This window comes from Triticum urartu, chromosome 3A (assembly GCF_056163025.1).
Source record: "Triticum urartu cultivar PI428250 chromosome 3A, HENAU_Tu73, whole genome shotgun sequence".
Taxonomy (NCBI): domain Eukaryota; kingdom Viridiplantae; phylum Streptophyta; class Magnoliopsida; order Poales; family Poaceae; genus Triticum; species Triticum urartu.
Genome location: NC_141875.1, coordinates 679,106,231 through 679,178,319, shown reverse-complemented (window position 1 = coordinate 679,178,319; position 72,089 = coordinate 679,106,231). Strand labels below are relative to the sequence as shown.

The window sequence follows — 72,089 nt, the reverse complement described above, 5'->3', positions numbered from 1 at the left end:
ATTTTAAAAAATGTTCACCGATTCAACATGTTTTCATGAATTAAAAACATGTGCACGAATTTCAATAATATTTACGAATTTAAAAAAATGTTCACAAATTAAATGAATCATTAATTAAAAATAATCCGAATTGCTATGAATGTTGGTGAATTGGAAACAATTCATGTAATTTTAATTAATTTCCAAATCCCAAAAAATATTCACCAATTCAAAATATTTCCAATTTTAAAAAAAAAATCATGAATTTCAACAAATGTTCCCATGAATATGAAAAATGTTTGTTGAATAAAATAATCTTTGCAAATTTCAGAATTTGTTGCCAATTTTAAAAAATGTGCATGAATTTCAGAAATTATTGCCAAATTTAAATATAAATCACGAATTTCTAAAATTATTCCGAATTTAAGAAGATTTGGAAATTAGAAAAATAGAAAAACCAAAAGTTAGAAAAAGAGAAGGAAAAATGGGAAAATAGGAAGACTAAAACATAGATAGAATGAAAAAAACCAGCTCATGAAATCGATGGAAAATCATTGAAGAAAGAACATAACAGACAATATGTGCCAGCCCACTTCCGCGGGCAGTTGTGCGCATTCGGTGGCTATCCCCTTACCTATGCGGGGAATATGATTCCCGTTGACGGAATTTTGGACCCTGGGGTTGTGTATTTGCTAAATGTATATGGTTTTTGATATACATAGATAAAACTAACATACAAAAACATAGATACAACGAAAAAACACTCATGGAATCAACGGAAAACCATTGAAGAAAACACACAACAAACAATATGTGTCGGCCCATTACAACGGGCGAGAGTGTGCATTCAGTTGCTATCCCCCTACCTGTGCGGGGAATATGATTCCCGTTGACGAAATTTTGGACCCTAGCTAGGGTTGTTTAAATGTTAAATGTATATAGTTTCTGATAATGCATGCAGAATATGTGTTCTTTTCTAATAAGGTGTCGGAAGGTCAGTTACACTTTTGAGCACATAAGCATCTCATCACATACAAAAACGCAAAAATCAAACACTTAGGGCATGAATATTTCTAGTATAGTTACTTCACTAGTTCCTACAATATTGCTGAAACCCAAGACCTTGAAGAAGTAGAGGCAAGTAATCAAAGATTTAGGATGTTCATCATTTGAAGCCTGCAGGAAGATACTTTAGGTTATTTACCCTACTCTCCCCTTGAGACAATACCACGAAGGCGTTTCTCAACCACTAGTGGTAGATCCTTGAGGTGGTCTCCAAACCTTCATAAACATTTCGGGGGTAATCACCATGAATGATTCCTCTCTGAAGACCTCCTACCGCCTAGGAGTTTCCAACCTTCAGGAGTAACAAGATCAAAGGCAAAATGCTCAAGACTTGCTCAAATCATGATTTGCTCTGGTCACAAGAGGGATGGGGAGAGGATCTATCACTTGATTGGACAGTCTCTTTAGAACTCTCACACTCGCTTCCGGGGTCTACGATTTGATGTTAAAGAGTGAGAGCGAGCAGTTAGGGTTCTTAGGTATACATCAAATGAAGCGCTCAACCCTCTCCGGGAGTGGGAGAGGGGTATATATAGCAACACCAAGAATATGGCCGTTGGGGGGAAATGTGCAAATTTCGGCCAGCCAACATGCGGGCTGGGGCGGCCCTATTTTTCTTTATTTTCATTCTTTCTTTTATTTTTGGTTTTTTTGGTTCATGAAAAAATGTTCAGGATTTTCAAAAATTCCAGAATATTAAAAATATTTCAATTTCTAAAAATGTACACAAATTTTCAAGTGTTCCTGGTTCCAGAATTTAAACTATCCAAAGATTTCAGAAATTGTTCATGGATTTAAATATTTAAAAGAATGTTCATGTGTCCAAAAAATATTCACTAATTTTAAAATCTTCCAAATTGCAAAATTCGTGTGTTCAAAAATGTTTGCGAATTTGAAAATATGTACCAAATATCACAGAATAATGAATGTGGATGAATATTGAAAAATAATTCCGAATTTTAAAAAATGTTCATCAATAAATATAATGTGAAAATGTTCATGTGTACACAAAACATACATTATTTGTAGAAAATTACCCAGTTTCTAACAATGTTTTCTAATTAAAAACAATTCATGAATAACAAAATAAATTCATAGGTTTGTAAAGAAAATCATGAATTTCAAAAAAATGTTCACACGAATTTTAAAAAATGTTCTCGGATTGAAATAATATTTGTAAACTTCATCCTGGATTTGTTAAACACATCTCCAATTAAATAGTGTTCATGAATTAAAAAAAAGGTGCATCTATTTCATAAAATATTTCTGAATTTCAAAACAGTGTCAACAAATTAAAAGAAGTGTGAAAAATGTTCATGAGTTCAGAAATATTACTTTTAAAAATGTTCCAAATTTCTAAAAATGTTCTCAAATAAAAAACCAATTCCTAAATTTGAAAATGTTTGTCAGTTCAAATAATCTTAGCAAATTTAGAAAATTCTTCAAATGTTTTTAAAATATTTGTCCATTCAAAAAATGTGTATGCATTCGAATAATATGCACGAATTTGAAAAGAAATTCATGAATTTCAAAAATTATTCCAAATTTTAGAAGTTCACGAAATTAGAAGACTTAAAACCAAAATGAAATAAAAAGGAAAAGAAAAAAACCCAAAAAAAGGCAGAAAAAACACTTCTAAAACGAAAAACAGCTCATGAAATCGATGGAAACTAGAGAAAAACATAGAACAGGCAGAATGGGCGGGCCCACTACCGCGGGTGCAGGTGCGCATTTAGTGGCTATCCCCCTACCTATGCGGGGAATATTCCCGTTGACGTAATTTTGGACCCTGGGGCTGTGTAGATGTTAAATTTATAGTTTCTGATAACGCGTGCAGAATATGTATAGTTTTTGTGACAAGGTGTCAGAAAATCTGTTATACTTTTGAGCACATAAGCATCTTATCACATACAACAACACAACCCAAACACTTAGGGCGCGAATATTTGCACCTGGTAGTATATTTACTTCACTAGTTTATAAAATATTTGCACCTGGTAGTATATTTACTTCACTAGTTTATAAAATATCGTTGAAACCTAGGACCTTGAAGAAGGAGCGGCCGGCAATCAAAGATTTAGGATGTTCATCATTTGAAGCATGCAAGAAGATAAATTAGGTTTTTTTTAGGGGAGATAATTTGATGTTCATCATTTAGGATGTTCATCGATGATGAATACTCATTACCAACGATCGTAAGTAAGGGCAAAATAATTTTGTTTCTGTCACGTTATGAGTTTAATGTTAGTATGCATAGATGGATATACAAATTTCAACCTGGCATGTGAAACGATGAAAACAAGTCCGAGACGCACTGGTTGGGCTACTACATGCTGACGGCACCTGTATCCTCTGAACAGCATACAGTGTATGTATGCAAGAGGAAAGGGAACACCCGTCCGGACAAAAATATGTATACATCTGGATCTACATGACTCATCCCATCTGGAGACACCAACTATAATTCGTACTATCATCAGATTTCATATGCAAGCACATCTACATTCCGCAACAGAAAATGTGCTACAAATTGTGTTAGACCATTTGGCAATATACCCAGAAATCGAACAAACAGGTTACAAAGGGGCGAAATAGTTTGTCAGAATTTTTTCATAAGCAAAGCACATCTTCAGTTCACATGTTAAGCAGCCATGGTGAGGTACCAAACAAATCTTCAGTTCACGACAACGATTGTGCGACAAAAATTGACCATTCTGCAGTCATGCCCAGAAATCCGGTAAGGAACAAGTTACTCCCTCCATCCCATAATGTAAGACGCTTTTTGACGCTACACTAGTGTCAAAAAACGTCTTACATTACGGGACGGAGGGAGTACAAGACATTGCAAAATTATAAAGCTTATGGAGAAGAACAGTGTGGCACAACACATACTCAAAGACTTGGTTACTGGGTTAAATACAGAACATGGGAAAAAATGTTGAGCTGACATTATGTACTCTACAGAAACTAAGAACCACACTGCACACAAGATGGCAGCACCAAGCTAAACTGTGGGGCATTGAGTACACTTCTGATAGCTAACAGTAATTCCATTGCAGAAGATACAACCTAGAGCCAACCTGTTCATTGCCCGGTACAAGCCAAGGCAAAACCAAGATAACAGAACAGAAGACCAGAGAGAAAACAGGAACCCTTCCTTATGGAAACGATATGTATCAATCATCCGGTTTATCGCCACCTCATCTGAGCTATTGTAAGGCCAGTTCAGAATCTCGGATGTTGATGGTGTAGCTCCAGAGAAGCTGGATGATCGTGGAAGGAAGGTCAGCAACAAGGACAAACTGCTTGGCATGTTCACAAAATCGAGTGCTTGTTTACTGTCGCGTTGTTCTGATTTGGATTCTCAATCCGACTGCCAGTACAAATGGTCTACAACTTCCCTTTCTGAAATTTTCCATGCACAGGTTGGAAGCAGCTTCAGTGTCCCGCGTACTTCAAGCACTTCAAGCGTGCAAGGGAATATCAGCCACACCTCACCATACAACAGCACAGCAAAACGAAACTGTTAATTATGAAGAAAGACCTACTCAGGGTGCTTTCACTGCCACTGATTTGGGAATGCTTCCCTGTAGGTCATATCCTCAGTATTAGAAGCTTCTCTTATTGTTGCGTCCCTAGCATGACCATTTAGAAGCCTCCCTGCAATCCTATCTTTTGCGGTAACTTTCTTCTTCAGCATTGATGATAGTGTAGGTTCCTTCGTCTTACCTCGACGTCGACCACGTCGGCCCAATGTTCCAGAAGGCTGGTCATATGCTGCCGCTGAGTGGGGCGTTGAAGCAATAGCCGATTGCCGCAGAACATCTTCATTGTGCTGGCGGATTCTCGCACGCTGGGCTCTTTCGCGTGCTTTGTCGTCCATATCCCTTTTCCGAACATTCTTAATTGCTTGCATCGCCAGTTGGTCCATTGTAATTTTACTCAGATCATGCGCACCATCGATGTTGCTGGTGTCATTATTTATGTTTGTAACCAGTGAAGTAGAGGGCTCCTGACCCTCCTGTGTACTTTCACTACCACTGCCTCCATTTGTCTTAATCGGATCTCCTCCTGCCTCATGAATGTCTACTTTCTGCTCAAGCGGATCGCCTCCCGCATCAGAACTGCCACCAATTTTGCCAATTGGATTTCCTCTTGCATCACGTGGGATGATGGGCCCATGAAAAGGGCATATCTTGAGATCCCTTCTCTGGCAAAGACCTCCTTTCTTCAGAGGTGCATGACATGGTAGGATCTCAACTGGCTCTTCTTTATAAACAGAATGGTGAACGTTTAACTCTGCAATCTTTGCTGCAGGTATAACAGCATCATTATCCATCCTCCCCCAATGGCTCTCGAGCTCAAGCCCTCTCTGGTTCACATGTGCATCCATATTTGAACCCCACCGATCCAAGACAGAGCTCCATGATACCAAAGGGGCTTCGGAAAGGAGCTTTTTTCTCTCTGGATCCATCTCCTGAGATCTATTACCACCATTTGCCATGTCACCATTGCCAGAATTCACCATGCTCTTTCCCTTCCTATTGTCCTTGCTGGAACCTGCAACATCTAGATTGCTCACAACTCTAGGAGGACTAGGAACTTCAATCTTTCCCTCCACCCAATCCTCTTCGTCTTCCTCCTGAACATCCTTCTTCCTACGAACATTATCAAGATCAAGACCAAGCTCATTGCACTGGCTTCTTACAGCACGTATTTCATTCTTAACATCGATGAATTCCTTCAACGCAGAATCTCTGAACCGATTATCTGCAAGATTGACCCTGACAAGCACAGATATCCAATCCTGAATCGTGCTGAAATGCTTCGATACAAGGAGCCGGTACGCCTCCCTCAACGCATCGAAAACCGCCTCGTTTTCCTGAGTTTCAGGCACCCATTGCCCGGCCATCAACGATGCTGTCCTGATACTCCGCATCGCCATTGAAGCAATCTCCTCCTCCTCGTCATCATCGTCTGCATAACGCTCGAATTTCTCATACTCAGCCCGGATGATGTCCAGCCCGTTGCGGATCTCTTGGATGGTGGACCGGATTTCAGCCTTGATGGACTCAATCGTGGACCGCAACTGTTCGACCTTGGCAGTCAAGATCTCCTGCGTGCGTGCCTCCCGCGCGGCACGGGCCTCGACGGCCGCGCGGAGACCGGGGAACTGGATGCGCGCGGACGACTTGAGGTAGTCGACGGCGAGACGGAGCTGGCGGTAGTGCACGCCGAAGAGGTGGTGCCAGCGCTCGAGCGCCTGGATGGCGGCCTTCCGGAGCGTGGCGGCGGAGGCGGCGGGCGGCGGGAGCTGCTCGTTGGTGCGGAAGCCGACGGCCAGCGGGAGGAACCCGTCGAGCGTGTCGGCGAGGAGGGAGCGGAAGAGCTTGGAGCGCATGAAGAGCTCGTCGACGATGCTGAAGGCGAGGAGCCGCACCTGCGCACGCACAAACAAAGGGGAAAATTTTAACATCAGCCCGGCCGCCAGGGGAACCGGAGATCCGGGGGGAGGGGCTTACGCACGTGGGAGTGGGGCTTGGCCATGAGGGAGAGGAGGAGGCGGAAGGCGTCGCGGACGGCGCCGTCGGAGGCGCGCGCCGAGGACTTGATGGCCCGGAGGAGGGCGGGGTCGACGGAGGGGGCCGTGGTGGAGGTGGCGCGGTCGATGAGGGCCGCGACGGAGGAGTCCGCCGCCGGGGTGTAGGGGGAGGGGCTCGGGCCCTGCTCCGACGGCGGGGGTCGGCCGGCGGCGCGCGGCATCGCGGCGGTTTGGTGTGGTGGCGTGGCGTGGCGGGCGGAGAGCCGTGCGGTGATTGGATTCGCTCTGCGGTTGCGCGTGGATTTGCTTCGGCTTGTGACTGCGGGCCGGGCCGGGCCGGTTCGTCTGAGTCGGTTCGTTCCAAGGTTGTTGCAGCAAGCGCCTGAATTGAGAAGACTGTGCTGACAAGAGAGGCAACATTTTCACCTCTCATCAGCCGCGCAATGCCACCACCAGATATACTAGGTCGCCACTACAAATGTTTCTCTAACATTCAGATTTCCCAACACCGGCGACCTCTGGTCGACGTCGATGGTGTTCTCCAAGTCGAGAGCTCCGCACCCCTTCGCTCCCCACGCGCATACTTGGGTTGGCCAAGGTGCGGGCGGGGTTTCCTTTCTTTTTCCCAAATGATAAGTATCACACGTCAGGGGTGTGCCACTCTGGCCCTGACGCCTTTCAATGGCAATTCCAGTCATGTAAGGTTGGCAAATTCCAGTGATACACGGCGAATTTCTATCCAAAATAAACTGAGCCACGAAAGTTGCCATGTTTGGCAACTAAAGTTGTCATCCTCGCATTACTAAACCTGTCATAAACAATGCTCGAAGTTTTCCATGTGCTTGTCCCAGACGTGTGGCACTTATCAGTGTCTTTTTTCCGTTGCATTCTGCTTTTTTGCTTTTTGTTCAGTTCTTGTTTTTTGCTTCTTTAAAAAAGTTCAGGATTTCCAAAAAGTTTATAATTTCAAAAATATTCACTAATGGAACAATAAAATACAAATTTAAAAAATGCTCACGTGTGTACATGTTTATTAAACATTGTACATTTTTCGTACACGTCAAGAACATTTGTTTAATACAGGTTTAACATTATTCAAATACAAGATTAATAGTTTTTTAAATAAATGTTTCACGTCTTTTTTTATGCACATTGTAAATTTTTGGAATACATCTAAAACATTTTTAATAAATATTTAACAATTTTTGTATATATAATTTACATATTTTTTCTGAATATATGATCTTTTGTCTATTTTCTGGTACATATTATACATTTTTCTTATAAATCTGACACATTTTCTATAAATGTTTAACATTTTATATATACATGTTTATTATTTTGGAAATACATGATTAATATTTTTAAAACATATATTTCTGCATATTTACTTTTTTCATACACATTATAATTTTTTATAGTTCAGGAATATTTTTTATATATGTTTAGAATTTTCCAAATATATGATTAATATTTTTCAAAACTTACTTTTTTATGTCTACCTTCTTCAAAACTTACATTAACATTTAGCTTTGTCTCGCTTGGAGCGAGACATAGAGAAATCACCTGTTATTAATGGGTACCCCATGTAAAGGTCACTCCCACCTCCTCAGTGGCTGACAAGTGCTAATCTTATAGTTGTTTCCTTTTTTCGTAGAATCGTATTTCAAACATTTTATATCTTGAACCGTGCATCTAAATTTTGAACCGTTTTTACTATTGTATTATTCACGTAAAGATCTTTGAAACTAGATTCTATATTAGTACGTTTTTTCATTTCCGAGAGGCACAATGCCTCTCACGGAATCAAACATGTGCCTCCGTGAGAAGCAAATCTATGCCTCCTCTGAATGCAAACAAAAAATCATACAAACAAAATTCCTTTTCCCAAAACAATATTCCTCAAAAATCTCAAGAAAACCAGGCGATAGCCAAAAATAGAAAAAAAAACCATCAAACCCACAAAACACATACAGAGAAATAAAAATAAAATAAAATCCTTAGGGGGCGCCCAGCATAAGACAAGTCGCGGTAGCGGCGCTCTCCCTGAGGGGCTCCCCCAAGGTAGTTTCGTTTCTTTTTTGTGTTTTTTTGTTATGATCTTGTTTGTCGCTTCTTTAAAAAGTTCAGGATTTCATAAAAAAACTATAGAATTTTTAAAAATATTCACTAAACAAAAAAGTTCACGACTTCATAAAAATGTTCACAATTTGAAAAATGAACATTTTTTGTTTTCTAATGAACTAAATTTGATTTTTTATGAACATTTTTTGCTCGACGCTAGCTGCTCGCATTCATGCTGCTATAGAGCAGCCGCTCCGCAATGGCGCTGACCTAGAGCGGATGCAACCTTTTCACTGTCCGTGCATGTTCAATGTCGGAGATGTTTACTGTACGGGACAGATATCTACCACACTCGTTCAATGCCAATCTGTTTGTATGCCGTCATTAAGCAGGCTCGCCGACCGATGTAGTGAATCACCAGGACACTTGGCCTCACCGGAATCTGCTATTTAAAGGCGGCCACACCCGATTAAACTTCATACCACAACACATTCTTGCTCCACATCCTCCTCCCTTGCACCACCTCCTCCACAACCGCAATTGGGGGCAAGATAATTTTTTTCGAGCGAGCAAAGATAATAAATGAGGGGAAACGCTTTTGTTCACCTGATGGATCTTTTTGCATGCATCGATCGTTTCTGTGGTCATCTGATCTTTCTTTAATCGGATTGCACGAGAGCATCCTCTTTCCGCAGCCTAGTTTGCAACTAGCCAATGTTACAACTTTCTCTCCTGCAATAACTAATTTGTTGCAAGATCTGGATCTGCACAACCAGAAGACGTGCATGCTATTAGAAGCGTCGATGCCATCCCCTCCTCCTTTCTCTCCTCCACCGTCGGGCCCGACCCACTCTCGTGCTCCATCTCCTAGGATGTCAGTCGCCTCTCCAACGGCCCGTCGAAAACCTTGCATGAGCTGCCTCCTGCCGAAAACTGCCTTGGTTGCCTTCGCCCCTCGGTCATCCCCAACCTCGCTTGTCTCAAACGCCGCTGTTGGTCGAGGAGATCGCCATACATAGTGTGTTTGTCATGCCATGGTTCGCAATGGCGCTCATCGCTGTTGGCCCAGACTACGTGGTGTGGAGTCTGCACTCGATTTTTGTTTTCCACAACATGATGTTTTTGCAACAAGGCGTGTTGCAATAGGTTCAAAGAAAAAAAAACATTTTTAAAATATCCGCAACAAGACCTTTGATTAACAAGCTAGTCAAGTAGAGGCATACTAGTGACACTTAGTTTGTCTATGTATTCACACATGTATTAAGTTTCCGGTTAATACAATTCTAGCATGAATAATAAACATTTATCATGATATAAGGAAATAAATAATAACTTTATTATTGCCTCTAGGGCATATTTCCTTCAGGTGGAAGTGAGTATGATCTAAGAGAGGGACTGGAGAAGAGGAGAGAGCAAATCATGAGAGAAAATTTGATCAACTCCAGCCAAGAGAGAGATAGGCGTTTTGCCCGGGACATCCCATGGGAAAGGAAGGGCAAGGACGCTGTTCAGGCCCCACCTGGGGGTCGCCATACTCAGACTTATGAGAGGGCTGAGTTGCATGAGGGGAATAGAGAGCACGTGCAATTTGGGAGACGAAGAGGTTACTATGTTCGGAAGCCCAGACAAAACCATGATTTTGATCACCGTGAAGGTCAGCGAGACAGAACCTGTTATGATAGCAGGAAACGAGGACCACGTCAGGTTTGGGTGGCAAAGGGAGATGGACATAGAGCAAATGGACCAGATGCTTTCATTCGTGATACGCGGCGTAAGACGTCAACAATGTTTGACCTCATCTCAGATAACCTGGATAGATCGGCGGACCCCGAGGGACAGGGCCGCCAGGAGCAATGAACATCTTAGCCTGGAACTATCGAGGACTGGGGTTGGACTCGACAGTGGGCGAACTCTGTGACCTGATTAGGTCCCACAACCCAGCGGTGTTTTTTTGAGCTAAACAAAGAAGAGGGCAAGGGCTATGGAAAAACTAAAATGGAGCTTGGGCTTTAGATGTGGAGTGGCGGTTGACTGTCGAGGTCGGAGCGGGGGTTTAGCTATGTGGTGGAGAGATCATCTCCAAGTTATTGTCAGGCCATGGAGTCAATATTTTGTCGATGCGGAGGTGATATGGGAAGGGAAGACCTGTAGAATCACTGGATTCTACGGCAAACCCGACGTGGAACAAAGGAAGAAATCCTGGGATGCACTTAGATACCTAAGAAGACAAGACAATTTACCATGGCTATGTCTAGGAGATTACAATGAAGCTTTATTGCAATCTGAACAGAGGGGGGGGGGGAATCCTAGGAGCTTCATGCAAATGGAAGACTTCCGCGATTGTTTGGCCGGCTGCGGCCTTGCTGACTTAGGCTTCTCCGGATACCCCTATACGTGGGATAACAGAAGGCAAGGGCTCGATAATATACAAATTCGACTAGACCGATGCACATGCAATGCTGATTTTCTAGCTATGTTCCCGGAAACGTATGTCCAGCATATTATAACTGAGGAATCTGAGGAAACGTATGCTAGGGAGGAGGTGATGCAACGACAAAGATCGTGTGTGGACTGGCTAGCGGCTGGAGATATGAACACAAAGTATTTTCAGGCAAGGGCTTCCCATAAAAAGAGAAAGAACACTGTCCAAGCGCTAGTCCGGGAGGATGGTTCGAAGTGCATGGTAGATGAGGATATGCGAGAGATGGCAGCGAAGTTCTATGAGACTTTATTTACTTCTGAAGGATCGGTAGGTGCTCAAGCTTTGCTGAATAATATCCCATCAGTAGTTTCTGAGAGCATGAATCAAAAACTAGTGGCACCCATCACCGACGAGGATGTTGAGACTGCATTGTTCTAGATGGGCCCAGCAAAGGCTCTAGGTCCGGATGGGCTACCTGCGCTATTCTATCAACGACACTGGTCGTTGGTGAAGGAAGAGGTGTGCAGAGTTGTCTGTGATTTCCTTGCGGGAGTGGCAGCACCTGATGCGTTTAATGCGACTGTTATTGTAATGATACCGAAAGTTAACTCACCGGAGTTACTCTTGCAATTTCGCCCGATTAGTCTTTGCAATTTCTTATACAAGATCGCATCTAAGGTGTTAGCAAATAGGTTAAAAAACTATTCTTCCTATTCTGATATCTGAGGAACAAAGTGTGTTTGTACCGGGCAGGCTAATCAAGGATAATGTGTTTGTGGCCTATGAGTGTGTGCATGCTATCAGGAAGAGGAAGAGAAAGAAACCACTATGTGCAGTTAAGTTGGATATGATGAAGGCATATGACAGGGTTGCATGGATTTTCCTTCAACAAATGTTAGCACAGTTTGGTTTTGACAATGCATGGATCTCCATGATAATGAGGTGTGTGACATCAGCCAACTTTGTGGTGAAATTGAATGGTGGTTTATCCAGGAGGTTCTTTCCATCACGTGGCCTACAGCAAGGGGATCCTTTGTCTCCATATTTATTCCTGTTTTGTGTTGAAGGTTTCTCTGCGTTACTAAAGAAAGCCCAAGAGGATCATCTAATCAAAGGAGTGTCTTTCGGGTGCACTGGCCCCCAGGTAACGCACCTCCTTTTTGCAGATGATAGCATTGTCTTCCTTCAGGGCTCGGTTGACAATTTTAAAGCGCTGAAGGATATCTTGGGTATTTATGAGGAGGCCTCAGGCCAGAAAGTGAATCTCCAAAAATCATCAGTTTTCTTTGGCAAAGGGTGTCAGCAGGAGCTAAAGAAATCCCTCAAGGAGGCCATTGGTATCGGATCTGAGGCGTTGAGCGAGAGATATTTGGGCCTCCCGACGGTAGTTGGGAGGGCATAGGATGGATCATTTCAATATGTTGTTGAGAGCTCAAAGAAAAAGGTTACAGGTTGGAAGGGGTAAGGTCTCTCGAAGAAAGCACGAGAAGTTCTAGTCAAATCGGGACTTCAATCTACTCCAGTGTTTACTATGAGTTGTTTCTTCCTCTCAAAGAAGATGTGCCGGAACCTGACTTCTATCTCTTCAAAATTCTGGTGGGGGCAGTAATGGTGAATGTAAAGTACATTGGATTGCATGGGACAAAATGTGTGCAGCGAAGAAAGAGGGTGGCATGGGGTTTAGGGACGCCGAGGCCTTTAACCAGGCTTTACTTGCGAAGCAAGCCTGGCGGATTCTGAGAACTCCTTCCTCGCTTTGTGCGAGGGTGTTGAAGGCTAGATATTTTAGTGAGGGAGGGATTATGAATGCAACTTGTCCTGACGGCGGCTCCTATATGTTTAGGAGTATTCTTCATGGAAGGGACCTACTTAGGGCGGGTCTGGTATGGCGTGTGGGAGATGGCTCCAAGATCAATATTTACCATGACCAATGGATACCAAGGAGTGGCAGCTTAACACCACTGGGTGCGGAGTATGTCCCGGGAATCTCCAACGTTAGCCACCTGTTTGATCAGTCGGGCTTGCGTTGGAATGAACAGCTATTGGACTTGATGTTCTCACCTGAAGATGCAGTGGATATAAAGCAGATCAATATTGGCGGAAAGAGCGTGGAAGATTATTTAGCATGGAACTTCACCAAGGATGGACACTTCACGGTCCGCTCGGCGTACCATCTGAGGATCTCTCAGAACCGAGCAAGGTCGGGTGGGCAGTGATCTTCCTCTACAGTGAACTAGCATAAGAGCTGGATGGCTGTGTGGGACACCTCGGCTCCGGGGAAGGCAAAGATTCACATGTGGCATTTGCTCCGCAATGGTTTGGCTGTTGGTCATGAACTACATCGACGTAGAATCAAAGCGGGAGTTTTTTGCACGGCGAAGGGACGAGACAATCTACCATAGATTCTGGGGCTGTCCTCACTTGGTTCTTTATTGGAAAAAACTGCAATCGGAGAAGGGAATTGCGGTGGCGATCCCACCGTGTCAACTTGATTCCCAGAGTGCAGTTGCAAGATGGCTTCTTGAGTAGTTCGAGCATGCAGGGGAGGAAGAGTGAGCAGTAATGGTCCACTCGGTCTACGCACTTTGGCTAGCTCAAAACGAGGCCCGGGATGGCAAACGGATTGAGGAACCACATGAAATAATGATGCAGGTGATGAGGTTGGTTGAGGAATGGCAAAAAGTTCACGAGAAACCAGTTACCGAGAGCCATCCGTCGGTGACAGCGAGGTGGGAAGCGCCGGATGAAGGCTGGATAAAGGTAAACGCAAATGGAGAGTTTTCTAAAAACCGCAGCCAGGGTGAAGCGGGGGTGGTCTTGAGAGATCATAATGGAGGTTTTATGGGTGCTGCCTGTCTTTTCATCGAACATGCGATGAGCGCGGAGCAAGTGGAGGTATTGGCTTGCAGGCGAGCGATCCAACTAGCTAGCGAAGCAAATGTGCAAAGGCTACATGTCGAGCTGGACAACTTGGGCGTGGTGGCGACGATCAACAAAGATGACCAAGATCTATCGAACTTGGGGCCGAGCATCTAGGAGATCAAGCACCTACTGACCCATTTTATGCAGGTGAGGGTGTCTTGGGCAAGGAGAGAAGCAAATGGTGCTGCTAATAAGCTAGCTAAAGTTAGTTTAGGAGATGAGCTTTGTAATGTGTGGTGGACTGTACCACCGGAGTCTATCCTCCAGATTATCTCAGATGAGATTCCTGGATACGTTTAAATAATAAAGCAACGTTGATCCTCAAAAAAAAAAAGAACCCTGGCTGGTATCAGTTTATGAAATACTAGTACGAGGTTGCAGTTTTGTTTTGCATGCTGTCCTGTAAAATGCATCAACAAAGTATGTAATATAGAGAGCCTTTTTTGGAGATCACATAGAGAACCTTGTTGCTAGCATGATATTTTTGCTGGCCTGAGATAAATAAACCTAAGCCTTGAAGTAGTCCAGTTTCAGTAGGCACCTTTTGTGTTGTGTGCTGATGTTTCTAGTTCTTCGCATAAGTGATATTTGCCCCTTTTCCTTTTCTTTTTTTCGAATTACCAAAACCAGGTCACACATGCACATGTTTCTTCGCGTGAAATGCATGAGTACGGTATAAAAGTATAGGGAGCCTGATAATTGTGTTGAGTCACAGAAATAACACTGGTACTATGTATGTTAGAGTACGTACTGGGCCTAATGGTTTGGGCTGACGGTATAGCCCGTTAGTGTTAGGGTTAATTAGAGATAAGGGCCGCTTGCTTAGGGGTCAAGTAAACCTTGCTTGGGAGTCAAGTAAACCTCTCTATATAATCTTGCTTGGGAGTCAAGTAAACCTCTCTATATAAAGAGAGGAGATGTATCAATCTAATCAAGCAAGAATTAATAAGTAAATCCCTTCCATCTTGCCCGGTTGTTGGGCAAAAGGCCCCCGGCCGGCTCTCTCGCACCCTCCTTCTAGTAGCACCATAACAATTTGGTATCAGCTAGCTCCGGCGACCACCACGACCGTCGCCCGCTCCTGCCCGCGCGGGGATCCTCCGTCACGCCCGCTCCGACAGTCCTAACCCCGGAGACCATGTCCGGGGCGCTGCGGGACCTAACCCAGGCGGTCCAGGAGATCCGTTTGTTCTTGGCCGGGTCCTACGGGCCGCACCCGGCTGTGCCGCCCATCGCCACCACCGCGCCGCCGTGGCTGCAGTGGCAGCCGCTGCACCTGGCTGCCTCCGCCGCGCTCCTCGGGCAACTGCGGCTGCCATCCACCGCCCCGCCCTGGCTGTAGTGGCAGCCGCCACTCCTGGCGGCCTCCGCCGCGCCCGGCACTCCGCCGCAGCAACCGCAACCGCTGCCCCAGGGCGTCCCCGCCGCGCTCGTCGGGCCGCTGCAGCAACCGATGCAGCTGTCATCCACCGCACCATCACACACCCTGGCTACAGTGGCAGCCGCCGCTCCTAGCGGCCTCCACCGCGCCCGGCGCTCCGCTGCAGCAGCCACCACCGGTCAGCTCCGGCCCTGCATCGACCGCGCCGGCGGGAGTCCCGATCCACCAGATCAAGTTCCCGCCGTCGCCATTACCACTTCCCCAGGGCGTCCCCATCCAGCAGATTAAGTGCTCGCTGTCGCCGTCATCACTTCTGGCTTGGATCACTACCCGCCATGTGTCGGCGGCGGTGAGGCTGCAGGCTGCTGCGCGCGGCCTCCTAGCGTATATGGGTGTGCGGGAGATGCGTGGTCTGCAGCTGCCGCTCCTCCCAGCTGCGCTTCGCTGCGCAAAGGACCTCGATCTCGTCCGCTGTGTCGGGGATCTTGGGCATGCTGTTTTCCCCGCGGGCAGCGACCTCAAAGTCTGCGACATCAACGGTTGGGGGGGCGTACCCCTCCTCGTCATTCTCCATCGCAAGCCCTCCACTCTTCTCTGTGCGGTGCAGACCAACAGCCGTCCGACGGGGAGAAGGCAGGGTGTCACCGACAGGAGCGCACTGCGTAGCACCACTGCATTCCGCCAGCTGCCGCGAGGGCGCCTTTGCTGGTCGCTCTTGCGACCACTTCCAGGTGGCCATATACATGGACTCCTTTTGTCCAGATGGTGTCCATGGGATCCAGGTGGTTGTACACGTGCACGTACGATGTGCGGATGGTGTCCACTTTTTGTTAAGGGGTCCAAAATAAATCGTCCCAGTCCATTTCAGGTTGAGAGTAATAAAACAAGCCGAGATGTAAAAGGCTTGTTTTTAGGTGTTAGGTTTGTGTTGCGTCGAGTCATGATTATAAGTTGGTTAGGCTGCAGCTCGAGGACAAGCTGCATGTCCAGGTGGGGTGTAGTGTTAGAGTACGTAATGGGCCTAATGGCCTGGGCTAGCAGTATAGCCCGTTAGTCTTAGGGTTAATTAGAGATAAGGGTCGCTTGCTTAGGGGTCAAGTAAGCCTTGCTTGGGAGTCAAGTAAACCTCTCTATATAAAGAGAGGAGATGTATCAATCCAATCAAGCAAGAATTAAGAAGGAAATCCCTTCCATCTTGCCCGGCTGTTGGACAAAAGGCCCCCGGCCGACTCTCTTGCGCCCTCCTTCTAGCAGCACCATAACAACGTAAGACTGAACACAATGACCTCCAGGAGATGATTAGGACATGGCTTTCACTAGTGTAGACACACTATAGCATGGCCTTCAGTAGTTATGCGTGTACGTACCTCCTGTTCATTATAGCTCACCCACTGGTCTGGTCAGTGTTACTTTCAAGTTGTGATTACTTTAGTAAGTATATGATATACTAGTAAATTTGAAGTACAAGACCTGCCCAGCACAAATTTGTAAACATCTGAAACTACCAAACCCATCTAGAAATAGCAAAAACAAACTGTAAAGTACGCCACCTGCCCCGCAGAAACATGTTAGCATCTGAATCTAGCAAACGTGCCTAGAAACGGCAAAAACCAAATTGTGCCCAGAATTTCTATATGCACAGCACAGTTGACATTATTAACAGCAATTGTGCTACAACATCCGCATGAAGCATTTATACAAAAAGGTCAACAGCTGAACTGAAACAATAAGAGATAATAACTGCAAAGCATGCAGCAGACAAATGCAATAAGATAATCATAGGTTTCAGGTTGCAGTACACTACCACCCTTTTTCTAGAAGAATACGACTACAACCATGTCCAATTAGTAGTGAGCTTAGTTTCCATAAGATCTATCTAACCATCTCCATTGTTATCTGAAGATTTGGAACCATTGTGGCCGTTTGGCCATCAGCTCCCACAAATGCACATTGCTACAACCAGCAACTAACACAGAATCCTATATAGGCCAAGTTTGATTTAAAGAGAGAAGCACATCATCTGCGCTCATATCCTCGTTACAACCAGCAACACAGAAAATCAATGTTCACGGTGGTAGATGCATGAAGAGAACTGAATTATAACAGAATACTTTGTTCAGAAGTTGACTATGATGCAACATTCAAGCATTTAATTTGATCAGTAGTGCTCCAAGCTATTCTAGAAGGCAGGTGCAGCTTGCCAGACAGTAAACAGGAAAATCTGTCACTTCCCTTTGTCAGCTACAACAAAGGGTATGAACAGCAAACACACTACAAGTTGACTAGTAAGAAGACCACCGATCAAGAGGTCAAATCAATTCTCCAGTTGAAGAAATAGTGATATGAGGCATAAAGGTTGCTAAATATCAAGTACTGAGAAGACCACCAAATAAGGCACTGTTCGGATGTACTCGGCTCCACAGCTCCACTCCCGGAGCAGCTGGATTTATAGTTGAAATTCGCAGAGCGCCTGTTTACCAGCTCCGCAGCTCTCAGGATTTCACGGAGCTGTGGGGATTCCGAACAGCCCCTAAATCGAATAAAGCAGAGAACATGAGGCGGATCAGCTGGCAAACATTTCAAAAGCAGGGCAAAACGGCTTGGTAATTTTAGCATCAACACAAGCGGTAATCACTTCAGCCTGAAAGGGTATCAAAACAAGCATTGCTTTCATGCAACCGCATATCAAGTCACTTCTGATCAACACACAAAAAAAGGAAATTAGCAGGCTTGTCTTGATCCAATCCATGGACATTGCAGCTCATGAGGATACAAAAACTAGGCCGCTAAAAAGCACCACCTCACTCAACAGCGTTAGATGAATGGTGAAGCGTCCACAACACAACCTTCTGATGTCGTGAAGAAATCATGCGGAACAAGAGTTTCTTTGAGCTGATGTGTGCAGGCATTCAAGTCATGGAAGCTAGCAACCAATACTCCATCAGTGCCAACGTAAAACAACCAATGACCAAAACTGACCAACAGTAGCACGTCACCATCACCAGAAGTAACGGTCGCATACAATCGCCATCACCATCAAGAATTTCAAGCTTTCCCCTGATTTCTGTGATCAGCAATTCAACCCGATACTTTAAGTCCCAAAACTCATTTTCAGCCTTGAAAGGGGTTGCCTTAGGATATACCGTCATGCGAATGCCGCTGACAATGTTACTTGGGATGCCACATCACACAAAACCACCTTCTAGTCCTCTCAGTTTACTTCGCAATAAGCCAATGATATTTTTTTATGGTTTTGCTTTACCTAAACAAGCTACACCTATAATGACTGTTTGCAATAGCATTCCTTCTTAGTTAATCAATCAAGTCTCTAAAACATCCTATATTAGTTTATAGAGGGAGTAGTTTCTGCTAGGTTCTTGAATGGTTTTTTATTTCTTTTCCTTATTTTTTGCCTTTGATTTGACGAGAAATGTGTATCTTTATTTATGCACTAAACAACATGTCGCCACCCTTGAATTCGGGCCGGAGAATACTTGCACCACTTTTGGTAGTCCATGGGGTCTAGATTTTTCGATAGCGAGAAACAAAGGCAAGGTGAAAAAACTTCTAGAACGTAACTTGAAAGGATAAATAGTAGCAAAGGACACTCCCGTGATTTCCAGTAGCAGTGTTTTTATCTTTTTGACAGCAACCAGTTTACATAGTAGCAGCAATGGGAACTTCCGAGATGCAATATCTTTACCCTAGTGGGTTCTTCGGTGAATATATTTAGACCAGCAATGCTACTATCAGAGAGGGGGCCCTGGTGTCCGAAGAGAGGGCCGCAGCAGCAGATGAGATAGAAGCTGCAGAAGCAGCGATTCTAAGTTTCAGACGCACTCAGTCTAAAACAAAAGAGAGTTTCAGAGGTACAACTAGTATATGCTCGACTGCTTCATCTCTTTGAGTTTCAGAGTTAGCGATTAATATTTTACACCTCACACTAGTGGAGATTGGGTTCAGTTCTATCAAGCGAATGTACTGCTCTACCACCAGTCTATGCTACTTTCACCTAATTACTGTTGCGTTTGAGCTGTCGAGATTGGGTTCAGTTCTAAACCACTATTGTATCATAGTACTCTGAACAGGATATAGTGACCGTAAAGTACAACACCTCACCCAGGAGTATTACAAAAATAGATGCAACATTACACTCATACCATGTTCTAAAACGGCCGCAACATACACCAGTTCCACGGATCACCAGCAAGCAAATCCAAAACCTGTTTCACGCCTACAACTAGACATTGCAAAATTAACAAATCCAACAGGGAACAACGATGCACCAGCAGACTGGATCACTAAGTAGGTAATACAAGGAAAATCGATTGAAAACAGGAACACTTTTACTTATCAAAAGCTCACTATCCCCAAAGTATAAACACGATTTTTCGGCGCCTTTATAACATTTGTTGCAAGCTCAGTTGAGAATCTGGAACATTGGTGGTGTAGCTGTAGAGAAGCAGGACGATCGTGAAAGGACGGTCGGCAACAATGACAACTGTTGTGCACGGGATATTTTGGGTGATGATAGGTTCAGGGACAAAGATCGTGCTATCATCATTACTATTATGTGGTCAATCTGGCACTCTAGGAACCGTATCAAGCATGAAGAAGGAGGCTCGGACCCTGCCTCTTGTATGAAGTGGACAAAGGAAGCCCTGGCGATCCTGGACCTGCCCATAACTATGGCAAAGGTCTTGCCAGGACATGAATGGCTACCGCCTGAACCGGGAGTGATCAAGATCTACACCGACGGAGCACTAAATATTGACGTAAGTTGCAGTGGCGCTGGGGGTGCTGCCAGGTCCTCCACTGGACTCCTTGGTGCTTGGTGCAAACCCCATATGGGGATAACAGATCCACTGATAGCTGAAGCGGTGCCTATGTGAGAAGGCGTGCGATTTGCGTATCTGCACGGCTACACTCATGTGGAAGTTGACTGCCTGGAGATGGTAGATCTCTAGAACACTCGCCATAACTCTCGATCAGTTGTGGCTCCTATCTTATTAGATATTGGAGAGCTTGTTAGAAACTTTTTTTAAAATATTCTTCATGTAAACCGAGCGGCTAACGTTCCGGCGCATCTATGTGTTATGCATGCTTGCACGCTAAATGTGACGGACTGCTGGCTTGATGAGACTCCTAGCTTCTTAGTGACCAGTCTATTGGCTGATTGTCCGAGGATTGCTATTTTGTAATAAAGCTCTCTGAATTGCCCGCAAAGAAAAAACAATGAAAACTGTGGTCCCACTCCACGAAGTCAAAGATCATCTCTAGTTTCTCTAGTCGGTGTTCAGTGCAGTCCCAGTCTTTTCTAGAAGAATACCACTACTAACTCCTCACCAAAAATAAATCTAAAAAGAAATACAACTACAACTCCTGGAAGGAGACAAATATAATTATGTCCTATTCTTGCTATAGTTCTGACCTACCTAACAAGATGCAATAGATGCATGAAGAAAACAGAACTATAAGTAGAACACTTTTATTGAGAAGTTGACTATTATGATGCAACATGGAAGCATTTAATTTAACAAGTAGTGCTCCAAGATCTTTTAGAAGTCAAATGCAAGTTGCAGGTCAGGAAGGAGGAAAATTTTCCTCTTTTCACTGCCAGCTGCAACAATGGGTCAGAACAGGAAACTCGCTACAACTGACTATTAGGAAGGCCATTAGATTAAGTGGTAAACTCAATTCTTTGGTCCAAGAGATAGGGATATATATGATCCAGTCCACTCATATACCTGCCAGGAAAGATCCAATCCACTCATACGATACTCTGGACAGATTATAGCGACAGTACTGTACAACACCTGCCCTACAGAAATATGTTAACATCAGAATCTACACAACACAGCTGAAGTCATTAACCGAAATTGTGCTACAAATTGTGTTTCTGCAGTAGCGCAAAGCAAGAATTACAAAAATAGACGCATCATTACGCTTGCATCTTGTTCTAAGCCCCACTGCAGCATACATCAGTGATCACAACTAAGAAAAATCCAAAACCTGTTTCTCGCCTAGAACAAGACATTGCAAAATGAACAAAGCCAACATGGAAGAACAAGGCACAGTGTCAAAGATTCAACTGCAGATTCAGAATTCAGAAAGGGAAAAAGTGATCCAACACTTTCTAATGCACAAATAAGCAGAAGACTGCATTGCTAAGAGGCAGGCAATACAAGGGAAGAACAAGTTGATAGACAGACAAAAGGAAGAATCAAGCAGTGAAATTGATAGAGCATTAGGTTATTGATATTATTGCCCTAATTAAGACAACAAACAGTAGTTCCACTTCCGCCATAGGTGATCTCACCTAGAGTGAACCTGTTTCTTGCTTGCTCGGAACAAGTCAAGGTATAGGAAATTAACAAAACAAAGGACCAGAGTCAAAACAGGAACAGTTTTGCTAATGAAAAGCCTAATTATACAGAACACTAACCAGATGCACCAGATGCATGAAGAAAACATAATTATTTACGAAACGGGGCAGTAGCCCAATGGCTAGGGTCACAGTGTGCGCCTGGAACCAGAGTTCGACTCCTGTGTGGAGCGAATGTCTTGGATTCTCACTAAGGACGCGCATATGTCGGCTCTTTCCTGTCCGTTCAACAACATTTTCACCTACCTGACCGTTTCGAAGAAAACATAATTATAATAGAACACTTCATTGAAAAGTTGACTATTATGATGCAATACGGAAGCATTTAATTAACCAGTAGTGCTCCAAGGTCTTCCAGAAGTCTGGTGCAACCTGCAAATCAGGAAGGAGGAGAATCTGCCTCTTTTTGTTGCCAGCTACAAAAAAAGGTCGAAACAGGAAACAACTAAAAAACTGACTATTAAGAAGGCCAGCGGATAAAGTGGTAAAATCAATTCTTCAGTTCAAGAGATAGGGATATATATATGAGGAATATATAGATAGCAACAAATTGAGTACTGAGAAGACCACTAGAAAATAGAGACATGCGGCAGAAAAGTTGGAAAATACTTCAAAAGCAGATCCAAATGTCATGGTAATTTTAACATCAACACAAACAGTTGTCACTTTATCCCGAAAGGATATCGAAACAAGCATAGATTTCATGCAACCACATAACAAAAGTCACTTCAGATCATAACTTTTTATACAACAACACAAAAGGAAGAAATCAGCAGGCTCATACTTGATCCAATTACTAGACATTGTAACTCATCAGGATATTAAGAACCTCGCCAAACATCCGTCAGATGAAAGGTGAAGCATCCACGGCATAGCCTTCCAGTGTCATGAAGAAATCATGCGGGACAAGAGTTTGTTTGAGCCGATGTTCACCAACATGTAAGTCTCGGAAGCTAGCAACCAGTTCGCCACCAGTGTCAACAAAAAACAGTCTATTACCAAAACTGACCAGCAAGAGCACGACACCATCACCCGAAACAACGGTCACATACCAATAGCTATCAGCATCAATGCCTTCAAACTTACCCCAGATTTCTGCGGTTGGCAAATCAACCCGGTACTTTAAGTCCCAAACCTCACTTTCATAGTTCTGCAGCACCCATATATCAACAATTTTCTTGGCCTTGTTGCAGCTATAGATACCAAGCATGTCATCCATCTCAAAGATACTTGAGTTGGTGGGAACAAGGGGAGCACGGATCTGCCGAAACGACTCAGCCATTGTGTCGAATACTATTACAAATTTGTATTCAGTCTCAAAAAATTCAGTGTCTTCCTCCACCTGGGTATAATACACTGGGCGCCAATGGAAGCTATCAAGCACCCGGACAGGTGCCTTGGAGATCGCCGAACCCAATTTGGTCATCGAGCACCCAATGTACTCCGTCACTAGACGAACCCATGAAGCTCGTTCCTTGCAGTAACAGCCGGTACCCACCGGTAGGGCGGTGTTGGTACATCCCCAAGATGTTGAAGTCCCACAGTGGCTGCGTGAGGGAGACATGCTGACGCGTGACCGGGTTGCAGACGGACAGGAGGGTACGAGAGCTGAGGCCGGGGCGAGGGCCAGCCATCTCATGCTTGGATATAATGATGAGGCCATCGCAGGAGGCCTCGAGCTTGAAGGGCTGGGAGAGAGTAAGCTGAGCGATGGTGTGGAGCTGGGACGCGGCGGCGGCCCGGTGGTCGAAGGTGAGGATGTTACGGTGACTGTCGCTGGAGAAGATGGGGAGGGCGGGCTGGCGGGCGTGGTGGGCCAGGAGGAATCGGCAGTTGGTGGTGGCGCAGCGCCAGTCGCGGCGGACGGCGCGGCTGCGGAGGATGGATCTGGGGTCGAGGCGGACGAGGATCTCCCATACCACGATCTCGTCTGGGAGGCCGGGGAGGAGGGTCGTTGCTGCTGTTGCCGCGGCCCCGGCCATGGTTGCTGCTGCTGCCGCCGCGGCGTCCGCCATGGTCAGTACCAAATGTGACCGTTGCAACACATTGATATTATTGAGAGTGCCCGGCATACAAAAAAGCAATACCAAATTCATAAATCCTCGGATGCTACGGCCTCTAGCACAATTGTTGCATCACGAGACTTGCCACAATATATTCCTTGTCAAGCCTTGGGGCAATTTTTCCAAGTCCAATGCATACAATCGATGCTACCTAACATGCCAGGCCAACCTCTCCTCTCATTAGATGACATCAATTTCTTTGTGTCATCATCATTGGGTGCCCGAAGATACTCAGGACCAAAGACACGGACGATCACTTTCGCAAATCTACGCACAGACTCAATTGTAGTATCTTCATCAATGCAAAGATACTCATCGGCATAGTCAGCCGGAACACCATATGCAATCACCCGCATTGCCGCGGAGATTTTTTGATATGCACTAAATCCCTTTAAGCCCGCGGCATTCCTTCTTTGAGTAAAATACCGTGCTTCAACAAGTTTCACAAAGAGGGATCGGCGCATTCGGTACCTTCTCCGGAAGAGGTGCGGAGGATATGTAGGATTGTCCGCGAAATAGTCTTGCATCAACATCTCCTTCCCAAGATGGCGATTCCGAGGAATGCACAGACGCCCGACAGTCCATCCTCGCCTCCTCTTCCGGTGCTCATCTTCATGCTCCTTCACGGTAAGCGCCATGACTAATGTTTGCTGCCGAAAGGTCGCAAGCCTGGTCTCAACATCTGAGTCATCTGAATCGAACGAATCGGAGAGCAAGAACTTCTCGCACGGGCTCAACTCCATCTACATGCACACCGGCGCGTGAATCAACAACACAGCTCGCAAAAATCACAAAAAAGGGACTAACCGGTGGCGGCAGGGCGGCGGCGACGGGGACGTCTCTTCTCGTCGGATCCGTGTGGGGGCGGTGCAGCTGCTCGGCACGGGAGAGTGTGGGGCGGCCCTGCGGCACGATTCCGCCCGCAGATATGGCCGGAATCGCCGGCGGGGGGCGGGCGGAAGCAAGGGCGGGCGGCGGCGGAAGGAAGGTGAAAAGAGTGCGGGGCTGAAATGTCCCTCCCGCCAACCGCTTCTCTCTGATGCAGGGCACCGCAGCAGCGAGGGAGAAACCCGCGTTTTCCCGGGTTGGGGCCGGGATTTTGCCGCACCCCTCAAAAAATTTTGCAGGCCGTGACGGTATGCAGGGTCTGGTCGGGCAGGTTTTCCGACCCGTACCCGCATTTTGGCGGTTATTTTGTGGGTCGGGGGCGGATGCGGGGTCTGCTAGAGTTGCTCTAACTAGGTTTCTGAAACGGGTTGCAGCCTAGGCCCTAGTGTGAGTGTGAGCGAATCTGAAACAACCTTTTGTTCTGAAAAAAGGCCTTTTAATTACTCGTGTTCTATCCCCTCAAAAAGAAAACTCATGTTATGATAATATACAAGTGATCAGCAGCATCTTGGAGTTTGCCATCTTAAGTTTATCTTCATATGGAGCAATGATATTTTTTTTCCCGATAATGATATTGCAACGATTAGATTAACAAGAGTGTGAGTGAGAAGAATATAGGGGAGCAGACAGTGGCACACACGACTTACATCAATGTAGAGAAACCCATCTTTGGTGGGCACAATTTCTTCCACCACTGGCAGGGAGGAGAAACCACCCAGGCGTACTAGCCCCATCTTATATGGATATCGGGGTCTAGGGTTTATATAGGATCCTAGTCAGTCATGGTTAGGGAGGAGTCCTCGTACACATCGTTTCCCTTTTATTATATACTCCAAGTCTTCTGAGTCCTTTTCTTTATAGGGCCCATGGCCGACACAACGGACTAGAGCACACCCGACCTAGGGGGCCTCGGGCCGCCCTACTTACTCTCTCTTCCGGTATGATGAGGCGCTCCTGGGCGTAACACTATTATTAGCAGCCCCCTGAGCCGATCTTCGAGCTTGGATGTGGCTTGGCAAGAGCTGATCTCAGGCGCTGGCTTTTGCAAGCTTGTCGAGGTTGCAACCGGTTCATGAAACTCCCTTGAAAGTAGACCCGCACAACCAATTTCGTCAAGGAGGATGGGTCGTGCTTCACAACCGGTGTCCTTGATCTTCATGTTCTTCTAATACAGCTCACTCATCTGAATGGTAGCCGCATCCGATCTTGAGTTGTCGATGTAGATAGTCGACCTTCATGGGAAGCTTCCCCCGTAAAGACGGTTTCCCGTGAGATGATATCCCACAAAACACTTATGAATTTTTTCAAAAAGGGACGTCGGCCCCAGGGGAACCAGAACAACTCCGGTCCAGCTGGTCGAGCCAGATCGACTTGGTTCCGTTGACCATTGGTCAACTAGATGTGCGTGCAGTAAAGCGGTCCCCATCAAGGCCATGTCTCACCATGGCAATCTTGACGAGGCGAAACATCTCGGGCACCAACATCATTAATGGGACGCCTCGAACCCCATGCGTCTTAGAGCATCTCCAGCCGTTTGCCCCCCCCCCCCCCCCCCCTCCAAGGAGACATGTTTTTCGCCGCTTGGGGGGCTGCCGGTGAGAAGTTTGGCCTGGGGGGTGGAATTTTGCCCACTCGTTGCGCCCCTAGAGTTAGCTGGAGTAGCAGCAGCAGCTCGCCACCGCAAATCCACCACTGCCGACGCACCCCCGTCATCGCCGCCGATGCAGGAGCAGCAGCTCACCAGTCGCCACCGCAAATCCACCGCCGCCGACGCACCACCGTCCACCGCCAACTCCGCGCTCGGGGCTGCCCGTGGCCGACGCGCCCGGTGCCGAGGCCACCCGTGGTCGCCACGCTCGGGGCCGGTGCGCCCGGTGCCGGGCCTGCCTGTGGCCTCCACGCTCGGGGCCTCCCGTGGCAGCTGCTGCGTCGACTCCGGCGCCGTTCACGACAGAAGCACCAACCAGTGCGGCAACAGCGACGTCGCCACGGTGGTCCACGGCGAGGTGCCTCTCGCGCAGGCCGTGGATCCGGCGCCGACGAAGGAGGACGAGTCGGTCTGCTCCGACGAGGAGTACGGCCTGCTCCATCGGCGTGGCATACTTGTGCGAGATGTGCCGCAGGCAAAGAGGAGAGAAGTTGTGAGGAAAAGAGGAGAGAGAGTGAGGAGAGAGGCTGACTTGTGGGGGTTTTGCATGCAAAAAAGAGGGCCGGCGCTCCATCTGCCCCCCAGCTTTCTGGGTTTGGGTTGGGACCGCCTGACGTAATTTCGGCCAAATCCGGTGCTATTTGAGCTTTTGGGGGTATGACTAGGGGAAAAATGCGCGCCGGCAATGAAAAAGGCCTCCTTGGGGGGGGGGGGGGGGGGGGCTGTTGCGGGGCCTAGTGGAGATGCTCTTAACCACATGTCAGTCACTTTCTTGGATTTTAGATCCAAATTAGTGTACATGAATAAAATGACTAGTGATTCTCAAAAAAATGGGCAGGTTATCCTGTCGCGTGTCATGGTGTGGTCACTACTGCTTCCCATTCTATGAGTGCTTTATAAGGGAAAATGGTCCGAACTCTCTTGGATTTTAGATCCAAATCAGTGTACATGAATAAAATTACAAGTGATTCTAAAAAAATGGGCAGGTTATCCTGCCGCGTGTCATGGTGTGGTCACTACTGCTTCCCATGCTATCAAAGCTTTATAAGGAAAAATGGTCCGAACTCGCATGACTCCACCTCCATTGCTCTTCTCGACTGAGCTTTCCCTCTCTGTCCACATTGGCGTATTCTCCATGTGCGCCTATCGACGACTGATCCAGGCAGCGAAGAGCGGCGCTGCGAGCAAGGAGGTCGTCGAAGGCAACAAACGGAAACGAAGGTCGCCTGCAACACCAAGGGGAAGTGGTTGGCCTTTACTGCCATTGTGGCACATCTTCACCATCTCTTGAGCAAGGGTACCTACTGCCACTGCAGTTCGCGGACTGCCGCTCGCCGGTGGTGATGATCGAAGAAGGGGAGGCCGCCGAAGTCGTCCTGATGTATAGCGGGAGGATGAGCGAGTTTGTTTTATCCCTTCCCTCCTCCGCGGCCTCAGATTTCTGGTACATCCTTTCTTTCGAGGACTACGACACTATTATAGGCTTCAACTGTATCTCCTCACCCCGAATGACATCGTACACATTGTCTGCTTTTATGGCCTTGTGTGAATGATTTCTAAGCGTCGAGCCCCGCTTCAGCCTCTAGAGACGGTACTTCCAGTGAAGATCCAGACCAGCGTCACCGAGACAAGCGAGTGTGACCTTGGAAGGGGACACCTTGGGATATACCGACCTGCGAGTGCCACCGACAACGTTACTTGGGATTCCACGTACGTCACACAAAACCACCTTCTTGTCCTCTCGGGGTAAACCAAATGATTTTGATAATTCGAGGTTGTTCCCCAATAGATTTTGGGGTTGAGAATTGTAAGTAAAAACATGACATAAGTTTATGATCAAAAATATGAACTTCTCTCTCACCAGTCGGGGTCCCATCCTAGGAACGGGAAGAATTGCGATGATCTTTTGGGAAATAACATGAATGGGTTTGGGCTAGGCTTAACCGAGCTTTGTTTTGCAAGTTGAAGAAACATAGAAGAAATACATAGTTAATCCACTTAACCCTAAATATTGATGTACTTTAGTAGTATAAGAAATCTTTGTCATTACTATATTGTACTTACTTTACTGAAATATAGTGGGTGCCTTTGTGATTTTAACATATCGGTTTACTTCGCAAATAAGCCAATGATTTTTTTTACGGTTTTGCTTTACCAAAACAAGCTACATCTATAATGACTGTTCGCAATAGCATTCCTTCTTAATTAGTTTTTGCCAAGTTCTAGAATGTTTTTTATTTCTGTTCCTTATTTTCCACCTTTGATTTGATGAGATAGGTGTATTTTTATTTATGTAGTAAACAACGTGTCACCACCTTCGAATTCGGGTCGAGTGGAGAATACTTGCACCAGTTTTGGTAGTTCATGAGGTCTAGAATTTCCGAGAGCGAGAAAAAAGGCAAGGTGGAAAAATATATCTACAATATAACTTGAAGGGGTAAATAGTAGCAAAGGGCAGTTCCATGATTTCCAGTAGCAGTGTTTACATAGTAGCAAGGAAACTCCCAAGAGCAATATCTTCACCCCTCAAGTGGGTTCTTCAGCGAATATTTAGCTCAAGAATGATTTGTCACGGTGGATACGGTCAACGACTTGGCAAGCTATCAGAGAGGGATAAAAAGAAAAGCAATGATATGGCTAAAGTGCTGCAACACTGAGATAAAAAGGAGATACACTGCTGCTGAATGGTAAACTACCTGCTGTTCAAAGTTCACCCACCTGTCTATATTACTTTCAACTACTGTTCTCTGCATACTTACTGTTGCAGCACTACGAGAGCTGTCGAGATCGGGTTCAGTTCTAAACCACTATTGTTTCATAGTATGATCCAATCCACTCATTCGTACACTCTGAACGGGATATAGCGATAGTATAGTACAACACCAGCCCGGCAGAAATATGCTAACATCTGAATCTACCAAACACAACTGTATCCTGAAACAACAACAAGCAAAACTGCGTCCAGAACTTCATTATGCACAGCACCGCTCAAGTATAGTTATTAACAGAAATTATGCTACAAACTGTGTTTCTGCAGTAGTGCAAAGCAAGAATTACAAAAATAGACGCAACAGTACGCTTGTATCTTGTTCTAAGCCCCACTGCAGCATACATCAGTTCCATGGATCACAAGTAAGAAAAATTCAAAACCCGTTTCTCGCCTAGAACAAGACATTGCAAAATGAACAAAGCCAACATGGAAGAACAAGGGCACAGTGTCAAAGCATCAATTGCAGATTCAGAATTCAGAAAGGGAAAAGGTGATCCAACACTTTCTAATGCACAAAATAAGCAGCAGACTGCATTGCTAAGAGGCAGGCAATACAAGGGAAGAACATGTTGATACACAGACAAAAGGAAGAATCATGCAGTGAAATTGATAGAGCATTAGGTTGACATTATTGCCCTAATTAAGGCAACAAACAGTAGTTCCGCTTTCACCATACGTGATCTCACCTAGAGTCAACCTATTTCTTGCTTGCTCGGAACAATTCAAGGCATAGGAAATTGACAAAACAAAGGACCAGAGTCAAAACAGGAACAGTTTTGCTAATGAAAAGCTTCCCAAAGTTAGAACAAGTTTTGTCGGTGCCTTATAACATTTGTTCCAATGTCAGATGAGAATCCAGGACATTTATGGTGTAGCTGGAGATAAGCTGGATAATCGTGAAAGAACGGCCGGCGACAAGGAAAACCGTTGTCCTGCTTCACGAAATCAATGGCTTTAGAGATCATCTCTGGTTTCTTAGTACTTGTGGATGCGAGTGGACTAACTCATGTGTTCAGTGCAGTCCCAGTCTTCTCTAGACGAATACTACTACAACACCCCACCAAAAAAAACCAAAAAGATATACCACTACAACTCCTGGAAGGAGATAAGTATAATTTATCCAATTACCGCAATAGTGGTGAGCTTACTCTCCATAAGAGCGACCTAACCAGATGCACCAGATGCATGAAAAAAACATAAATACTTTAGAAACGGGGCAGTAGCCCAATAGCTAGTGTCACAGTGTGCACCCGGCAACCAGAGTTCGACTCCTGTGTGGAGAGAATGTCTCGGATTCTCACAAAGGACACGCATATGTCGGCTCTTTCCTATCCGTTCAACAAAAATTTCACCTACCAGACCGTTTCGAAGAAAACATAATTATGACAGAACACTTCATTGAAAAGTTGACTATTATGATGCAATACAGAAGCATTTAAATTTACCAATAGTGCTCCAAGGTCTTCCAGAAGTCAGGTGTGACCTGCAAATCAGGAAGGAGGAGAATCTGCCTCTTTTTGTTGCCAACTACAACAAAGGGTCGAAACAGGAAACAACTAAAAACTGACTATTAAGAAGGCCAGTGGATAAAGTGGTAAAATCAATTCTTCCGTTCGAGATAGGGATATGAGGAATATATAGATAGCAAAAAAATTGAGTACTGAGAAGACCACTAGAAAATAGAGACATGAGGCAGATCAGTTGGAAAATACTTCAAAAGCAGATCCAAATGTCATGGTAATTTTAACATCAACATAAACAGTTGTCACATCATCCCAAAAGGGTATCGAAACAAGCATTTCATGCAACCACATAACAGTCACTTCTGATCATAACATCTTATACAACAACACAAAAGGGAGACATCAGCAAGCTCATACTTGATCCAATTCCTAGACATTGCAGCTCATCAGGATATTAAGAACCTCACCCAACATCCGTCAGACGAAAGGTGAAGCATCCACGGCATGGCCTTCTAGTGTCGTGAAAAAATCATGCCAAACAAGAGTTTGTTTGAACCGACCTTCACCAACATATAAGTCTTGGAAGCTAGCAACCAGTTTTCCATCAGTGTCAACATAAAACAGCCAGTTCTGCGATTGACCAAACCTGACCAGCAAGAGCACGTCGCCATCACCTGAAACAACGGTCACATGCCAATAGCTATTACCATTAAGGCCTTCAAACTTCCCCCAGATTTCTGCAATTGTCAAATCAACCCGGTACTTTAAGTCCCAAACCTCACTTTCATAGTTCTGCAGCACCCATATATCAACAATTTTCTTGGCCTTGTCACAGCTATAGATACCAAGCATGTCATCCATCTCAAAGATACATGAGTAGTTGGTGGGAGCAAGGGGAGCACGTATCTGCCGAAACGACTCAGCTACTGTGTTGAATACAATTACTAGTTTGCTTTCAAGCTGAAAAAATTCAGTCTCCCCATACACCGGGGTATAACACACTGGGTGCCAATGCAAGCTATCACGGACCTGGACAGGCGCATGGAAGATCGCCGATTGCAATTTGGTCTTGGAGCACCCAATGTACCTAGGTGCCTCATCGGAGCCCAGCTCCAAGACATACCAACCAGTTCGGTCAGTAGACGAGTCCATGAAGCTCCTCCCTTGCAGTAACAGCCCGTACTTGCCCGTAGGGCGGTGTGGGTACATCCCCAAGATGTTGAAGTCCTTTGAGTGTCCGCGTGAGGGAGGCATGCTGACGAGTGACCGGGTTGCAGACGGCGAGGAGGGCGCGAGAGCCTTGGCCGGGGCGAGAGCCAACCATCTCAGGAGGCTTGGAGAGAATGAGGAGGCCATCGCAGGAGGCCTCGAGCTTGAAGGGCTGGGAGAGAGCAAGCCGAGCGACGGTGTGGAGCTGGGACGCTGCGGCGGCCCGGTGGTCGAAGGTGAGGATGTTACGGTAACCGTCGTTGAAGAGGATGGGGAGGGCGGGCTGGCGGGCGTGGTGGGCGAGGAGGAATCGGCGGTTGGTGGTGGCGCAGCGCCAGTCGCGGCGGACGGCGCGGCTGCGGAGGATGGATTTGGGGTCGAGGCGGACGAGGATCTCCCATACCACGATCTCGTCTGGGAGGCCGGGGAGGAGGGTCGTCGCTGCTGCTGCCACGGCCTCGGCCATGGTTGCTGCTGCTGCCGCCGCGGCGTCTGCCATGGTCGCCGGCTGGGTGGAGTTGTGCTAGGTGTGGGTGTGGTGGCGGCGGATGGGAGGGTGGGTAGGGGTGTGTTTCGGTGTAGGGTTTCAGGGAGGAAACAAATTTCGGAAATGGAGATGAGCTCTGTCTGGGCTCTGAAACGCACTGGGCCCAGAAGCACATCACTCGCATCCTTTTCTTCCTTTAGTTTACTCATATTCTCAGTTCTCAAACGAAAGAACAAACCTCATGTTCTAATAAGATAGGATTGATCAGCAGCATCTTGGAGCTTGCCATTTTATGTTTGTTTGCATATGGAACAATGATATGTTTCACTCGCTTATAATGACAATGCAACTATGAGATTAAGAAGAATGGGAGTGACGAGAATGTAGGGAAGCTGAAAAGGGTGAGGCTATCTCGCGCGCGCGTCAACGGTCGATTTTCGATAGGAGCACCTTTTCTTCTTTGGCATTTATTCCTTTTCTAACCCGAATCAAAAATTGTACGTGACCGTTCACCTTTCCTTGAAGCATCCCCGGGGCCAATGTTTATATTAGAGAGAGAATGAACTGCGGGGCCCGGTATTATCTCTCTAATATAACCATGGGGCGGAGCTATCTCATGCACGCCGACGGTCGATTTCCGACAGGAGCAACTTTTCTTATTTGTCATGTATTCCTTTTCTAATCTGGACCAAAAACACCGGGCCCGCGCTTGAATTCAGGGGGGTATGTTTATATTAGAGAGAAAATGAACCACGGGGCTTGGTATTCTCTCCCTAATATAACCGTGGGGTGAGGCTATCTCGCACGCGTCAACTGTCGATTTTTGACAGGAGTACCTTTTCTTCTTTGGCATTTATTCATTTTTTAATCTTGACCAAAATACTGGGCCTCGCGGTTGAACCCAGGGGGCGTGCTTATATTATAGAGAGAATACCGGGCCCCATGGTTGAATTGGGGGTTATTAGAGGAAAAACACCGTTTCCCACATGCATGCAACCATCCACCACTTTCCCACGTAGCACTAGATGGTGAGGCATCCGATAGCAACCCGGCAGCGACATCCGTGTTGGCATTGCGTGCAGCAGCGCTCGCTCGTGAAGGAGTTGTTTCGAGCTGAAAGTGGCATTGCTGACGACTGAGAAAGTCTTGTAATATCTTTTGATATTCTAGAAAATGGATGGGAGAAATACATGTCATTGAGAAAAAGAAAGAACAAATGGGTGGTTCAAACTCAAGATGTTGTTAGAAGGATGTAGAGTCTTCGTCAATTTCAAAATGTTGAGCAGTATCTCATAGGTAGTAGGGGTAGGTGATGAAACTGAAACTGACATATCTCAAGGTAGGGGATCCTAAGATAGATGCCTTGAAACAAGAGTAACACAAACACATAGATTTTTCTGAGATTCAAGGTCTCCGAGGAGATTACACCCTACGTCCTACTTGTGTTTATTGTGTTGAAGTAAGCACAGAGTACAAATATCTACTAAAAGATTGTACAGAGTACATAATTTTCTTCTTTGGCATTTATTCCTTTTCTAATCCGAATCAAAAATTGTACGTGACCGTTCACCTTTCCATTGTAGCATCCCCCGGGGCCCATGTTTATATTAGAAAGAGAATGAACCACGGGCCCCGGTATTATCTCTCTAATATAACCATGGGGCGGAGCTATCTCAGGCCCGCCGACGGTCGATTTTTGACAGGATACTACTAGAAAAAGGGCTATAGATGTAAATGACACTAATGGCGCACCAGACATGTGGTGCGCCATTAGTATTTGGACACTAATAGCGCACCACATCCACGGTGCGCCATTAGTAACAAATTTTTTTAAAAAAAATTCAAAACTACTAATGGCGCACCGTGGGAGTGGTGCGTCATTATGGTGCACCGCTCCCACGGTGCGCCATTAGTAAAAAAAATTAAATTTTTTTCAAAACTACTAATGGCGCACCGTGGGAGTGGTGCACCATTACTAGTTGAACTAGTAGTGGCGCACCACTCCCATGGTGCGCCATTAGTAAAAATTTAGTAAAAAAAATTTAGTTTTTTTTCAAAACTACTAATGGCGCACCACTCCCACGGTGCGCCATTAGTAACTTGGCCAGCACTTCCACCGAATGCACCCCCCCCCCCCGCGTGGACCGCCTTTTCAGTTTAAAAAAATAAAAATAAATGATGGAAATGTCAAAAAAATAAAAGAAAATAAGTTTTCCATGTGATATGTGGTCTAGTTGTTGTGAAAATTTACAAATATGAATTTCGACTTTATTTGCGAAATCTCTCGAGAATTTGTAAAATGGGCATAACTTTTGCGTACGAACTCGGATGAAAAAGTTTTTTATATGAAAAATCATCTACTCGAAAAGTTACATCGGAATTTAAAATTTTCAAAATCCCCAAAAACCTAACAGAAAAAAAAGTTACGGGGCTTCTAAGATCCGGAGGCAAAAAAAATCAAAAAATTTCAAACTTTATAGTGGCGCTTAGGATGCTAGGTGCGCCACTAGTAACAGAAAAAAATTGGTTTTGAAAATAAAATTGAATTATTTTTCAAAATATGATACGTAATATGATCGGGAAGTTTGAAATATTTTTTCAAAATTTCATCATACTCATGAATATAAACAAAGTCGTAGACATCAGTAAGGTTTAATAGGATTGATATGATAGATATATCAACAAGTGCCTGTGAAGTGAAGTAGTGCTGGGGTTGGATAGAACTATGAAGTTAAGCGTGCTTGGGCACTGGAGTAGTGTGAGGATGGGTAACCTTTTGGGAAGTTTGACCACAGAGTGCGATTTGACCTGAGATTAAGCATATTGACTCAAAATTAAGCCATAGTGACCCAAGATTAAGAAAAAAAATTGAATTTTTTTTAAAAAATGAAAAAAATTGAATTTTTTTTTGAAAAATAATATTACTAATGGCGCACTTCTATGTGGTGCGCCATTACTATAGTAATGACGCACCTCTAGGCATACTAATGGCGCACTACTGGTGCGCCATTAGTAGGCCTTTTCCTAGTAGTGGGAGCAACTTTTCTTATTTGTCATTTATTCCTTTTCTAATCTAGACCAAAAACACCGGGCCCGTGCTTGAACTCATGGGGGAGAGGGGGGGCATGTTTATATTAGAGAGAGAATGAACCGCGGGGCTTGGTATTCTCTCTCTAATATAACCGTGGGGCGAGGCTATCTCGCACGTGCCAACTGTCGATTTTTGACAGGAGTACCTTTTCTTCTTTCGCATTTATTCATTTTCTAATCTTGACCAAAAACACCGGGCCCGCGCTTGAATTTAGGGGGGCATGTATATATTAGAGAGAGAATGAACCACGAGGCCTGGTATTCTCTCTCTAATATAACCGTGGGGCGAGGCTACCTCGCGCGTGCCAACTATCGATTTTTGACAAGACTATCTTTTCTTCTTTGGCATTTATTCATTTTCTAATCTGGACCAAAAATATTGTACCTCACGGTAGAACTCAGAGGGCATATTTATATTATAGAGAGAATACCGGGCCCCATGGTTGAATTGGGGGTTATTAGAGGGAAAACACCGTTCCCCACATGCATGCAACCATCCACCACTTTCCCACTTTTTTTTACAGGAAGGCCTTCACGGCTAGCTTTATTAATCAATCATACTTACATCGTTTGCTAGGGATTTAACAATAAACTCAGGGGGTGCATCCAACCACACAGAGGGAGAATTTGTACTTCCCCAACTAGCTAGCTCATGAGCAATTACATTTGAGTCTCAATTACAATGCTCAATGTTACCTTCCCGAAATCACGTAGCAAGACTCTACATTCTTCTAAAACTGGGGCTGCCACCATAACATGACCTTCGTTCATCCGTAGGGCATCAACCACCACAATATTATCCATTCTCGGCATCACATTGTTGCATCCACCACTTTCCCACGTAGCACTAGATGGTAGGGCATGCGATAGCAACCCGATAGTGACATTCGTGTTGGCATTGCATGCAACATCGCTCGCTCGTGAAGGAGTTGTTTCGAGCTGAAAGTGGCATCGCTGACGACCGAGAAAGTCGTGTAATATCTTTTGATATTCTAGAGAATGGATGGGAGAAATACATGTCATTGATAAAAAAAGAAAGAATAAATAGGTGGTTCAAACTCAAGATGTTGTTAGAAGGATGTAGAGACTTCGTCAATTTCAAGATGTTGTGCAGTATCTCGAAGGTCGTAGGGGTAGGGTGATGAAACTGAAACTGGCATATCTTAAGGTAGGGGATCCTAAGATAGTGCCTTGAAACAAGAGTAACACAAAAACATAGATTTTTCTGAGATTTAGGGTCTCCGAGGAGATAACACCTTACGTCCTCCTTGTGTTTATTGTGTTGGAGTAAGTACAGAGTACAAATATCTACCAAGAGATTGTAATGTGCCCTTTACAAGCTAGGCCATTGTTTATATATTTACCGGGGGTCCTAGGGTATATGGAACCTAGTCGGCTACATATGAGGAGACAGAATCCTCCACGAATATAGCGTCTTGGAGTATACGCGAAGTCTTTTGGAACATTCTAGTTATGCGTCATGGGCCTCTCGATGTGGCATAGGTCGAAACCGACAAGGGGTCCTCAGCCCGGGCCACCAGGACGGGAATCGACATGGTGAGAGGCCCCTAAACCGGTCTTCAAGATTGGACGCACTTTGTCTCAACCGAATTGCACATCATCTTCAGTCGTCGGTCTTGAAACTGGTTCAACGAAAGCATCCCTTTTTAGTTAAGTCTTGACATCGAACTGCCTTTGAGGTTACTAACACCATCTCGATCTCTGACAAATTTTGAAAGAACTTGAGCCAAGATGCACGTCGGAAATGTCTCCCGCACAACCGACCCATGGGCGCGAAGTATTTCCACGCTCCCGATGTAATAATTATCAGATATGGTTTTGACAATGAAGACCGATCTCATCTATGGGTCCACTTGTCCATGTGGCATCCTTGGACTGGTGGTCAACATGACGTGCATACGTGGGTATGGGGCCCACCAAGGTCACGTCCCATCAAGAGGGACGTGCACCTTGATCCCGCATCAACGTCTTCTTCCAGCCGAGCTCCATCAATCGAGCTGCCATCTGAGGTGACAGAGATGGGACATGAAATATTGAAGGAGATAATTGAATTGCATACATGCAATATTTCCCACGTAGTGAGTGATAGTGTCTTGGACTAAGGGATATTCATCGGGTCATCTCCTGCCCAGGAGGGCCGGACCGAGGACCCCCGTAATGATTTACAAGTGGGCCACATTCATCGGGCCCATGACACCAAGAGGGGGACACACCTGAAGACTTGGCGTATAATCCAAGACTTAGGGCTAGTTTGGTTGGCATCCGCACCAACGCTTGCCTGGCTGCACAATGCATGGAATCTGCCTGGACGGTGTTTTGTTGGTGTCCTAGGAGTGAAAATACATGGCTGGCCTGGCTGCCACGGCCACGTGGTTAGCCTGGTGAAGTAAAGAAAAACAAATGGAAGTAGGTTGCTTAACCCATTGTCTCGGCTCATACTAGGCGGTAGATTTCTTCAGACCTGGGTAAAATCACGTGTCTCTATTACCATCGCACCAAAGATGCTTGTTTGGGACCTCCTACCCAAGGTCTGCTAGATTTGACTATCAGCGAGTCGCTTGAATCCGGCCTCTGGAATGCTTCCGAAGTAGCGTGCATCACCCGGTCTTGAGTTGTTGATGAAGATAGCCGGACTCCCCGGCAAGAAATATCCGAACAAGCCGACTTCCGCGAGCTGATTTCTCATGAATTTATTTTTGATTGGCGCAATTTTATTCTTTGCAGAGATATATAGCCAGCCCGAAAGGTGAATATTAACCCAAAATCCTGTATGCACCTATAGTAGCTTATCCAAAGTACATACAAATATTGTGTCCTACAATTACCAAGGTGCAGCATGGCAAGGAAGATGCCAGATTGCGGGTTGGTGAAACATTATCTTTGCAGAAAAAACCGCAATGTTGCAGTAGCCCCCGAGACTCAGGTCAGGCACAAGCGGCCAACCTAAGGATTGAAATCTTCCTTGGTAGGAGCTTTGCATTATCAAGTAGAAAACCGCTGATCCAGTAGCCCTCGAGACCTAGGTCACTTTGCAAAATTGTTCTGAGGATCAAATCCAAACTTGGGAACATAGTTAGAGCAAAAAGGTATGTGTAGTAGTCCCCGGGACTAAGGTCAGGAGCAAGTGGCCGACCTAAGAATAAAAATCCTCCATGAAAACCCACATTGCACTTAAAAAAATTCATGAGAAATGCTGATGAAGTACCTAGACTCGGTTCGGGCAGCATGGTTGGCCTGAGTATCAAAATCTTCCTCGTGGGACTTGAATAAATCAAAACTGGAAAGTAGTAGCCCCTGAGACTTAGTTCGGCCATCGTGGCCGACCTGAGGATCGAAATCTTCTCGGGAACTACCTCAACGGAGCAACAATTTTTGTGGACAAGAAGCCCCTAGACCGACTATGTGGGATCCACCGATCAACTTGCGAGATGCCGACCTGGAATGTTGTTGTATCCACATATATCATCACACTAATTTGCATGCAACTATTTATTTCCAATACTCACTGTCCAGACCTATTTAGTGTACCCGTATTGCCGGCCTGTGTACATCAACAGGAGAGAAAATCCATACCAGCACACTAACTAATTTACATGCACTGACCAGTCTTATTTAGCACACACATCCCATCGCAGCGTAGTGGACGGGAGGCGTGCTCACCCACTTGCGAAGCTCGGAAGCTCGCCGGTCCACGAGAAGGACTCCTCGAGCCAAGCGGCCGACGGCGGTAACCGCTTACGCGTGGGCTCAGGCTCGGCCTTGGGCTCGATGACATACGGCGGCGGGACGTAGAGGGGAGCATGGACGGAGCCCCCCGCTGCCGATAAGGCAAGGGCCTACTCCAGGCCATCCCACTGCGCGTCCTCCTCCAGCCGTCTTTCCTCGAGCGCGCTGCAGGTCCACCTCAAGCGCATCTTGGTACGCAGCCTCCGCCTCCTACTCCGGCAAGACCTCCAGGTGTGGCGGGGGAACGGCATGGTCAATGTGCACGCCGCGGCTACGCTCCTCGTGCTCTAACACAAACCAGCGCTACCAGTTGGGGGAGTCTGGCACGTAGGCACGCATCACGCGCTGCTATGGCGTAAGAAGCTCGCGGTGCCGGCGAACCTCCTCGGCGTTCGCCCACGGCGAGTACGGCATCGTCGGAATGGGGAATGCGTTGCGGGGCCAGGTGCCAGCTGTGCGGTAGGCTGACATATGGATATTGGAGCAGCTGGCGGTACTGCCAGTGCCACCGCGCCTAGTGGATTAGGATGTACAACTGTTCGCACTCCCGCGGTGGCCCGCTGCGTTGAGCCGGCCACAGAGGAGGAGGAGGCGCGTGGAAGAGCTCGCGCCGGCGCTAAACTTCCCCGTTCCCTTCCAGATGTGGACAGGGGATGGAAGTGGATGAGCCCCCCCCCCCCCCCCCCCCCAACGCTTGCATTAAAAAGGATGGTCATGTGGTGCTTCCACTCACTGTCAGGCAGGCCCGAGGTAGGTGGTCGCGTTTAATGTAACCGTGGGTGGTAGTTGGGCGGCTGACAAGTGACGCCGCGGCGTACACCGAGAGGGCGCTCGCCGAGTCCATTTCGTGTCCGCATGGACGCAAACTAAGCGTAAATTTGGGCCTGAAATGCGTCCAAATGGACATCGAGCTGAGGCGGTATGGGTTTGGGTCCGCGCTTTGGGCCAGAGCTTTCGTCCATTTCGACCCAAACGAACATGCGCAGACGAATTAGGTTGTTGAGTTGGAGTTGCCCTTGCTAGCCCGCCTACTCAAACCACCAAAGAAAAACTCAAGCTCGCCCTTTAACAGACCCACCGACTTCCATGTATGTCCTTTAACAGATCCATGAATTTCAAGCTTGGCATGTCCCAGAAACACTTGGACAGACCTCCAAGTAAGGGATTGTTGGCCAGGTCTAGGAAATTGAGATGAGTATAGTTGCAAATAAATTCCTCGCCCCGACTTGTGAGAAGCGTGTCATACAGCTGGTTTTCATTGAAAGACATTACCTCAAGCAGTGGTAGATGCATGCCTAGACAGTCTCGTGTGCAACGATGTTGTTTGCCATGAAGTCGGCCGACTGAAGGGTCATGCAGTTTTGAAATGTCTGGTGTTGAATGCTCGGAAATCCATTGGATCCAGCATGGACTGTACGCAATGCTCGCCCGGCGAAAATGGATGATGGAAACAACCAGGAGATGTTGTTATTTGCAATGTTGACCATATTCAGGCGGCTGCTATTCGGCTATTCCCAAGCTCGGGGGTGATGTGGCCTCCAAGTTGATTTTAATTAGATATCCATTCATGTAGGACAAAGGAACATAAGGTTCTTAAACATGTCCTTATCCTAGATTGTTGTGTTACTAGCCCTAGACCAGCTTCTAGCTTGAACAGCATCTTGCAAAGCCCCCAAGTGGAACCCTAGTCTGAGCCTAGGTAGATTCTGGTACAAACTTATATGTTTCTGGTTAAAAATGTTCTAATCACTTGGGGTTTTCAAATACAATGGGAGAAAAATTAGAAAATTGTAGCTGGATTCAGCTTGAACGTGGCCATGGATCTGTGTAACTTAGTATACTTTGGACAACTGCTGGCTGTAATGAGCCAAGTCTTTGTTTCAGAATGGCCATGATGAACTTAGATTATAATGTCAGGTTCAAAAAACTCAGATTAATATTGACAGTACATTACTATAGCCTTGAATTGGTAGAGGAATTTTTTGTGTATGCATGCTTGACAATACAGACTATAGGCCTGATTTGTTCTATTTGTCACTGCCTGCGTAATTTCAATGATTTCTCTCTTGTATAAATAAATATATATACGTACCAGGTAATAGAAAATGTTCAGATTCTGAAGTAAAAGGCTCAATAACCTTTAATCTAAATTAGAAGAGATAAGTTTATCACCAAAAAAATGTGTGACTGTTCAAAAAGGTATCATGATAAGATTCTCATGAGACAGTGTAGCTTATATTGGTTCATTATCTCGGATTCATTGTATTTAAGTGAGAACCCTCTGATGTGAAACAATATTATGACAGTGTAGTTCGTTATCTGAGACTCATTGTATATGAGAGAGAACCCTCTGACCTGCAACAATATTATGAATTAGAGCATCTCTAGCAGACCCCTTATATCGCGTCGACAATATTATGATGATAATGGATGCGATGTCTTTTGGGTTGTGGCGTGAAAACTATGCTCAAATGTCGCCAAAATTGTGTTTGAATTATCGGAATTTGTTTTTTATTTGTCAAAATCACGGTCAATTGGATTGTGTGGTTTTAAGGTTTGAGGGCCTAAATCGGCAGCGCGCGGGGGATATTCTCTTTTACCGCTTGGGTTTGCGGGCTTTGTTCGGCCACAGCCGATTTCGGTCTTTAAAACGTGTTTTTCTCGGCCCTTATCCGTGGTTTAAGGGTCGCGGCTTTAAGGGGTCTGCTAGAGATGCTCTTAGTTCTGTAGGCTGGAAGGATGATAATAACACTGATGATAGAAGCGAGCTGGACTACCACCCAGCAGCGGGATAAGTTACAGCAAGAGATTGCGTCTGTGAATTCATAACAGAAACTTCTAGAACTTTTTCCCTAAGATCACAACCAATGTCTTGGATTCCACTGTTTTGCAACAAAGGAACATAATATCCAGTCAAAGATTTCGATCTTTTTTCTGTTTGTAAGACCTATATGTACCATTGAGCAAAAATGACCGAACATGGCTGAAAACCTGTATATACTTTGCTTTTCTCGAAAATGGATGGGAGCTATAGATGCAATTGATTAAAGAAACAATAAGTGTGTGGTTCAAACTTCACATGTAAATTTATACATTTCAGATGAGTCAATCAAAGCTGCAGTCTGCAGATCATATTGGGGCATAGCATCTGTTGCCAAGTTTTTCCATCATGAAAGCAATTCTACATGAAATGTAATTATGGATTTCTAATGCGACATGGACATTGAATGATCGTATGGATGCAAGGGGCACGCCGCTAGGCCCACAAAACTACATGGTAGCTACAAATTATACTGATTAAAGCAAACGGCACTGAAGAATGGTTTGGCCAAATTAAAGCACGGTGTGGATTTTTGCAGCTTTTATAGCGTGTTTGAGCTTGGTTCTCTCAAAAAGAGAACACAGTACAATTTTCTGCATTACTACCATGTTTGGCATAAGTTTGTGAATTGAGTTTGCATTTTATTTCACATGCTGTCTTGTGAAATGCACCAACAAGGCAAAAAGTAGAGCCCTGATAGTTGCATTCAGCCACTGAAATAACATTAGTACTAGGTAATAAGACTGCGTACGATGATCTCGAAGAGATCTAATACAATGGTTTCCACCAGTGTTTATATACCATATCAATGGACACTCCCCATAGCCAAAATGTTCACTCAAGTGAATGCTTCAGCGAATATTTAGGCTAATAATCATAACCTTTTTTTGCTGGAGGTAAGAATTGTAACCTAGTGCATTACCGTGGTAGATATGTCCGGCATGTTGTCAGAAAGGCTGTGGTGGGTCACCCGGCCCTGGGTGCTTCATGGAATGGGCCACAACAATCTTGGACACCAACAAACAGCAGCAGATGAGGTAGAAAGTACAGAAGAAGCATTCATTCACAGAATCTGCGGTATCTGTCTCAACAAAGAAATGAAAGCTTCGGAGGAAGAAAGCTAAGCGATTAATGTGCTTCATCGCTTATATATTGCACTTTGATTCAGTTGACCCCTGAACAATAATCATCTGACTAGATAAATTGAATTGTTTTGAAACGTTAACTGAATGAATTGACGTTGTCAATGGTTAGATGTAAAATATAAAGTTTCATTAGTTAGATGAGAATTCAACTTACCAGGATCCAAAGAAGCCGCCAAATAAAGCCCCCCCCCCCCCCCCCCCAAGAACCAGGGCCACGAAAAAACCAGGCCCTCCAGATGGTACCAGACCCCACGCTCATGGTCATGGGCTTCCCCAACCTGGTCCTCCGGGCCCATGCGGATCAATTGCGCCAATAGAAACTGCTGCTGAATGGTAACCATGGCTTCACAAGAACTCAACCAAGGCCTTATATTCAGAAAACAAACCAAGACTTCTTTTAGAGAAAAAGCTAACTAAGACTTGTTGCAGCAGTTCTTCCATGTGAAGAATTACTGTGCATACAACTGCTGCTCCATGGATCACCTGCTACATGTTCCAACTACTAATCATAATTCTCTTCTTACTCCCCAACCTGGTTAGCAAAAGATTTGACTTAGTAGGATCAGAAGATTCCACCAAAGCCCAAGCCCCAACGCAAAGTTTCTTCCTAGCACGAGCTATGCGGTACCTCTTATCTGGACTGTTCGTTTGCTTGAGGATTTGTGCAGAAAAAAGTATCACGAGGAGTGCAGTTGTTCGCTGCAGTGTCATTAGCAGGAGGTGCTGTCCTGTCTGCATGGCTACAGCGTAGTATGTCATATCCCTGCTCCCTAGGCTCACTGCTGCAACAGTGAAAGACAGAGAAAGAATGGGGCAAAGCTAATAGAAAAGTGTGGCGCCCCTACCGGAAAAATGAAGAGAGAGGTAGCATGAAAGAGTGAGAAAAAAATAATTGAGAAATTTTCTTTGAGAGAAGAGAAAGTGCCTACGCGGGAGACTCAAAGAGAGAGAGAGAGAAAATTCTTTGCAAAATTTGAAGAGGCAGGTAGCATGTCACAGAGAGAGATGACTGATTTTTTTATCAGAGAGAAGAGAGAGAGAGAGCAGTTGTGTGAGGAATTTTTTTGGAGGGAAGCTTTATTTACGAAGATGAAAGATAATATGTAAGAGAGCATGCGCATGTCGGCATGTGGATGTAGATTCCAGTTGCATGTGAGGAGTGAGAGAGCTTTTTGTGAGGAAAGATTCCTTCTTGTAGATAGCCAGCAAGTCAACTAGTGAGAGAGCACGTCATCCATCAGAGTGAGTGTTTTTTTTTTGGTAGCACTGTAGCAATGACAGTGCTGCATGGTGTCAGAAACTGTAGCCTTTCTTGCGCGTCGCTATCGGCGTCCAGCCGGTGCCAGAATATTAAGCGTTGAGCACCTGCCTAGCTGCTGATTTTCGAATCTTATGCACATATCCAGATGCACGGGAGCCCAGATTGAACGTCTAAGATAGAGGGTACCGTGTAGCTCGTCCTACAAAAAACCGCTCTCCCCTATCGCACACCAACCGGTTCCTGGACTTCCAGACTACCCAGAGGAGAGAGCACATCGCCAGGCTAGGAGAGGACGGCTCCAGGATGGGTGACAGGCAGAGAAAGCGCCCAAACATTTTCCACCATGCAATCTACAGGGAAGCAACGACTTCTGAGGACACGCGCCCACATCAGACGCAGACTGGGGCACTCTAGAAAGAGAGGTGCGGGATTGACTCCGAATGCCCCGGGCAGAAAGGGCAGTCATCATAATCAAGACAACCAATTCGATGAAGGAAGGCCCGCGTACGAATGTTGCCATGTCACAGAATCCAGGCGTACACCGTACCTTGGCCTTGAGGGGCATGAAGCCATCCCAGTTGAGGCCATGGCGGAAATATGTAAAGAGAGTCGATCTACGGTATCCCTTTAGAAACAGAAACTGCAAAAAACGACACAATATTTATATGGAGAGAACATCTTTTTCTTTGTGCGTTCAGGGCACTGATGATTGCATTCATTTTCTGAAATAACACTAGTACGGATAGCTAAATAGGACTGAAAACAGTGATCTCCAGGAGACTATAACACCATGGCTTTCAGTAGTGTTGACACAGTATGCAGCATCTTCAGCAAGGTGGGTTCTTCAGCGAATATATGCCGTGGCTCGGCAAACTTTCAGAGAGGGGGCACAGGGCCACCTGGACCCGGGTGTCCAAAGAGAGGGCGGCAGCAATCTTGGAGTAGGCAGCAGTAGCAGAGGAGATAGAAGCTGCAGAAGAACCATTCGAATCAGAGTTTCAGCTTCAGAACTCAATTGTAGTCAAAAAAAAAAATAGAACTCTTTTTTTTTGCAGAACTAAACAAACCTTTTTTTTTGCGAGTAAAGAACTAAACAAACCTGATGCAGCAGTTCGAGGTGAAGAAGAATTTATAGAGGTAGCGTGAGAACTAGTAGTTGTGCTTGTGCATGTACCTGCTGACTGCTGTTCAATAGCTCACCCACTGTTCTCTGTTACTTTCAACAACTCTTCTCTTCTTACATGACCATGGAATGATAAACTGAAACAGTGCCCGCGCGGGCAGAGACACTGTTTGATGACTTGTTTCAGAAAATGTAAAATATGCCCTATTTTAAGCCAGTAGCTCTTTTTAGGAAAAACCATCCAACAGCTGATCTATCATAAACTTTTTGAAAAAACAAATTTGGGCTGCCCTAAAATGCGGCAGCCGATGCTGTAAATATACAACACGTGGGTGACTGCTGCAAAAACAAAATGGCTAGCAGATCGGCCACGCCGCCGCCTCCAGATCCGTGACCGCACCCTCCGTCGTCGGATCCACACACCACACCTATCAACCGTCCGCGTGACCCACTATATCTTGCTGCTGCTGCCGGAATGCGCCGAAATCTGTCGTGCACCCGCAGCCAAAATCCGCCGCCGCCGCATCCGCATCTCCTCTCCTCCTCCTTCCCTAGAGTCATCGCCTCCTTCCCTGGCGTCGCCGCATCCTCGTCATGCCGCCGAAGGGCAAAGGCAACGCCGACTTCTAGGGGGTGCGACCGCGACCGTTTGACCGGTTCGGCGTCGTGTTCTAGCACGACGGTCAGAGGTATTGGCTCGGCACCTACCCGACGGCCAACATTGCCGCCCGTGCCTACAATGTTGCGCCATGTAGGCTCGACCTGCCGTGCGAGAGGCTCAACTTTCCGGAGATCAAGTCTCGGGCGGTGGCGGAGCACGTCGAGTCTCGGTGACCATTGATTCTAGCCCGATCCCATGACCCTCATTGTTATCAATGAGTGGGACACCAGTCGAGAGAGGAGACGAGGAGGCGATGGCGAGGTTTGAGAGGAAGCACCCGAAGTACATGCAGAACGAGATGGAGTTGTACTGGAAGAGGGATCTCGAGAAGTCCAAGCGCAAGAACAACGTCGAGGCAGGGCCATCATTTGGGGTCAAGAAGGAGGAGGATTCCGACGATGATGACATTGATTGGGATAACCTATAGTGTGTTTGTAGTTTGCATGGCGTAGTTCAAGTTTACATGTTGTAGTGAACTATGTTGCATGTATAAACTTTGAATGTGGTCGAAGTAGTTCTGAAGTATGAAATATGGTCGAAGTAGTTATAATGTTCCATTTTGCGAGAAACATATGGTTTCGCTGTTTTGGGTGCCCTATTACAGGGCAGTTGTTGGAGACGGTACTTTCTCGTATAAAAAAATTGCATTTTTATGCCCTAAATTTTACTCCAAATCCAAAATCTTGCCCTAAAATAGGCAGCTATTGGAGATGCTCTTAATACAAAGAACACGATCAACTTTAAACACAAAAAAACCGGCGGCACAAATCGCAAGTGCCCTAGAACAAAGGCTACCATTAAAACTTTAACTTCCCTACTACTAGTAGCAACTCATAACATTCATGTGGCATGTGCGACAATTACAAGCACACAAAAATTCACACCCACTAGAAATAAGCATCGGATTTGAGGCCGCGTGCATGCATATCATGCACTAGGCAGCAGGCGGTACAATCCAATAAGGTTTGACGCGTGCAAGAGTCAAGTCACGTTCATGAACCACAAGAATCTCAATGAGTTGTTCCCCCAAGTCGTAGATGCACAGATCCCCATCATCCTCGACGAAGTTCTTCATGAAGTAGATGCGGTTTCCCTGCAGGTTGCAGGCGCCCGCTGGGCAAGAAACCGCATTGCCCCCGCGAGCCAACATGAAGACCCTGTATCCAATGTCATGCACGTTGCGCCAGCAGCGGCCATGGTCGAAATCCATCTTGAAGACAAGGACGGCGCCGATGTCATCGGGGTTGAATTCCCGAAAGCAAACGCAGACCCGGAACAGCTCCCCGAGGGACTCCAGCAGCCAAGACACCCCGGAGCACATGCCTTCCGGTAGAGTGATGGCGGCGTCCACGTCCTCGAGCGTATGAAGCTCAGCAGTGGGAGCAGGAGGGGTGCCGAAGTTGAGCTGAACGAAGCCCATCTTGTATCGGTTTGATTCCGAGAAGATGAAGTGCAGCTTCCCTCCCTGCGCGGCGACGAGGGTGGGGATGACTCGCTTGGTCGGGGGAGTGGAAGTGGAGCCGCCGTCGCCGTCACTGACGTCCTCTGGCTCTGGGTCTGGGAGAGTGTACTCACCGACATCGTATGTGTGCTGCCCCCATGCCCTCCTGCTTCCGCCGTTGACTCGGCAGAACCACATTTCGGGGTCCTCGACGTCGAACAGGACGACGGCGCAGTCGGAGTGCGCGACGGAGCTATGGGTCAGGAGGCAGGTGCAGCTGGTGGGGACATAGTGGTCGTCTTTTATGGGCGGGAGGGGTATGGCCTCTCCGGTGATCGGATGCCACAACCAGGTCTCCCACGGGGAGGCGCCGTGGATGATGAAGATCCAGCCCTGCCGGGTGGCGAAGCTGATCTGGTTGTCCTGCGGGGATAGCATGGCCGGTGTCGCCTCCATGCATGTTCTCTCTTCCGATATGCTGAACATGAGCATCTCGGGGATAACTTCTTGATCATCGCCTCCGACTCCGATCGCTGTCGTCGACTCGTTCCGTGTGGGCTGGTGCTCGAAGACGAGCAGTGGCAATGACTGGAGGGCGCCGGTGCTGCTGCACGCCATTCCTGATCGATCGTCGTTGAAACTGAATTCAATCTCCGGCCGGTAGGTGCGCGCTGTCGTCGTCGGTGGACGCGAAGAAATCCCCAATGACTCTGCCTCTGCTCTTAGCTTATTTCGCTCCGTGCTTATAATAATTGATCTACGGACGGCAGATACGAATATGACTCTTTTTTTGAACGATAATACGAATATGACTTTATAGAAGAAGCTAAGTTGACTAGAGTCCGAGTCGACCATGTATTCTTTTACCGAATCTAAATTGGACTCTCATTTTTTTAAAGCATCTAAATTAGACTCTGATTGTCCTAGTCAGTATGCAAATAGAGTTTTCTGTGCGCAAAAAAAAGAAAAGCATAGAGTTTTCCTTGTTTTCAAAAAAATGCAGAATATACACTAAAATGCCATATATGGCGACACTTTCCTCATGGCCTGCACACTAGTAGCATGGTTTTATTTTATGTTTTCCCTTTTATTTTCTGTTTTATTTTTCATTTTTTGATTTTTTTTCAGGAAACTTTCGATATATTCATCTTCGATCATGGCAGTGCAACAATCATCAGAAATAATAAAAATTGAATTCAAATTCGTCGACCATCTAGCAACGACTACAAGCACTGAAGCGACCCAAAGGTGCGCCGCCGTCATCGCCCCTCCCTCGCCGGAGCCAGGCACAACTTGTTGTAGCACTCCTAAAGCCCCATAAGACCGACGCACCAGAATAGCAACCGCCGCTGATGAAGAGAAATTTAGATCGAAAGGATCTAACCCGAAGACACATGACACAAAGACAAACAAAGATCGGATCCGAATAGATCCACCAAAGACAACCACAAACCAAATCCCGCGAGATTCGCCGAAGACGCACCTCCACACTCCCTTCGATGATGCTAGATGCACCACCGTGATGGGGGCTAGGCGGGAAGAACCTTATTCCATCTTCGGCGAGCCGCCACCGTCTCGTCTTCCTTATTGAACAGGAGGACGACGCAGTCACACTAGTAGAAAACAGGGCTTTGGTCCAGGCCGGGTCAGCCCATTAGTCCCGGTTCAGTCCAGAACCGGGACCAATGGGGGCATTGGACCCAGTTCGTGAGCCCAGGGGGCCGGCCGGGCCACGTGGGCCATTGGTCCCGGTTCATCTGGACCTTTTGGTCCCGGTTGGTGGGATGAACCGGGACCAATGGGCCTCGCTCTTGGCCCACCACCATTGATCCCGGTTGGTGGCTTGAACCGGGACCAAAGGCTCCCCTTTAGTCCCGGTTCATGCCACCAACCGGGACCAATGAAGTGCCTATATATACCCCCTCGCGTGAGAGCAGAGCACACTGCTCTGTTTTTTTCTGGCCGAGGGGGAGAGGGCTTGGTGGTGCTCTAGCTCACCTCCTATGCACACAAGGTGTTCGATGGAATGCCAGAGCCACACTACTTAAGCTTTCTCCTCTCCAAGCTCGACCTCCAAGCTCCATTTTCCACAATATTTGTCTAGGTTTAGCGGTCCTTCACGCCCCGTCCCCGTCTTCACCGCCGTCGATCACCCGCGCCGAGCTCATCGCCGGCACCACCGTGGTGAGCCTCTTGTTCTTATCTTCTATCTGAAAGGAAAAATATTCTTACTTGTATGTTTACATAGATACTTGTATTATTTTCTTACTTTTATTATTGCATCTTATATAGTGCGATGGTTTTGGTATCCACCCCCGTCGGCCCTCGTCCTGTCTATGATTCGGATGTGGTATATATATTATCTTTATAACTGTTGGTTCATTTATTGTTTATGAAAATTATGCCGACCAACGTGACATAGATTTTATTTATGTAGGATGTATGTAAATTGGAAATGCCAACCGACCCTATTGTCGAGAGGTTAAATTTAGTTGAAGAAGAAAATAATTTGTTGAAGGAAAAAATAAAAAAAAATTGAGAAGGAGAAGATGATATTGGAGTTGCATGTTGCGGATGTCGTCGATGATCACAAGATCAAGATGGATGCAATGCGCTTGAAGATTAGAAAGATTAGAAAATATGCCATTCATACCGAGGCTTGGTATCATTATGCCGTTGGATCAATTGTTACCTTGGTTGTGATTATGATCGCATTGAAATGTTTTACATAGTTTCAATATATGGTTTAATTAATTAGATGCTCTGGAGAGCTATATGTTGTTAGATGAGAACTATGTATGCACTTTGGTTTTAATGTGATGATGAACTTCTATTAATTTGGACACTTAATTATATATAATGCACGCAGATGAACCGGCAATGGATGTACGGTGACAGACATACCTGCGAGTACATTAAGGGCGTGCATGAGTTTCTCGATGCGGCTGAGGCAAACAAGCAGAATGGTTTTATGTGTTGTCCATGCACTGAATGTGGGAATACGAGGTCTTATCTAACCGAAAAATCCTTCACTCCCACCTGCTTTACAAGGGTTTCATGCCACACTATAATGTTTGGACGAGGCATGGAGAAATAGGGGTTATGATGGAAGACGGCGAAGAAGAAGAGTACGATGACAACTATGTGCCCCCTGAATACGGTGATGCTGCAACTGGGGGAGCTGGTGAAGATCAAGAGGAACCAGACGATGTGCCCAATGATGCTGCAACGGGTGAAGCTGCTGAAGATTAAGAGGAACCAAACGATGTGTCCGATGATGATGATCTCCGCCGGGTCATTGTCGATGCAAGGACGCAATGGAAAGTCAAAAGGAGAAGCTGAAGTTCGATCACATGTTAGAGGATCACAAAAAAGGGTTGTACCCCAATTGCGAAGATGGCAACACAAAGCTCGGTACCGTACTGGAATTGCTGCAGTGGAAGGCAGAGAATGCTGTGGCTGACAAAAGATTTGAGAAGCTACTGAAAATATTGAAGAAGAAGCTTCCAAAGGATAACGAATTGCCCGACAGTACATACGCAGCAAAGAAGGTCGTATGCCCTCTAGGATTGGAGGTGGAGAAGATACATGCATGCCCTAATGACTGCATCCTCTACCGCGGTGCATACAAGGATCTGAACGCATGCCCGGTATGCGGTGCATTGCGGTATAAGATCAGACGAGATGACCCTGGTGATGTTGACGGCGAGCCCCCCAGGAAGAGGGTTCCTGCGAAGGTGATGTGGTATGCTCCTATAATACCACGGTTGAAACGTCTGTTCAGAAATGAAGAGCATTCCAAGTTGATGCGATGGCACAGTGAGAACCGAAAGAAAGATGGGAAGTTGAGAGCACCCGCTGACGGGTCGCAATGGAGAAAAATCGAGAGAAAGTACTGGGATGAGTTTGCAAAGGACCCAAGGAATGTATGGTTTGCTTTAAGAGCGGATGGCATTAATCCTTTCGGGGAGCAGAGCAGCAATCACAGCACCTGGCCCGTGACTCTATGTATGTATAACCTTCCTCCTTGGATGTGCATGAAGCGGAAGTTCATTATGATGCCAGTTCTCATCCAAGGCCCTAAGCAACCCGGCAACGACATTAATGTGTACCTAAGGCCATTAGTTGAAGAACTTTTACAGCTGTGGAATGGAAACGGTGTACGTACGTGGGATGAGCACAGACAGGAGGAATTTAACCTTAAGGCGTTGTTGTTCGTGACCATCAACGATTGGCCCGCTCTCAGTAACCTTTCAGGACAGACAAACAAAGGATACCACGCATGCACGCACTGTTTAGATGACACTGAAAGTATATACCTGGACAAATGCAGGAAGAATGTGTACCTGGTCCATCGTCGATTTCTTCCGACCAACCATCAATGTCGAAAGAAAGGCAAGCATTTCAAAGGCGAGGCAGATCACCGAAAGAAGCCCGTCATGCGTACCGGTGATCACGTACTTGCTATGGTCAATGATTTACACTACGTAATCTTTGGAAAGGGTCCCGGTGGACTAGCTGTTCCGAATGACGCTGAGGGACACGCACCCATGTGGAAGAAGAAATCTATATTTTGGGACCTACCCTACTGGAAAGACCTAGAGGTCCGCTCTTCAATCGACGTGATGCACGTGACGAAGAACCTTTGCGTGAACCTGCTAGGCTTCTTGGGCGTGTATGGAAAGACAAAAGATACACCTGAGGCACGGGAGGACCTGCAACGTTTGCACGAAAAAGACGGCATGCCTCCGAAGCAGTATAAAGGTCCTGCCAGCTACGCTCTTACGAAAGAAGAGAAAGAAATCTTCTTTGAATGCCTGCTCAGTATGAAGGTCACGACTGGCTTCTCGTCGAATATAAAGGGAATAATAAATATGCCAGAGAAAAAGTTTCAGAACCTGAAGTCTCATGACTGCCACGTGATTATGACGCAACTGCTTCCGGTTGCATAAAGGGGGCTTCTACCGAAAAACATCCGATTAGCCATTGTGAAGCTATGTGCATTCCTCAATGCAATCTCTCAGAAGGTGATCGATCCAGAAATCGTACCAAGGCTAAGGAGTGATGTGGCGCAATGTCTTGTCAGTTTCGAGCTGGTGTTCCCACCATCCTTCTTCAATATCATGACGCACGTCCTAGTTCATCCAGTCGACGAGATTGTCATCCTAGGGCCCGTATTTCTACACAATATGTTCCCCTTTGAGAGGTTCATGGGAGTCCCAAAGAAATATGTCTGTAACCGTGCTAGGCCAGATGGAAGCATCTCCATGGGCCATCAAACAGAGGATGTTATCGGGTTTTGTGTTGACTTCATTCCTGGCCTTAAGAAGATAGGTCTCCCTAAATCGCGGTATGAGGGGAGACTGACTGGAAAAGGCACTCTTGGAAGAGACTCAATAATATGCAGGGACGGATATTCTTGGTCTCAAGCACACTACACAGTTCTACAGAACTCTACCTTGGTGACCCCGTATGTCGATGAACACAAGAACAGTCTGCGCTCCAAACACCCGGAGCAGTGCGACGACTGGATTACATGTGAACACATCAGGACTTTCAGCAGTTGGTTGGAAACACGTCTCAGAGGTGACAACACTGTTTGTGATGAGCTGTACTTGTTGTCCAGGGGACCATCTTTGACTATATTGACTTACAAAGGATACGAGATAAATGGGAATACATTTTACACGATCGCCCAAGATCAAAAGAGCACCAACCAAAACAGCGGTGTCCGCTTTGATGCAGCAACCGAGAGCGGAAAGGACACATATTATGGTTACATAGTGGACATATGGGAACTTGACTACGGACCTGATTTTAAGGTCCCTTTGTTTAAGTGCAAATGGGTCAATCTGTCAGGCGGCAGGGTACAGGTAGACCCACAGTACGGAATGACAACAGTGGATCTGAAAAATCTTGGGTACACTGACGAACCGTTCGTCCTAGCCAATGATGTGGTACAGGTTATCTATGTGAAGGATATGTCTACCAAACCGAGAAAAAGAAAAGATAAGGAAGCGAATACATCATACGATGAGCCAAAGCGCCACATAGTTCTTTCAGGAAAAAGGGACATCCTGGGAGTGGACGGCAAGACAGACATGTCTGAAGATTATGAAAAGTTTCATGAAATTCCTCCCTTCAATGTCAAGGCTGACCCAAGCATCTTGATAAACAATGAAGATTATCCATGGTTACGGCGCAATAAGCAAATGACACAAGCGAAGAAAAAGTGAAGACTTTCTCCCGCAACTATTATGATGATACTATGCGAACTTTGTAACACACGAACATGCTACCATTGTCCGTTTTGTACATGCACATGCTATGTGGGTGAAATTATGATACCATGCCAACTTTCAACTTTTTCAAAGTTCATTTGAAATGCTTTAATGTCTTATGGTTCGGCCCTCGTAATACCATGACCATTAGTCCCTGGCCCATGCCAACTTTCAACTTTCTAAAACTAATGGCACTAACAGAAAGTTTATAATTTTGCTCCTCGCCCCTGGCCCATGACCATTAGTCCCGGTTTGTGCCACAAACCGGGACTAAAGGGTTGGTCCTCGTTGCGGGCAGAGTTTAGTCCCACCTCGCCAACCGAAGGGGGCTCACACCGGTTTATAAGCCCTTCCCTCTCTGCCTTGTTGAGCTCCTCTCAAAGTGAAAATAGATGCCCCAATAGAGAAAAGTTTAACCTAAATTCATAATGAATTTCTCTGAAATTCATAGAAATTTACCATGAATTTAGGTTGAATTTTCTCTATAAGCGCATCTATTCTCATTTTTTTAGTAAGTTAATCACAAACTTGTGATTCACACAAATTTCAAAGAATTCAAATTTTAACTATTCAAATTTGAAAACTAATGGCACTAACAGAAAGTTTATAATTTTTCTAAAACTAATGGCACTAACAGAAAGTTTATAATTTTGCTAACCTAAAAGCAAACAGAATTAAAAATTAAAGAAAAAAACAAAAGAAAATAAATAATGCAAAAAACAAATCAAAAAAACAGGAAAAAAAAACTATTTTTATAGTAAAGTTAATCACAAAATAAAATAACTAAAGCAACAAAGAAAACAAAAAAAAGTGTTTTCAAATTTGAAAACTAATGGCACTAACAGAAAGTTTATAATTTTTCTAAAACTAAAAGCAAAAAGAATAAAAAAAATAAAGCAAAAAACAAGAAAACAAAAGCAAAAAAGTTTATAATTTTTCTAAAACTAAAAGCATAAAGAATTAAAAAATAAAGCAACAAGAAAACAAAAGCAAAAAAGTTTATAATTTTTCTAAAACTAAAAGCATAAAGAATTAAAAAGTAAAGCAAAAAACAGAATTAAATAAATAAAGCAACAAAAAAATGCCACCTACTGGGCCCCCACGGCCTGAATACGACTAGAAACCCATCCAAGGGCCAGGATTCAGGCCCGCAGGAGGCCCAGTAGTCCCACAGGCATAGCAGTGACAATTAGGCCCGTAAGCCTGCAATGGAGAGGAGCTCGAGAGGGGTGCGGCAGTGGGGCTTATAAACCACTGCGCACCCCTCTCAACTAGCGAGGTGGGACTAAACTTTCGACGCAGCAACCGCATAAGGCCTTTGGTCCCGGTTGGTGGCACCAACCGGGACTAAAGGGGGCCATTGGTCACGGTTCGTGGCACAAACCGTGACCAATGCCCCCCTTTAGTCCCGGTTGGTGCCACCAACCGAGACCAAAGGCCGCCGCTTCCCGCCCTTTGGGCTGCTGAAAAGAGGCCTTTGGTCTCGGTTGGTGGCACCAACCGGGACTAAAGGGGGGCATTGGTCACGGTTTGTGCCACGAACCGTGACCAATGCCTTTGCTATATAAGCCAGCACTTAGGAAAATTTCACATTTCCCTCGCAGTTGCCCCCCGACAACGCCGAGCACATCGACGCCGCCCGCCGCCCCAGCCGTCGCCGTCGCCCGCGCCCTCGCCGGCCGTCGCCCGCGCCCTCGCCCGACACCGTCGCCGCGCGCCTCTGTCCCCTGCCCCGACGCGCGCCGCCCCTGCCCCGTCGCCGTCGCCGTGCCGCCGTCCCTTGCCCCGAACTTCGCCGCCTCTGTGAGCACCGCACGTCTGCCGCCCCCGCCACCGCCGTGCATTTTTTATTATACATGCTATTTTTTACATGTTTTTAGATTTTCATATATATGTGTATGTATGTATTTTTTTAGATATACGTATTTTTTGATGTATGTTCATATATGTATGTATGTATTTTTTTACATGTTTTTTGTATGTATGTATGTATTTTTTCAATTGTAATGATGTTTTAAAAATACATATATGCAAAAGTTAGATTTTTAATTAGAAATTTTTTATCTATATATGTTCTCTGATTTAGTACATTTTAGGTTAGTTTCATTTTAAAAAAAGTTTTATATATTTAGGAAGAAGGAATAGAAGGAAGAAAATGTTTTATATATGAGGGTCGAGAGGGGGTTAACGGTCGAGAGGGGGTCGAGAGGGGGTCGTCGAACATGAGAGGAAGAAAAGGATAAAAAAAGAAGAGGAAGAAGAAAAAAAAGAGAAGAAAGAATAGAGGAGATAAAAGAGGAGAAGAAAGAATAGAGGAGATCTTCTCCTCTATTCTTTCTTCTCTTTTTTTTCTTCTTCTTCCTCTTTTTTTATCAGGAGCGAGGGTCATCAAGGGTCGCCGAACATGAGAGGAAGAAGAGGATAAAAAAAGAAGAGGAAAAAGAAAAAAAGGAGAAGAAAGAATAGAGGAGTTCTTCTCCTCTATTCTTTCTTCTCCTCTTTTTTTTCTTCTTCTTCCTCTTTTTTTATCGGGAATGAGGGTCGTCGAGGGTTGCCGAGGGGTCGAGAGTTGCCGAGGGGTCGAGGGTCGAGAGGGGGTCGACGGTCGCCGAGGGGTCGACGGTCGAGGGGGGTCTAGGGTCGCCGAGGGGTCAAGGGTCGTCGAACATGAGAGGAAGAAGAGAATAAAAAAAGAAGAGGAAGAAAAAAAGAGGAGAAGAAAGACTCCTCTATTCTTTCTTCTCCTCTTTTTTTCTTCTTCTTCCTCTTTTTTTTATCGGGAACGAGGGTCATCGAGGGTCGCCGAGCGGTAGAGGAAACCCTAAATATCAAGTATCGTCGGTGTGAGATACATGTGGCCGTCGGTGTCGGACAGTACATCCACGTCCCACAAGTGATGCGGGCTTTTCTTCTTCTCTTTTTTTTCTTCTTCTTCCTCTTTATTTTATCGGGAACGAGGGTCGTCGAGGGTCAGGGTGGCCGAGTGGTAGAGGAAACCCTAAATAGCAAGTATCGTCGGTGTGAGATACATGTGGCCGTCGGTGTCGGACACTACATCCACGTCCCACAAGGGACACGGGCTTCGACGCCCACGTCACTTGTGGGACGTGGATGTAGTGTCTGACACCGACGGCCACATGTATCTCACACCCACGACACTTGCTATTTAGGGTTTCCTCTACCGCTCGGTGACCCTCGACGACCCTCGTTCCCGATAAAAGAAAAGAGGAAGAAGAAGAAAAAAAGAGGAGAAGAAAGAATAGAGGAGTTCTTACTCCTCTATTCTTTCTTCTTCTCTTTTTTTTTCTTCTTCCTCTTCTTTTTTATCCTTGAAGCGTTGTCCAGGCCACCCCAAACCCTAGAGAAGCAGCGTCGAGGCCACCCCAAACCCTAGAGAAGCAACGTCGAGGCGACTAATTACTATTAGTTCTACGTTTGCCACTAATATATCCATCTATCATGTTTGAATAATAATTGCCATGTTGTCAATATTTGTAGAAACTATGGACACCGCCCGAGACGAAGTATAAGAAGAGTTGTCGGGGGACATAATCGCACGAGGAAGTGATGCCGTCTGCTCGTTATTTCTCAACGACACCGATGGTCTGGAAGCAGCTGGCTATGATTATGATGGCTCCAGTGACCTAACGCCGGTGCAAGAGGAGACCGTGAGGACAGCTCCGGTGACCCAATGCCGGTGCAAGAAGGAGACCATGATTACGTCTTCAGTGACCGAACTGAGTCCGGCCAGGTATATATATTAGTTAAGCTTATGCTGACTAGCTAATTGATGCATTCATTGTTTTGGTATGCACATATTAATTAAGTCTTTGTTCTTTTTTCTAGCCCTCCGGATCGAGCACAACTTTGGTAAAGAGACGAGGCCCGAAGAAAAAGTTGAGCTCGGATGAAAAGTTTGAGATCATAGCAATCGCGCCCGACGGCCAACCGATTGAACCCCTCTGGACAAAGAGCGCATTTGTTGCTCAGTGCGGGGTTTTGGTTAGGGACAAGATCCCGATCAGCATCCAGCAATGGTTAAAGCCGGCTACAGAAGACCCTGAGGTGTCTTATGTCAATGGTATGCAGAAAAATGATCTTTGGACTAAGCTGAAGTCAAATTTCACCCTACCGCCAGAGGATGATCCAAAGAAGCCAGTTAAAGAGAAATTAATCAAGTATTTTGCTCTTAAGAGGATGGCAGAACTATTTAGGAGGTGGAAGAAAGAGCTGAATAAGTTTGTCGAAAATAATGAGACACCAGAATTCAAGGGCAGATATGAGAAGATCAGAGATCACTGGCCCACATTTGTGGCCCACAAGACATCGGAAAAGAGTAAGAAGATGTCGGCGACAAACAAGCAAAATGCTGCGAAGAAGAAGCATCACCATCGCAAGGGGTCAGGTGGCTACCTCGTAGCCCGGCCTAAGTGGGCCAAGACTGACAATGATCTGGTTGATAAAGGGATCGAACCAGAGACAATTAACTGGCCAGACCGTTGCCGGACTTGGTTCTTCGGGGCTGGCGGAACCTTGGACCCTGTAACAGGGAAGTGCATTTGGACGAACAATCAAATGGACATACCAGTCAGGAAGCTTCAGCAGTATATCAAAGCAGCGCAGCAAGGGATGTTCTTTCCAGACAGAGAGAACGACGAGCTCACAATGGCCCTCGGGAATCCTGAGCACCCTGGACGGACACGAGGCACGCCAGGCTCCATTCCGTGGAAGGTTGGGTTTCCGGACGCAGGCGGATACAAATCCCAGGAGAGGGGGGGAAAATTGCAGCAGACCCAAATGCACGTGCTGCAAGCAAGGGTACAAGCGATAGAGGAACGAGAAGCAAATCGCAGCAAACGTACTGCCGAAGCTTCCCCCGAAGCTACCCCGCCATCTCAGCGAAGAAGCAGCGTGGCTTCCACCGAGCTGCTTCAGCCGGAGCATGCCTTGACGGCTCCTGCCAGCTATCCCGTGGATGCTATCACGGAGTCTCAAAATTGCCACCTTATGACGCAATGGATGAATTTGAAGGTCAAGGCAGCTGTTGGCTCTGTTTATCCTACTGAACCCGGCGCAACTTTTCACTGCCGGCCGATTCCAGAAGGATATGCTAGGGTGATGGTGGATGAAATAACGGAGGGATTTGAGGACCTCCAGCTAGACCACCCTACCGGTGAAGGGGAGACTAGGCTGGGGTCTGCTCTGAAGACTCCATGCCTATGGCGGAAGGAGCTCATCAACCTTCCTCCGCCTCCTCCACCGCCTCCTCCTCCGGCGAGTCAGGGCACTCCGCCTCCTCCACCGCCTCCTCCTCTGGCGAGTCAGGGCACTCCGCCTCCTCCACCGCCTCCTCCTCCGGCGAGTGACAATCAGGGCACTCAACTGGATCCTTCTCCGGCGCGTGGCGGCACTCCGCCTCCTTCTCCGTCTGCGCCGACGCGCCCGAGCAGCCAGCCTCCTCCTTCTCTGCCTCGTCAGCAAGGGCGGAAGAGACCTGCCGCCGCTCCGGCTGCTCCTGCGCGTCGTAGTCCTTCTCCTCCGCCTCGTAAGCAAGTAAAGAAGACAACCGCTCCGTCTGCTCTGCCGGCGTCTAGCAGTACAGTCAGAGGCGGGAGGAAATACAGATTTGGTCCTTCTCTGAAAACTCCAGAGAAGTTACCATACGAGAGGACCCCGGAGGAGAACGCCGAGATCGCACGAGAGGAAGTGAGGAACTACTTTGAAGGGGTGAAAGCAAAGAAACATCCACCTCCGGAGGAGAAGGTAGATCCGGTGAAAGCGAAGCGCACTCTGGCTGCCCTGACAAAACCACCCAAGTCTCCGCTGAAAGGAAACTATGAGCACATTATTGGAAAAGAATTTGCCGAAGCGGAGCGGTCAGGAAGTACTGTCAGTGATCAAAGGCTGAAAGAACGACGAGCTGGGAAACAAATTGCCCAGCTCGGCGAACAAGCGAAGGAATCGTGCCCCCCGCTCAAGGTGCCTAGCGACAACGTCGCTAATGATCCGAGGATGGTGCACGGTTATAGCAATCTTGGCGATTACCTGCCCGACAATGTACATTATGATTTCATGGAGGTGCAGATACAAAGATACGAGTACGGGAAGCCTCTCGTCAAAGATGAAAGATCTCTATCAACGATGATGCGAAGATTGCATGATTGGTACTTGAAAATCTGTAGAGACTCTGGGGGGAGGAGTACTTTGTATGTGAAAGTTAAAAAGGAGCATGACCTCGTTGGAATTGAACTGTTGCCTGTTCCATTTGAGGAGTTCTTTGAGTTTTTCAATCAATTGGCCCTCGATAAAACAACGGTCGCCTGCTACTGTCTGTAAGTAGTACTACTTCTGTCATTAAGTCTCTCTATATAGCTCAGCTCTTTCATTACATGTATTTATAATCATCCTCAATATATTATGCAGATTGAAGATCGCCGAATTGAAGAAAAGACAAGTCGGTGATATTGGGTTCATTAACACATATCTCATAGATGCAACTCAGGTTAAATTTCATGCCGCAGATACCGAGGCCAACTTGCTATGATCGTTGGTAATAAATGAAAACAAAGATATAGTACTCTTTCCTTACAACTTCAAGTGAGTGTTACTGTCTTGTGCATATTCGGTTTCCCTTATATATTAGTCAAGGTTATAGTAATGTAATTGATGAGTTATGCATGCGTGTGCAGTTACCACTATATTCTCCCAAAGATTAATCTTGAGCAGGGACTAGTAACCGTCTTAGACTCAAGACGAAAAGATCCCCAGGACTATGCAGACATGACTCAAATGCTTGAGAAGTAAGTTAAATCGATCATTATCCCCAGGAATTATATTAGCAATTACTGCATTATTTATGAAATCTTGCAGACAGGATGTCAAAAACATTGCTTCCTCGACGATTTTTGAGGAAAGGTTGTATGTGATACAACTGGAAGGTTTTGTCAATCCTGAAAGATGATAACAGGTATGCAAAGCTCCAGCAATCCTTCTAAGGACTGGAGTAAGCATCTCGGAGTTGGAATATACGCTTTGATTATGATCAAAGATTTTGGGTGTATACAAAGTTTATGAGAAACTTGTATTTCCAAAGAAGTGAGTGGGAGCATTATAGAATTTCTGATAAATATATGTTGTTGACATATTGTTGATCAGAAATGACGGAGAATTTCTGGAAAGCATATAGGGTTATTTGGAAAGTGTTTTTCAATGGAAAGCCTGGATTAAGCTACTTGAATATTGAGCATCAAGATCTATAAGGATAGATCAAAATGCTTAATGGTACTTTCAAATGAGCACATACCTTGACATGATCTTGAAGGTGTTCAAGATGGATCAGTCAAAGAAGGAGTTCTTGCCTGAGTTGTAAGGTATGAAGTTAAGACTTAAAGCTCGACCACGGCAGAATAGAGAGAAAGGACGAAGGTCGTCCCCTATGCTTAAGACATAGGCTCTACAGTATGCTATGCTGTGTACCGCACCTAAAATGTGCCTTGCCATGAGTCATTCAAGGGGTACAAGAGTGATCCAAGAATGGATCACAGGACAGCGGTCAAAGTTATCCTTAGTAACTAGTGGACTAAGGAATTTTCTCGATTATGGAGGTGGTAAAAGAGTTCGTCGTAAAGGGTTACGCCGATGCAAACTTTGACACTAATCCAGATTATTCTAAGTAGTAAACTGGATTCGTATAGTAGAACAGTTATTTGGAATAGCTCCAAATGTAGCGTAGTAGTTGCATCTACAAGATGACATAGAAATTTGCGAAGTACATACAGATCTGAAAGATTCAGACCCGTTGACTATAACATCTCTCACAAGCATAACATGATCAAACCCAGAACTCATCGAGTGTTAATCACATGGTAATGTGAACTAGATGATTGACTCTAGTAAACTCTTTGGGTGTTAGTCACATGGGGATGTGACCTTGAGTGTTAGTCACATAGCGATGTGAACTAGATTATTGAATCTAGTGCAAGTGGGAGACTATTGGAAATATGCCCTAGAGGCAATAATAAATTGGTTATTATTATATTTCCTTGTTCATGATAATCGTTTATTATCCATGCTAGAATTGTATTGATAGGAAACTCAAATACATGTGTGGATACATAGACAACACCATGTCCCTAGTAAGCCTCTAGTTGACTAGCTCGTTGATCAATAGATGGTTATGGTTTCCTAACCATGGACATTGGATGTCGTTGATAACGGGATCACATCATTAGGAGAATGATGTGATGGACAAGACCCAATCCTAAGCCTAGCACAAGATCATGTAGTTCGTATGCTAAAGCTTTTCTAATGTCAAGTATCATTTCCTTTGACCATGAGATTGTGCAACTCCCGGATACCGTAGGAATACTTTGGGTGTGCCAAACGTCACAACGTAACTGGGTGGCTATAAAGGTACACTACAGGTATCTCCGAAAGTGTCTGTTGGGTTGGCACGAATCGAGACTGGGATTTGTCACTCCGTATGACGGAGAGGTATCTCTGGGCCCACTCGGTAGGACATCATCATAATGTGCACAATGTGATCAAGGAGTTGATCACGGGATGATGTGTTATGGAACGAGTAAAGAGACTTGCCGGTAACGAAATTGAACAAGGTATCGGGATACCGACGATCGAATCTCGGGCAAGTACAATACCGCTAGACAAAGGGAATTGTATACGGGATTGATTAAGTCCTTGACATCGTGGTTCATCCGATGAGATCATCGTGGAGCATGTGGGAGCCAACATGGGTATCCAGATCCCGCTGTTGGTTATTGACCGGAGAGTCATCTCGGTCATGTCTGCATGTCTCCCGAACCCGTAGGGTCTACACACTTAAGGTTCGATGACGCTAGGGTTATAAAGGAAGTTTGTATGTGGTTAGCAAATGTTGTTCGGAGTCCCGGATGAGATCCCGGACGTCACGAGGAGTTCCGGAATGGTACGGAGGTAAAGATTTATATATAGGAAGTCCTGTTTTGGTCACCGGAAAAGTTTCGGGTTTTATCGGTAACGTACCGGGACCACCGGGAGGGTCCCGGGGGTCCACCAAGTGGGGCCACAAGCCCCGGAGGGCTGCATGGGCCAAGTGTGGGAGGGGACCAGCCCCAGGTGGGCTGGTGCGCCCCCCCAGAAGGGCCCAAGGCGCCTAAGGGGTGGAAAGGGGGCAAACCCTAAGGGCAGATGGGCCTTAGGGCCCATCCTGGTGCGCCTCCCTCTCCCCCTCCCCTTGGCCGCCCCCTAGATGGGATCTAGGGGCTGCCGCCACCCCTAGGGAGGGAACCCTAGGTGGGGGCGCAGCCCCTCCCCTCCCCCTATATATACTTGAAGTTTGGGCTGCCCATTACACACGAGTTCCTCTCCTCTTGCTGGCGCAGCCCTACCTCTCTCCCTCCTCATATATCGCGGTGCTTGGCGAAGCCCTGCTGGATCACCACGCTCCTCCACCACCACCACGCCATTGTGCTGCTGCTGGATGGAGTCTTCCTCAACCTCTCCCTCTCTCCTTGCTGGATCAAGGCATGGGAGACGGACATGATGTTTTGGATCTGCCATGTCACATCCACACCAAGAAAGATGAAGAGGGTAATCTTATTTACCCAAAGCATACCACTCGACAGTGCCGGCTCCTGATCCAGCAGTTTCAGGGCAAGCAGTCCAAAGATAAGGAAAAAGAGTCGGACAAAGTTGAGGACAAGGAAGATAGTGACGATGGATACCCCCAAGGCAATTCCACCCTGATGATTTTTGCTGATGTCGAAAGCAAAAGTCGACTGAAAGTCATTAACCGTGAGGTGAATATGGTTTCTCCGGCAACACCCAGTTATCTGAAGTGGTCTCAGACTGCCATCACATTCGACCAGTCTGATCACCCTACGCACATTGCCACCCCTGGGAGGCTAGCTTTGGTGGTCGACCCGGTTGTCGAAGGCACTGGACTGACCAAAGTCCTGATTGATGGTGGCAGTGGCCTGAACATACTATACGCAGAAACATTGAAAGGGATGGGCATTCTGATGTCCAAGCTCAGTACCAGTAACATGAGCTTCCACAGAGTCATTCCCGGGAAGAAAGCCGAATCACTCGGCCAGATTGCTCTTGATGTGGTTTTTGGCAATTCGAAGAATTACCGCAAGGAAAAGTTGACATTCGAGGTTGTAGACTTCCAAAGCGCTTATCATGCCATTTTGGGCAGGCTAGCTTATGCACGCTTCATGGCTCGACCGTGTTACGTGTACCTCAAACTGAAGATGCCTGGCCCCAGAGGTGTGATCACTGTTACAGGCAATCGAAAGAAAGCAGAAGAGTGTTTTCATAAAGGCTCAAAGATCGCTGATGCTCAGATGGCAGTGGTCGAGCTGCGAGAGTACCAGAAGACCACCGATCCGAGTGAATTGTTGCGAGCCAAGAAGCCTGCTTCAGAGTCAGCTTTTCAGTCGTCCGGCGAAACAAAGCCAGCCCACATTCACCCGACTGACCCCAATGCTGCCCCGACTCACATCTCAACGACGCTCGACTCCAAATAGGAAGAAGCGCTCGTCCAGCTCCTCCGTGAGAACTGGGACATCTTCGCATGGAAACCCTATGACATGCCTGGAGTTCCCAGAGAGCTGGCTGAGCACCGTCTACGAGTCGACCCAAAATTCAAGCCTGTGAAAGAACATCTTCGACGGTCCGCCGTCCAGAAGAAGAAAGCTATTGGCGAGGAGGTGGCTCGGCTCTTAGCAGCGGAGTTCATCCGAGAGATTTACCACTCCGAGTGGCTCGCCAATGTCGTCATGGTCCCCAAGAAGGACAAGTCACTTCGCATGTGCATTGATTTTAAACATATCAATAGGGCCTTCCCGAAAGATCATTTTCCTCTCCCTCGCATCGATCAAATAGTCGACTCGACCGCAGGGTGCGAGAGGTTGTCTTTTCTAGACGCCTATTCCGGGTACCATCAGATCCGTCTGTATGGACCTGACGAGATCAAAACGGCTTTCATCACTCCATTCGGATGCTTCTGTTATGTCACCATGCCGTTCGGCCTCAAGAATGCCGGAGCCACGTTCATGAGGATGATTCAGAAGTGTTTACTCACTCAAATCAGTCGGAATGTGGAGGCATACATGGATGATATTGTGGTCAAGTCACGGAAAGGTTCCGACATGTGGACTGACCTTGCTGAAACCTTTGCCAACCTCAGGAGGTATGATATCAAACTCAACCCATCAAAGTGCACACTCGGAGTTCCAGGTGGAAAGTTACTCGGTTTTCTCGTTTCCGAACGGGGGATCGACGCCAACCCTGAAAAAGTTGGTACCATACTCCGGATGAAGCGTCCTGTGCGTGTGCACGATGTCCAAAAGCTTACAGGCTGCTTGGCCGCTCTAAGTCGATTCATTTCTCGTCTCGGTGAAAAGGCGTTGCCTCTTTACCGACTGATGAAGAAGTCTGACAAGTTCGAGTGGACTCCAGAAGCTGATGCAGCATTTGCAGAGCTCAAAGCTCTGCTCTCCACCCAGCCGGTGCTTGCTGCCCCAATCAGCAAAGAGCCTTTGCTGCTTTACATTGCAGCCACAGGACAAGTTGTCAGTACAGTACTTACGGTCGAGCGGGAAGAAGAAGGAAAAGCCTTCAGAGTTCAGCGCCCAGTATATTATGTGTCTGAAGTTTTGACCCCTTCAAAACAAAGATATCCTCATTACCAGAAGCTTGTATATGGGATTTATATGACCACGAAGAAGGTTGCACATTACTTCTCTGACCACTCCATTACAGTCGTCAGCGACGCCCCACTGTTAGAGATTCTGCACAACAGAGATGCAACTGGTCGAGTGGCCAAGTGGGCGATTGAACTCCTTCCCTTAGATATCAAGTTTGAAGCAAAGAAGGCTATCAAATCCCAAGCAATCGCAGATTTCGTCACCGAGTGGATTGAACAACAACTTCCGACTCAGATTCACTCGGAGCACTGGACCGTGTTCTTCGATGGATCTAAGATGCTGAATGGTTCCGGTGCTGGGGTAGTATTAGTCTCCCCCCAAGGAGATAAGCTCAGATACGTTCTCCAGATTCACTTCGATTCCTCCAATAATGAAGCAGAATATGAAGCACTGTTGTATGGGTTGCGCATGGCCATTTCACTCGGCGTCCGTCGCCTCATGGTCTATGGCGACTCAGATTTGGTGGTTAATCAAGTGATGAAGGAGTGGGACGTCAGAAGTCCAGCAATGACTGGTTATTGCAATGCAGTGAGAAAGTTAGAAAAGAAATTCGAGGGGTTAGAGCTTCATCACATCCCCCGACTGAAAAATCAGGCGGCTGACGATTTGGCAAAGATAGGCTCCAAGAGAGAAGCCATCCCCAGCAACGTGTTCCTGGAGCACATCCACTCGCCGTCAGTCCAAGAAGATCATTTTACAGAAGAAGCCCCGCAGCCGAAAAGTGCCACAGATCCGACTGAAGTCGAAGTCCCTGTTGTGGTCGACCTAATCATGGAAGTCTTGGCAATCACTCCCGACTGGACGATACTGTACATCGCGTATATCCTAAGGAAAGAACTCCCTGCGGACGAGGAAGAGGCTCGACAGATCGTCCGCCGATCCAAGGCCTTCACAGTCATAAAGGGACAGTTGTATAGAGAAAGCGCGACTGGAATCGGTCAGAAGTGCATAACACCAGAAGAAGGTCAGATAATCCTTGATGATATCCACTCGGGGACCTGTGGTCACCATGCGTCTTCTCGGACCATTGTGGCTAAAGCATACCGAGCGGGATTTTACTGGCCAAAGGCAAATGAAATGGCAAAGGAGATAGTCGACAAGTGTGGAGGGTGCCAGTTCTACTCCAACATGTCACACAAGCCTGCGTCAGCCCTGAAGACCATTCCACTCGTTTGGCCCTTTGCTGTTTGGGGACTGGACATGGTTGTGTTGGAAATATGCCCTAGAGGCAATAATAAATTGGTTATTATTATATTTCCTTGTTCATGATAATCGTATATTATCCATGCTAGAATTGTATTGATAGGAAACTCAGATACATGTGTGGATACATAGACAACACCATGTCCCTAGTAAGCCTCTAGTTGACTAGCTCGTTGATCAATAGATGGTTATGGTTTCCTAACCATGGACATTGTATGTCGTTGATAACGGGATCACATCATTAGGAGAATGATGTGATGGACAAGACCCAATCCTAAGCCTAGCACAAGATCATGTAGTTCGTATGCTAAAGCTTTTCTAATGTCAAGTATCATTTCCTTAGACCATGAGATTGTGCAACTCCCGGATACCGTAGGAATACTTTGGGTGTGCCAAACGTCACAACGTAACTGGGTGGCTATAAAGGTACACTACAGGTATCTCCGAAAGTGTCTGTTGGGTTGGCACGAATCGAGACTGGGATTTGTCACTCCGTATGACGGAGAGGTATCTCTGGGCCCACTCGGTAGGACATCATCATAATGTGCACAATGTGATCAAGGAGTTGATCACGGGATGATGTGTTATGGAATGAGTAAAGAGACTTGCCGGTAACGAGATTGAACAAGGTATCGGGATACCGACGATCGAATCCCGGGCAAGTACAATACCGCTAGACAAAGGGAATTGTATACGGGATTGATTAAGTCCTTGACATCGTGGTTCATCCGATGAGATCATCGTGGATCATGTGGGAGCCAACATGGGTATCCAGATCCCGTTGTTGGTTATTGACCGGAGAGTCATCTCGGTCATGTCTGCATGTCTCCCGAACCCGTAGGGTCTACACACTTAAGGTTCGATGACGCTAGGGTTATAAAGGAAGTTTGTATGTGGTTACCGAATGTTGTTCGGAGTCCCGGATGAGATCCCGGACGTCACGAGGAGTTCCGGAATGGTACGGAGGTAAAGATTTATATATAGGAAGTCCTGTTTTGGTCACCGGAAAAGTTTCGGGTTTTATCGGTAACGTACCGGGACCACCGGGAGGGTCTCGGGGGTCCACCAAGTGGGGCCACAAGCCCCGGAGGGCTGCATGGGCCAAGTGTGGGAGGGGACCATCCCCAGGTGGGCTGGTGCGCCCCCCCACAAGGGCCCAAGGCGCCTAAGGGGTGGAAAGGGGGCAAACCCTAAGGGCAGATGGGCCTTAGGGCCCATCCTGGTGCGCCTCCCTCTCCCCCTCCCCTTGGCCGCCCCCTAGATGGGATCTAGGGGCTGCCGCCACCCCTAGGGAGGGAACCCTAGGTGGAGGCGCAGCCCCTCCCCTCCCCCTATATATACTTGAATTTTGGGCTGCCCATTACACACGAGTTCATCTACTCTTGCTGGCGCAGCCCTACCTCTCTCCCTCCTCATATATCGCGGTGCTTGGCGAAGCCCTGCTGGATCACCATGCTCCTCCACCACCACCACGCCGTTGTGCTGCTGCTGGATGGAGTCTTCCTCAACCTCTCCCTCTCTCCTTGCTGGATCAAGGCATGGGAGACGTCACCGGGCTGTACGTGTGTTGAACACGGAGGTGCCGTTCGTTCGACACTAGGATCATCGGTGATTTGGATCACGATGAGTACGACTCCATCAACCCCGTTCTCTTGAACGCTTCCGCTTAGCGATCTACAAGGGTATGTAGATGCACTCTCCTTCCCCTCGTTGCTGGTCTCTCCATAGACAGATCTTGGTGACACGTAGGAAAATTTTGAATTTCTGCTACGTTCCCCAACAGTGGCATCATGAGCTAGGTCTATGCGTAGTTACTATGCACGAGTAGAACACAAAGTAGTTGTGGGCGTTGATTTTGTTCAATATGCTTACCGTTACTAGTCCAATCTTGATTCGGCGGCATTGTGGGATGAAGCGGCCCGGACCAACCTTACACGTACGCTTACGTGAGGCCGGTTCCACCGACGGACATGCACTAGTTGCATAAGGTGGCTGGCGAGTGTCTGTCTCTCCAACTTTAGTCGGATCGGATTCGATGAAAAGGGTCCTTATGAAGGGTAAATAGCAATTGGCATATCACGTTGTGGTCTTTGCGTAGGTAAGAAACGTTCTTGCTAGAAACCCATAGCAGCCACGTAAAACATGCAAACAACAATTAGAGGACGTCTAACTTGTTTTTGCAGGGTATGCTATGTGATGTGATATGGCCAAAGGATGTGATGAATGATATATGTGATGTATGAGATGATCATGTTCTTGTAATAGGAATCACGACTTGCATGTCGATGAGTATGACAACCGGCAGGAGCCATAGGAGTTGTCTTAATTTATTTATGACCTGCGTGTCAACATAAACGTCATGTAATTACTTTACTTTATTGCTAACCTTTAGCTGTAGTAGTAGTAGAAGTAATAGTTGGCGAGACAACTTCATGGAGACACAATGATGGAGATCATGATGATGGAGTTCATGGTGTCATGCCGGTGACGATGATGATCATGGAGCCCCGAAGATGGAGATCAAAAGGAGCAATATGATATTGGCCATATCATGTCACTATTTGATTGCATGTGATGTTTATCATGTTTATACATCTTATTTGCTTAGAATGACGGTAGTAAATAAGATGATCCTTCATTAAAATTTCAAGAAAGTATTCCCCCTAACTGTGCACCGTTGCGAAAGTTCGTCGTTTCGAAGCACCACGTGATGATCGGGTGTGATAGATTCTTACGTTCGAATACACCGGGTGTTGACGAGCCTAGCATGTACAGACATGGCCTCGGAACACATGCGAAACACTTAGGTTAACTTGACGAGCCTAGCATGTACAGACATGGCCTCGGAACACAAGAAGACCGAAAGGTCGAGCATGAGTCGTATGGTAGATATGATCAACATGAAGATGTTCACCGATGTTGACTAGTCCGTCTCACGTGATGATCGGACACGGCCTAGTTGACTCAGATCATGTAATCACTTAAATGACTAGAGGGATGTCAATCTGAGTGGGGGTTCATAAGATGAACCTAATTATCCTGAACATAGTCAAAAGGTCTTCGCAAATTATGTCGTAGCTCGCGCTTCAGTTCTACTGTTTAGTTATGTTCCTAGAGAAAATTTAGTTGAAAGTTGATAGTAGCAATTATGCGGACTAGGTCCATAAAATGAGGATTGTCCTCATTGCTTCATAGAAGGCTTATGTCCTTAATGCACCGCTCAGTGTGCTGAACCTCGAACATCGTCTGTGGATGTTGCGAACATCTGACATACACATTTTGATAACTACGTGATAGTTCAGTAAAACAGTTTAGAGTTGAGGCACCGAAGACGTTTTGAAACGTCGCGAAACATATGAGATGTTTCGAGGGCTGAAATTGGGATTTCAGGCTCGTGCCCACGTCAAGAGGTATAAGACCTCCGATGATTTTCTTAGCCTGCAAACTAAGGGAGAAAAGCTCAATTGTTGAGCTTGTGCTCAGATTGTCTGAGTACAACAATCATTTGAATCGAGTGGGAGTTGATCTTCCAGATGAGATAGTGATGTTTCTCTGAAGTCATTACCACCAAGCTGCTAGAGCTTCGTGATGAACTATAATATATCAGGGACATATATGATGATCCTTGAGATATTCGCGATGTTTGACACCACAAAAGTAGAAATCAAGAAGGAGCATCAATTGTTGATGGTTGGTGAAACCACTAGTTTCAAGAAGGGCAAGGGCAAAAAAAAGGGATACTTCATGAAACGGCAAATCAGCTGCTGCTCTAGTGAAGAAACCCAAAGTTGAACCCAAGCCCGAGACTAAGTGCTTCTGTAATAAGGGGAACAGTCACTGAAGCAGAACCACCCTAGATACTTGGTAGATGAGAGGGCTGGCGAGGTCGATAGAAGTATATTGGATATACATTGTGTACTTTACTAGTACTCCTAGTAGCACCAGGGTATTAGATACCGGTTCGGTTGCTAAGTGTTAGTAACTCGAAATAAAAGCTACGGAATAAACGGAGACTAGCTAAAGGTGAGCTGACGATATGTGTTGGAAGTGTTTCCAATGTTGATATGATCAAGCATCGCACGCTCCCTCTACCATCGAGATTGGTGTTAAACCTGAATAATTGTTATTTGGTGTTTGCGTTGAGCATAGACATGATTGGATTATGACTATCGCAATACGGTTATTCATTTAAAGAGAATAATAGTTACTCTGTTTATTTGAATAATACCTTCAATGGTCTTACACCTAAAATGAATGGTTTATTGAATCTTGATCGTAGTGATACACATGTTCATGCCAAAAGATATAAGATAGTAATGATAGTACCACCTACTTGTGGCACTGCCACGTAAGTCATATCGGTATAAAACACATGAAGAAGCTCCATGTTGATGGATCTTTGGGCTCACTCGTTTTGAAAAGTTTGAGACATGTGAACCATGTCTATTGGTGTATATGCATGAAGAAACTCCATGCAAATGGACCGTTTGGACTCACTTGATTTTGAATCACTTGAGACATGCAAATCATACCACATGGGCAAGATGACTGAAAGCCTCGTTTTCAGTAAAATGGAACTAGAAAGCAACTTGTTGGAAGTAATACATTTTGATGTGTGCAGTCCAATGAGTGCTGAGGCGTGTAGTGGATATCGTTATGTTCTTACTTCACACATGATTTGAGTAGATGTTGAGTATATTTACTTGATGAATCACGAGTCTGAATTGTTGAAAGGTTCAAGTAATTTCAGGGTGAAGTTGACAGATCGTCGTGACAAGAGGATAAAATGTCTATGATATGATCATAGAGATGAATATCTGAATTACGAGTTTGGCATAGAATTAAGACATTGTGGAAATTGTTTCACAACTAATACAGCCTGGAACACCATAGTGTAATGGTGTGTCTGAACATCATAACTGCACCCTATTGGATATGATGCATACCATGATGTCTCTTATTGAATTACCACGATAGTTTATGGGTTAGGCATTAGAGACAACCACATTCACTTTAAATAGGGCACCACGTAATTCCGATGAGATGACACCGTATGAACTATGGTTTAGGGAAACCTAAGCTGTCATTTGTTAAAAGTTTGGGGCTGCGACGCTTATGTGAAAAAGTTTCAGGCTGATAAGCTCGAACCCAAAGCGGATAAATGCATCTTCATAGGACACCCAAAACAGTTGGGCATACCTCCTGTCTCAGATCCGAAAGCAATAAGGGATTGTTTCTAGAATCGGGTCCTTTCTCGAGGAAAAGTTTCTCTCGAAAGAATTGAGTGGGAGGATGGTGGAGACTTGATGAGGTTATT

At 46.1% G+C, this 72,089-nt stretch overlaps 1 protein-coding gene and 2 pseudogenes across 2 annotated transcripts; all 3 read right to left on the bottom strand.

Moving 5' to 3' along the window:
- Positions 1-3,886: 3,886 nt before the first annotated feature.
- On the bottom strand, positions 3,887-6,934 carry LOC125545931 (UV-stimulated scaffold protein A homolog). 2 transcript variants are annotated; one of them, XM_048709986.2, is made up of 2 exons: positions 6,567-6,934; positions 3,887-6,484 (listed from the first exon to the last, which is right to left on the bottom strand). In XM_048709986.2, exon 2 carries the CDS (start codon positions 6,443-6,445, stop codon positions 4,604-4,606), a length of 1,842 nt encoding a protein of 613 aa, XP_048565943.2. In that variant the 5' UTR covers positions 6,446-6,484; positions 6,567-6,934; the 3' UTR covers positions 3,887-4,603. The 2 variants fall into 2 exon arrangements, with proteins under 2 accessions (XP_048565943.2, XP_048565944.1); XM_048709987.2 differs by having other exon boundaries at positions 6,571-6,931.
- Positions 6,935-22,604: 15,670 nt separating this feature from the next.
- LOC125547178 (putative F-box protein At1g50870) lies at positions 22,605-23,775 on the bottom strand (annotated as a pseudogene).
- A 7,084-nt stretch (positions 23,776-30,859) lies between these two features.
- Positions 30,860-32,352, bottom strand: LOC125547177 (putative F-box protein At1g50870; annotated as a pseudogene).
- Positions 32,353-72,089: the final 39,737 nt, after the last annotated feature.

What these genes read in the sequence shown, in the direction of transcription:
- LOC125545931 (XM_048709987.2), bottom strand. Translation starts at nt 6,807, where the DNA reads ATGCCGCGCGCCGCCGGCCGACCCCCGCCGTCGGAGCAGGGCCCGAGC. An exon ending in TGGCCAAGCCCCACTCCCAC is followed by an intron (nt 6,485 to 6,570) that starts GTGCGTAAGCCC and finishes GTGCGTGCGCAG; the next exon opens with GTGCGGCTCCTCGCCTTCAG.